At 44.7% G+C, this 66,977-nt stretch overlaps 1 long non-coding RNA gene and 8 pseudogenes across 2 annotated transcripts; 1 reads left to right on the top strand and 8 right to left on the bottom strand.

The window, feature by feature from the left end:
• The first annotated feature begins 11,090 nt into the window (after nucleotides 1-11,090).
• Nucleotides 11,091-14,988, top strand: LOC147987178 (uncharacterized). 2 transcript variants are annotated; one of them, XR_015617587.1, is made up of 4 exons: nucleotides 11,091-11,470; nucleotides 11,554-11,622; nucleotides 11,699-14,479; nucleotides 14,644-14,988. It is a non-coding gene; the product is annotated as an uncharacterized LOC147987178 (long non-coding RNA). The 2 variants fall into 2 exon arrangements; XR_015617586.1 differs by having other exon boundaries at nucleotides 11,091-11,622.
• Nucleotides 14,989-17,094: 2,106 nt separating this feature from the next.
• On the bottom strand, nucleotides 17,095-17,893 carry LOC125538170 (uncharacterized; annotated as a pseudogene).
• A 32-nt stretch (nucleotides 17,894-17,925) lies between these two features.
• LOC147987177 (uncharacterized) lies at nucleotides 17,926-18,472 on the bottom strand (annotated as a pseudogene).
• A 1,892-nt stretch (nucleotides 18,473-20,364) lies between these two features.
• Nucleotides 20,365-21,121, bottom strand: LOC125538169 (uncharacterized; annotated as a pseudogene).
• Nucleotides 21,122-22,456: 1,335 nt separating this feature from the next.
• Nucleotides 22,457-23,126, bottom strand: LOC125538168 (uncharacterized; annotated as a pseudogene).
• A 3,474-nt stretch (nucleotides 23,127-26,600) lies between these two features.
• Nucleotides 26,601-27,778, bottom strand: LOC125538166 (uncharacterized; annotated as a pseudogene).
• A 790-nt stretch (nucleotides 27,779-28,568) lies between these two features.
• On the bottom strand, nucleotides 28,569-30,854 carry LOC125538165 (uncharacterized; annotated as a pseudogene).
• A 1,654-nt stretch (nucleotides 30,855-32,508) lies between these two features.
• Nucleotides 32,509-34,574, bottom strand: LOC125538164 (uncharacterized; annotated as a pseudogene).
• Nucleotides 34,575-34,641: 67 nt separating this feature from the next.
• Nucleotides 34,642-56,502, bottom strand: LOC147987176 (uncharacterized; annotated as a pseudogene).
• Between the last annotated feature and the right edge of the window lie 10,475 nt (nucleotides 56,503-66,977).

Below are 66,977 nucleotides of genomic sequence, written 5' to 3'. Positions count from 1 at the left end.
GCACCACCGGCCCCGCCACTCCTCCCACCTCTCCTTCTGAGCGCCCTCCGGGTATGTCCCCTTGTACCTCGGGATCCAGGCAACACAACCGGAGATGGCGCCTCCCTTCTGGATCCGAGGGAAGAAGTAGTGGTGGAAGAGCGCCGTGTTAGGATGCACTCCGGCGAAGCCCTCACAGAGATGGGCGAAAAGAGCCATGCACGCCACAGCATTTGGGGGTGAAATCCAGGAGGTGGAAGCCGAACATATGCATGATGTCATTGAAGAAATCAGAGAAGGGGGGCAGAGGCCGTAGGAAAAGTAATCGACGAAGAACGGATACCGATTCGGGGCGGCTTTGCCGCAGTTGGCGGGGATGACGCGTGTGGTAGGATGCCCCGTCGTTTCTCCCCCCGTCTTGACCCCCCACAGCGGTCTGAAGTTGTCCCGGAGGTGGGCCGCGTCAACCGTCGAGGGGAAGTAGGCGAGCTGCATCCTCCACGCTGCCAACTCATTCTCCGGTGGCTCCGCCCCTCCGGTGTCCTTGGCCGCTCCCTTGACCTTGCTAGTCTTGGGTGCCATGGCGGCTACGAAAGGTGGAAGGGAAAGGGCAGCGAAAATGCGGCAACGACGAGCGAGAGCAGGGGCTTGAGGAGGAAGAAGGAAGGGACGGCGGTTCCAAGATTGGAGAAGGCACATGGGGTAAATGAGCAGCGCGCCCACAGTCGTTCCTTTTTACGGGGAAGGCGCGGGCCGCCTCTTTACCACGATGTGATGCATGCATGCGGAAACCGCCCCACGCATGACCCCCACGTCATGCACGACCCTCCACATCGCGCGTTCAACGCAGGGCGTGGGGAAGCGCAGCGGACGAGAAGTTACTGCGGTAAAATCCGCCCTACCTGCCCGCGCACCGTTCTGGGCCTAGCCCAACAACACGGTGCACTTATGTGTGGCCCAGGCCCGGGGGCTCCTGTCGGTGTACAAAAGTAGGGGCTCTTCTTTTGACCCCTTTACTTGTGCACGGGCAATCAGAGCCGCGCGCCACGGCCACACTTAGTAGGGCAGAGGAGGGAAGCCGGGGAGAATCCGAAGCACGAGGCAACCAAGGCAACGCCAAGACCAGAAGCGCAGGAGAGCAAGAGGGCGAGGTGGACTCCCGCAGCAAGATCCTTGCCGAGGCAGCCTCCGCAGCCCCGGCAAGAGCCTTGCCGGGGCAACTTGCCCGATGCCAGCGGAGTGAGCCACCCATGAGCCCACAAGCTCCAATCCAACCAACTACATTGGAACCAAGGCTCGGGAGGCGCCTCTGTGGTGGCATGCAAATCTTCGTCAAGATCATAAACATGTGAGATCAGATGAGGACCAGAAGACGGCGACCCTTGGCGGGATCCTAGCCGAGGAAATCCACAAGACCCCCGGCAAGACCCTTGCTGGGGACGACTGTGATGACCCACAAGTATAGGGGATCTATCATAGTCCTTTCGGTAAGTAAGAGTGTCGAACCCAACAAGGAGCAGAAGGAAATGATAAGCGGTTTCCAGCAAGGTATTCTCTGCAAGTACTGAAATAAGTGGTAACAGATAGTTTTGTGATAGGATAATTTGTAATGAGCAACAAGTAACAAAGGTAAATAAAGTGCAGCAAGGTGGCCCAATCCTTTTTAGAGCAAAGGACAAGCCTGGACAAACTCTTATATACAGAAAAGCGCTCCCGAGGACACATGGTAATATCATCAAGCTAGTTTTCATCACGTTCATAAGATTCGCGTTCGGTACTTTGATAATCTGATATGTGGGTGGAACGGTGCTTGGGCGCTGTCCTTACTTGGACAAGCATCCCACTTATGATTAACCTCTATTGCAAGCATCCGCAACTACAACAAAAGTATTAAGGTAAACCTAACCATAGCATGAAACATATGGATCCAAATCAGCCCCTTACGAAGCAATGCATAAACTAGGGTTTAAGCTTCTGTCACCCTAGCAACCCATCATCTACTTATTACTCCCCAATGCCTTACTCTAGGCCCAAATAATGGTGAAGTGTTATGTAGTCGACGTTCACATAACACCACTAGAGGGATGACATCATACATCTCATCAAAATATCGAACGAAGACCAAATTCACATGACTACTAATAGCAAGACTTCTCCCATGTCCTCAGGAACAAACGTAACTACTCACAAAGCATATTCATGTTCATAATCAGAGGGGTATTAATATGCATATAGGATCTGAACATATGATCTTCCACCAAATAAACCAACTAGCATCAACTACAAGGAGTAATTAACACTACTAGCAACCCACAGGTACCAATCCCGGACTTGGAGATAGGAATTGAATGCAAGAGATGAACTAGGGTTTTGAGAGGAGATGGTGCTGGTGAAGATGTTGATGGAGATTGCCCTCTCCTGAAGAGAGGAGCGTTGGTGATGACGATGGCGATGGTTTCCCCCTCCCGGAGAGAAGTTTCCCCGGCAGAACAGCTCCGCCAGAGCCCTAGTTTGGTTCCGCCAAGGTTCTGCCTCGTGGCGGCGGAGTTTCGTCCGAGAAGATGGCTTATGATTTTTTCCCATCAAAAGACCTCATATAGCAGAAGATGGCCATCGGAGGGCCACCAGGGGGCCCATGAGGTAGGGGGGCGCGCCCAGGGGGTAGGGCGCGCCCCCCACCCTCGTGGGTAGGGTGTGGCCCCCCCGGTGAACTTCTTCCGCTGAGTATTTTTTATATATATTCTGAAAACGCCTTCCGTGAAGTTTCAGGACTTTTGAAGCTGTGCAGAATAGGTCTATAATAATTGCTCCTTTTCCAGCCCAGAATCCCAGCTGCCGGCATTCTCCCTCTTTATGGAAACCTTGTAAAATAAGATAGAATAGGCATAAGTATTGTGACATAATGTGTAATAAAAGCCCATAATGCAATAAATATCGATATAAAAGCATGATGCAAAATGGACGTATCAGACATAGCATACAATAGGACTGGTAAACAACATAGCATACTTTATAGAACCTATGACTGAGGCATAGGGAATGACTTATCATTCTCTTTCTATTTTCTGCTGTGGTCGGGTTTTGAGTCTTTACTCAAGTTCACACCTTGCAACACAGGCATGAACTCCTTCTTTGACTATTCCATTTTGAACTACTTCAAAATCTTGTCAAGGTATGTACTCATTGAAATAACTTATCAGGCGTCTTGATCTATCTCTATAGATCTTGATGCTCAATGTGTAAGCACCTTCATCGAGGTCTTTCTTTGAAAAACTCCTTTCAAATACTCCTTTATGCTTTCCAGAAAATTCTACATTCTTTCCGATCAACAATATGTCATTCACATATACTTATCAGAAATGTTGTAGTGCTCCCACTCACTTTCTTGTAAATACAGGATTCACCACAAGTCTGTATAAAACCATATACTTTGATCACTTTATCAAATCATATATTCCAACTCCGAGATGCTTGCACCAGTCAATAGATGGATCGCTGGAGCTTGCTCACTTTGTTAGCACCTTTAGGGTCGATAAAACCTTCTGGTTGCATCATATACAACTCTTCTTTTTAAGAAATCCATGAAGGAATACAGTTTTGACATCCATTTGCCAGATTTCATAAAATGCGGCAACTACTAACATGATTCAGACACACTTTTAAGCATCGATACGAGTGAGAAAATCTCATCGTAGTCAACACCTTGAACTTGTCGAAAACACTTTGCGACAATTCAAGCTTTGTAGATAGTAACACTACTATCAGTGTCCGTCTTCCTCTTGAAAATCCATTTATTCTTAATGACTCACCGATCATCGGACAAGTCAATCAAAGTCCATACTTTGTTCTCATACATGGATCCAATCTCAGATTTCATGGCCTCAAGCCATTTCGCGGAATCTGGGCTCATCATCGCTTCCTCATAGTTCGTAGGTTCGTCATGTTCAATTAACATGACCTCTAGAATAGGATTACCATACCACTCTGGTGCGGATCTCACTCTGGTTGACCAGCGAGGTTCGGTAGTAACTTGATCTGAAGTTACATGATCATCATCATTAGCTTCCTCACTAATTGGTGTAGGAGTCACTGAATCAGATTTCTGTGATGATCTACTTTCCAATAAGGGAGCAGGTACAGTTACCTCATCAAGTTATACTTTCCTCCCACTCACTTATTTCGAGAGAAACTCCTTCTCTAGAAAGGATCCATTCTCAGCAATGAATGTCTTGCCTTCGGATCTATGATAGAAGGTGTACCCAACTGTCTCCTTTGGGTATCCTATGAATACACATTTCTCCGATTTGGGTTTGAGCTTATCAGGATGGAACTTTTTCTTATAAGCATCGCAACCCCAAACTTTAAGAAACGACAACTTTGGTTTCTTGCCAAACCATAGTTCATACAGTGTCATCTCAACGGATTTAGATGGTGCCCTTTTTAACGTGAATGCAGCTGTCTCTAATGCATAATCCCAAAACTATAGTGGTTAATCGGTAAGAAACATCATAGATTACACTATATGCAATAATAGTATGGTTATGACGTTCAGACACACCATTATGCTGTGGTGTTCCAGGTGGCACGATTTTGTGAAACTATTCCACATTGTTTTAATTGAAGACCAAACTCGTAACTCAAATATTTGTCTCTGCGATCAGATCGTAGAAACTTTATTTTCTTGTCACGATGATTTTCCACTTCACTCTAAAGTTCTTTGAACTTTTCAAATGTTTCAGACTTATGTTTCATCAAGTAGATATACCCATATCTGCTCAAATCATCTGTGAAGGTCAGAAAATAACGATACCCGCCGCGAGCCTCAACACTCATCGGACTGCATACATCAGTATGTATTATTTCCAATAAGCTAGTTGCTCACTCCATTGTTCCGGAGAATGGAGTTTTAGTCATCTTGCCCATAAGGCATGGTTCGCAAGCATCAAGTGATTCCAAAATCCCATCAGCATGGAGTTTCTTCATGTGCTTTATACCAATATGAACTAAACGGCAGTGCCATAAATAAGTTGCATTATCATTATTAACTTTGCATCTTTTGGCTTCAATATTATGAATATGTGTATCACTACGATCGAGATCCAACAAACTACTTTTATTGGGTGTATGACCATCGAAGGTTTTATTCATGTAAACAGAACAACAATTATTCTCTGACTTTAAATGAATAACCGTATTGCAATAAACATGATCAAATCATATTCATGCTCAACGCAAACGCCAAATAACATTTATTTAGGTTTAACTCTAATCCCGAAAGTATAGGGAGTGTGCGATGATGATCATATCAATCTTGGAACCACTTCCAACACACATCGTCACTTCACCCTCAACTAGTCTATGTTTATTCTGTAACTCCTGTTTCGAGTTACTAATTTTTAGCAACTGAACAAGTATCAAATACCCAGGGGCTACTATAAACACTAGTAAGGTACACATCAATAACCTGTATATCAAATATACCCTTGTTCACTTTGCCATCCTTCTTATCCACCAAATATTCAGGGCATTTCCGCTTCCAGTGACCATTTCCTTTGCAGTAGAAGCACTCAGTTTCAGGCTTTAGTATAGCTTTGGGCTTCTTCATGGAAGTGAGAACTTGCTTGCCATTCTACATGAAGTTCCCTTTCTTTCTCTTTGCCCTTTTCTTGAAACTACTGGTCTTATTAATCATCAACACTTGATGCTCTCTCTTGATTTCTACCTTCATCGATTTCATCATCATGAAAAGCTCGGGAATCGTTTTGTCATCCCTTGCATACTATAGTTCATCACGAAGTTCTTCTAACTTGGTGATGGTGACTAGAGAATTCTGTCAATCACTATTTTATCTGGAAGATTAACTCCCACTTGATTCAAGCGATTGTAGTACCCAGACAATCTGAGCACATGCTCACTGCTTGAGCTATTCTCCTCCATCTTTTAGCTATAGAACTTGTTGGAGACTTCATATCTCTTAACTCGGGTATTTGCTTGAAATATTAACTTCAACTCCTGGAACATCTCATATGGTCCATGACGTTCAAAACATCTTTGAAGTCCCGATTCTAAGCGTTAAGCATGGTGCACTCAACTATCAAGTAGTCATCATATTGAGCTAGCCAAACGTTCATAACATCTGCATCTTCTCCTGCAATAGGTCTGTCACCTAGCGGTGCATCAAGGACATAATTCTTCTGCGCAACAATGAGGATAATACTCAGATCATGGATCCAATCCGCATCATTGCTACTAACATCTTTCAACTTAGTTTTCTCTAGGAACATATCAAAACTAAAATAGGGGAGCTAAACGCGAGCTATTGATCTACAACATAGATATGCTAATACTACTAGGACTAAGTTCATGATAAATTAAAGTTCAATTAATCAAATTACTTAAGAACTCCCACTTAGATCAACATCCCTCTAATCATCTAAGTGATCACGTGATCCAAATCAACTAAACCATGTCCGATCATCACGTGAGATGGAGTAGTTTTCAATGGTGAACATCACTATGTTGACCATATCTACTATATGATTCACGCTCGACCTTTCGGTCTCCAGTGTTCTGAGGCCATATCTGCATATGCTAGGCTCGTCAAGTTTAACTGAGTATTCTGTGTGTGCAAAACTGGCTTGCACCCGTTGTAGATGGACGTAGAGCTTATCACACCCGATCATCACGTGGTGTCTGGGCACGACGAACTTTGGCAATGGTGCATACTCAGGGAGAACACTTTTATCTTGAAATTTAGTGAGAGATTATCTTATAATGCTACCATCAATCAAAGCAAGATAAGATGCATAAAAGATAAGAATCACATGCAATCAAAATATGTGACATGATATGGCCATCATCATCTTGTGCCTTTGATCTCCATCTCCAAAGCATTGTCATGATCTCCATTGTCACCGACATGACACCGTGATCTCCATCATCTTGATCTATATCAATGTGTCGTCACATGTTCGTCTCGCCAACTATTGCTCTTGCAACTATAGCTCGCATAGCGATAAAAAGCAATTATTTGGCACTTGCATCTTATGCAATAAAGAGACAACCATAAGGCTTCTGCCAGTTCCGATAACTTCAACAAAACATGATCATCTCATACAACAACTTATATCTCATCACATCTTGACCATATCACATCACAACATGCCCTGCAAAACAAGTTAGACGTCCTCTACTTTGTTGTTGCAAGTTTTACGTGGCTGCTACGGGCTGAGCAAGAACCGTTCTTACCTACGCATCAAAACCACAACGATAGTTCGTCAAGTTAGTGCTGTTTTAACCTTCTCAAGGACTGGGCGTAGCCACACTCGGTTCAACTAAAGTTGGAGAAACTGACACCCGCCAGCCACCTGTGTGCAAAGCACGTCGGTAGAACCAGTCTCGCGTAAGCGTACGCGTAATGTCGGTCTGGGCCGCTTCATCCAACAATACCGCCGAACCAAAGTATGACATGCTAGTAAGCAGTATGACTTGTATCGCCCACAACTCACTTGTGTTCTACTCGTGCATATAACATCTACGCATAAAACCAGGCTCGAATGCCACTGTTGGGGACCGTAGTAATTTCAAAAAAATTCCTAAGCACACACAAGATCATGGTGATGCATAGCAATGAGATGGGAGAGTGTGTCCACGTACCCTCATAGACCAAAAGCGGAAGCGTTAGCACAACGCGGTTGATGTAGTCGTACGTCTTCACGATCCAACCGATCAAGTATCGAACGCACGACACCTCCGAGTTCAGCACACGTTCAACTCGATGACGTCCCTCGAACTCCAATCCAGCCGAGCTTTGAGGGAGAGTTCCGTCAACACGACGGCGTGGTGACGATGTTGATGTTCTACTGTCCAGGGCTTCGCCTAAGCACCACTACAATATTATCGAGGTGGACTATGGTTGAGAGGGGCACCGCACACGGCTAAAAGATCCAAGAGATCAATTGTTGTGTCTATGGGGTGCCCATCTCCTCCGTATATAAAGGAGGGGAGGAGAGGGCCGGCCAAAGGGAGGAGGCGCGCCCTAGGGGTGAGTCCTACTCCCACCGGGAGTAGGACTCCTCCTTTTCCTATTTGGAGAGGGAGAGGGAAGGAAGAGGAAGGAGGGAGGAAGGAAAGGGGGGGGGCCGGCCCCCTCCCAATTCGGATTGGGCTTGGGGGGGCGCCCCCTCTCTTGCTCCTTTCCCCTCCTTTCCACTAAAGCCCATTAAGGCCCATATACCTCCCGAGGGGTTCCGATAACCTCCCGGTGCTCCGGTATTATTCGGATCTCACCCGGAACCATTCTGGTATCCAAATATAGTCGTCCAATATATCGATCTTTATGTCTCGAACATTTCGAGACTCCTCGTCATGTCCATGATCACATCCGGGACTCCTAACTATCTTCGGTACATCAAAAACTATAAACTCATAATATAACCGTCATCGAACTTTAAGCGTGCGGACCCTACGGGTTCGAGAACTATGTAGACATGACCAAGACACGTCTCCGGTCAATAACCAATAGCGGAACCTGGATGCTCATATTGGCTCCTACATATTCTACGAAGATCTTTATCGGTCAAACCGCATAACAACATACGTTTGTTCCCTTTGTCATCGGTATGTTACTTGCCCGAGATTCGATCGTCGGTATCTCAATACCTAGTTCAATATCGTTACCGGCAAGTCTCTTTACTCATTCCATAACACATCATCCCGCAACTAACTCATTAGTTGCAATGCTTGCAAGGCTTAAGTGATGTGTATTACCGAGTGGGCCCAAAGACACCTCTCCGACAATCGGAGTGACAAATCCTAATCTCGAAATACACCAACCCAACAAGTACCTTTGGAGACACCTATAGAGCACCTTTATAATCACCCAGTTATGTTGTGACGTTTGGTAGCACACAAAGTGTTCCTCCGGTAAATGGGAGTTGCATAATCTCATAGTCATAGGAACATGTATAAGTCATGAAGAAAGCAATAGCAACAAACTAAACGATCAAGTGCTAAGCTAACGGAATGGGTCAAGTCAATCACATCATTCTCCTAATGATGTGATCCCATTAATCAAATGGCAACTCTTTGTCTATGGCTAGGAAACATAACCATCTTTGATCCATGATCTAGTCAAGTAGAGGCATACTAGTGATACTCTGTTTGTCTATGTATTCATACATGTATCATGTTTCTGGTTAATACAATTCTAGCATGAATAATAAACATTTATTATGATATAAGGAAATAAATAATAACTTTATTATTGCCTTTAGGGCATATTTCCTTCAAGATCCGCTCTTCGCACAACCTCGCGCCCGCCAACCGTAGAAGGGATCCCAGTGACCCCATAGGTGTCGTTTCCACCGACAATATCACTGTGATACAATTTTGAATGTGTATGCTTATGTGAGAAAAGGCCACATCGAGTGAAGACTTTTGTGTCCAAATGAAGCTGAAAAACTGTTGATTGATGTATCTGTGTACCTGAATTTTTGAAACAACACCTCTCTATTTACATAAAAAAACACGTGTCTCGTTTCAGGAAGCTGGGACTGAAGGGGAAGAGAGCTATGTCCAAGGGAACTTCTCTGTCGATAATCATGAATATTCAGATGGTTTGTTTCATGTTGATGATGCGATGCAAAATGATTTAGATGACGGGGATGTTTCATCGCAGCCACTACCACCCTATGTTGGCATGGTGTTTGATACAATTGAGGATGCCAAGAAATTCTACAATGACTATGCCTTCAAGTTGGGGTTCGGCACACATATATCTTCTACAAAGTACAACCAGAAGAGAGGCCAGAAACAAGAGGATGTGTTAATGATCAAGAGGGTCTTTGGGTGTGTGCACGCTAGAAAGCCCGATAAACCGGAAACAAGTCGCCAGGGGAAGTTCTTGGTCCTAGTCCAAGATGTTTTGCATTCCCTGTGCTTGAGCAAAAAACATTCATAATTTCCTTTCATTGTTGCAACCTTGATGATGTATTTAGATTCTATTTCAATTTGGAAAACGTATGTTACACTAAAACAGAAAAAATAAGAGATCTCATATTTGGACTTGAGACATTCACGATAGCTCACATTTTGTCTTTTGAATTTTTTTGAGGTATGTGCCATATTTCCAGTACTACTCCAGCATAGAATGTGTTGTTTGTTATATGATTCATGTTGTACATTTTGTCCTCCTTGGCATATACATGAACCTGGCATATACATGAATGTACCGTTTGCTTCATGTTGTGACATCATGTTTTTACTGCTCAGAAAAGCTATTCTATAGATGACTGATGATACATGATGGTTTCATTGTGCATTCTTGCTACAACATGTTTCCCCAGAGCACATAATAATACAAGTAGGATTCATTGTTTCAGCAAAAAAATACCAATAAGGAAGGAAACAAACTACAAAAAAGCCAGTCATTTTCATTGCCAACTCTGCATCCACCTATAGTTCACATTGATAGCTAAGCATGGCTAATGCTCCAGCATTTTCAAGAAAAGAGGGGAAAAGGGGACATGCCCCAGCATGATACATGCTCCAGCTTGAGTTTCGCAAAAAGACAACTAGCTAGTTAACAGAAACTTGTTGTTTCAGTTACATAAAAGACTGTAGAGTACACAAGGACCTGCAAAAGCCTAAAAACTAAACTAGCAAGATCTTATTTCGGAAACAGCATCTTCTACGAGCTTCTCAATAGTTTCTAGAACTCTTCGGCTGAGTTGACTGTGTTTTGAGGATGTTTGAATAGCTTCGCCACAATGAATCACTACACCACGACACTACATTCCCTACAGACATGTGTTGGGAAAAGTCACTTTCGGCGACCGACTGTTGGTTGGAAAAACTTGTGACGAACAATCGGTCGGGAAAACTTGTAAACAGGAACGGACAGTTGGTCGGGAATGTGAGCACAATTATTGTCAAAGGATGGGTCGGGAAAGCTCTAAAGCCCATCCATACATCGGTCGGGAAATAACCCCGACCAACGGTCTGTAGGAAATGGGCCAGCGCGCGCGTATAGAAATTTTAGCGCCCCCTTTTGGCCCAAAGCCCGCGAAATGTTTCCCCACAACACATTAGTCACCACGCACGGGAGAGGCAAATCCCTATCCCCTTTCTCATTCCCCACGCGCGCCACCATGGGCACCCGCTGCTGGCCTCTCCACCCGGCGTTCGCGCTACCCTGCCCCCCGCACTACCCTGCTGGCTTGCTGCCCCCACACGCTCAAACCCTCTTCTCAACCCCAGTGCTCTCTCCTCACCTCGTCGTCGTCACGGCGGGCACCGTGTAGATCTGGGGCTTAATTTGCTGCAGATCCCAAGAGCGACGGGGCTTAACCTGCTGTAGACGGGGGAGACAGGGCGGGCACCGTGACGAAGCACTCCCTAGAGGCGCTGGTGCTTACCTCTTGTGGAAGCTTTCAAGGTTGGGATCCCGGCGAGCGACGTCATCAGCTCCGGCACTTACCTCGACTCCCAGGTTCCCGTTCCTCCTTGCAAAAAGAGAGACTTGACTAGAGTATCACCTGTTCATCTTTCACCTTTTTCGTCCCATCCTCCTAGATGAGCATGGCAGAAGAAAGTGACGAGATTGCTACTAAGACAAGGCTGTTGTCACTTGAACTGTTGCAGGTTAGTTTACATCCTGGAGGCTGCTAATTTTGATTTTGTTTGTTTAGATGATATCTGCTGATTCTTTTACCTTCAGGGATTGTTACACTTGCGCCCGTGCATACGTGCTCATGTGCATCCATGTGTGGCTCTCTAATCAGATCCAGCCACTGCCTCCCTATACAGCAGGGGCCAAACTATGCGCCGCCCTACGCATAGTCGGATCTCTAATCAGATGAGCTGCCTCCACTATTGTACGCATGTTAAGCTGGGACGATAAAATTGCATGTGGCAAGTGATTGACCATCTACTGATTGATTTTGCAGATCTAGCAATCTGGATAGCTAAATATGTTATATAGCGGCCTCTATGATTTAGGACGTCCTGTTTTTCGGGAAATGATTCAGGGCATCTGAAACATGTGGAAAAACATATATAGCATTAGATAATTAATCTCACGGTTGGTCATATTATGATGCTCAGTAAACTTAAATAAGTTATACGGTTAACTTTTATGTCTTTGTCATGCTTCCCAGAAAAGATAATGGTAATCACAATAATATGCCACTATTTATGAAGAAAAACACTTGTTGTACTATATTTGCAGCACTCAGTTGCATGGTTCTCTTGGTTCTTTAAAATATATAGGTTAACTTGAGCTAATTTCTTAGCATGTGTATGAGCATAGTTACGAGGCATCCAAAGCAAGGAGAGGTTAATTTCTTAGCATGTGTATGAGCATAGTTACGAATGTATGGGATGAACAGAACAATTTCCAATTTGACCCGTATTTGGTCACGCAAGGTTAGCTTTTCTATAGCTTTTATTGATGAATTTGAAAATACATACAATGCCTTCTGAATCTGAGCAATATCCCCACAATTTTTTTCTGTATCACAAAGAGACCACCATGATGAGTATGTGTTCCAATGAGCAAGTGGTGCTAGCGTAACTCATGAATAAGGGAACACTATATCAAGGCTGTGAAGAAGGCTACCATCGAGACAAAGAGCGATCACCCCAAGGGTTAATGCGTGGCGTAGAAGGTTATCAAAAGAACTATGTCATTTTTTAAAATTAATTTCCTAGACAAGTACACTCGCACATGCATCTTTGCGACAAAATAAAAACTGCACTACTCTCTCTCTCTCTCTCATCTAATGTTATCAGAAGTACTAATTGTGGATTTCATCGCTATTTTCTCCAAAAACTCTGTTTACTATCCCTTCCAATGTAAGTTTATTACTATGTGATTAGAGAAATTAAGAGGTATATGCGCATACTATAAGATCATGATCAGTGGTGTACAGAAATCCTATGAAGTGAAATACACAACGTATTTTATATATACTATCTGTCGTTAAATTCCAATGTATGTATATTGAGATATTTGTTGGAAGTGTCATTAATGCAAACCATTGTGCTGTAATACTTCACGCAGGATATCTAAAGGGAACTCTTTTAAATTATGGTCTTATTCTACAACTATGATTAAGGGAGTATGCACGGGTTGATGAAAATGTCGCACAATTAATTCTATGTTGTATCACCCAATGGACAGCAGCTTCCTTGACTTTATTTTGTTCTCATCTAGTGGCATGGTATTCTGCCATGTTCCCTTGTCTTTATGTACAGTTTCGATGTCCAGTGAAAAGACCAAATCATTTACTTAGTCGCTCTTGGCCTGTTCTGCTATCATGGTTTTACTGATGTTCACATTCCAAATTAACAATTAGTTGCTAGTGGGTGTTGTCCTTGCTGAAATGCTCACTTTATGGATTCCAAAGCTTCTTTTTTTACATCTGAGCGTTGGAGTGCTTCCAATTAAAGGACTTGTATTATTATGCATGGCTAATTAATACACTTCTATAACTATGGAATTTTGATATTTGTTGTACTAAAACTCCACTATGACAACCGGTGCACAACAACAACTTTGTAATCCATGTGCAGCTTCTAGGTTCTGGCTTTGTAGTGTGCATCATATCTAGCTAAAAAATGTAATGATGTGAAACTATGTTAGATCTTGCTGGTGTGCTGCTTGTCAACCTTGCTATGTTGTTGTCTGCTGAATTCTGGGTGTACATCGACGCAAATGAACATGGAAACAACTTCAGAACTATTCTTCACATTTTTTACTAAAAATTCGAACCACTGAACATGATCACTTCCATATCTCTGAAATGAGAATTTACTCAAGTTTCTATTCTGCTAGCGATAGTTTTGTTGTCATGTTCATATAAGAAAATGCCAAATACAAATGGCCTTCATTAGCATTACTATATTAGCAACACAATATGTAGTAGCAAACCCCAACATAAATGATATCTTTAGTTCCTATGACAGATATAGATGGATTATTAGTTCATAAAGCAAGCGATACAACAAAAAAACTAAGTGTTATGTATTTGTGAATCAGAAAAAGGTGAACTCTCTCTCTTTCTCTCTCTCTCTCTCTCTAGGGTCTCTTGAACATATTCACTTCTTCCTGCATGATTTCTCTCCCCTTTTTAGATTTATTTTTGTGTTTGCCAACTTCGTAGTTTTACTTATATTCCAGTGAGCTCTGTTCTATACTGGTGTAGTTATGTTTGTAATGTTTTTTCTCCTTGTGTGCTGATTTTGCAATGGTAATTGGTTTCTGTACTCTGCAAGCCTGATGATGCTAATTGAAATATCCTTTATCATGTTGCAGATGCTTAGCAAATGCTTTCGCTGTTACCTGTTCTTAATCAGTTGCTACTTTTTCTTAATCATCCGATTTCTTACTCCTTTCATTTATGTAGGAATGGCATGTAGGTAGTTATCCCCCATGGGCACATAGACCAGGATACATTGTATCTCAGGATATAGGAAACACAAAAGAGGTGTGCTAAAGGTACACGCCCTTCTAAAATTTCTAGAAGGGTACCCCTTTTCCTGTCTCAGTGGTAATGAATTATCTTCAGTTGCTTTGGTATGAAATGATGTTGAAGGCAGCTTAGAGAAAATATAATGGTCTGTAGTTGGTGCGGAATATTTATTGGGTATTTTGACTTGCAGATGTTCAAGCTGGAGAATGTTCTCCAATGGGATGAAGAACGAAGGCTTTGATGTCAAGTGCGAGAATGATGAAATGATCTTGCTGGAAAGCTGTGAGGATGGGTAGTAGTTGCCCACTACAAGGAGCCAAGGCAGATGATGTTTTGCAGAAAACAAAGTGATGAACTTTTGCTCTCAGACAATGAACTATCAAGTTTCCTCTATTTAATTAGTTACATTAGTTTATTTATAGGAAACTTGGCTGCTCATTGGTTCATAACAAATGAACTATTTATATGTGAAAATTAATGAATGTGTATGACTATTGTTTGGTTCTGGTTTAATATTGTTGAATGATGCATGTTATTGTTATGTACGAATATGTAACTTGATGGACATTCTGTTGGTAATGTGAAATCCTGCTATGGGAGGGCTAACAGATGTTGGTCGGCAAAACATACCTTGTCAGACCAGGAAAGGCTAATGCTTGGCCCCATAGGATGTTGGTCGGGAAAGAACAACCTATCAGATAGTCGGTCGGGAAATCTCTTGGCTGCGCTAATGGATTGTTGGTCGGGAAAGATTACACTGTCTGATAGTCGGTCGGGAAAGGCCCATGGCAACCCCAACAGACTGTCGGTCGGGAAAGGCCCACGGCAACCCCAACATACAGTTGGTCAGGAAAGATACACCATAGCTGACAAACAGTCGGTCGGGAAAAATATGTCGGTCGGGAAAGGGTTTTCCCATCTGGACTTTCCCCAACAGACGGTGTCGGTTGGCAATACTCTTTCCCGACCGACTGTGTGTTGGGGGAACTTGTATTCCCGACCAACCTAGTTGTTAGGGATGTAGTGTTGTGGTATAGTGAATGTTTGGACATTGAGCAACGACCTCGTGTCCCGAGCATACAAAAAGAAAAAAAATAGAAAAACATCATTAGAAACACAAAGATGGGGGATGTTGATAGGAGTCATATTCACAACACTAGTGTTTCGAAAAACAAAAAATGTTATTTAGCTACTCCCTCCTTCCATCTATATAGGGCCTAATACGTTTTTCGAGGCTAACTTTGACCAAATGTTAGAGCAATAATATATGACATGCAACTTACACAAAGCATACCGCAAAATTCGTATGTGAAAGGAGCTTTCAATGATATAATTTTCACATTATACATCTCATGTACTATTAGTCTTGTCAATAGTCAAAGGCGGTCTTGAAAAACGCATTAGGCCCTATATAAATGGAGTACTAGTGTTGCATAGAAAAAATGGTTATACCGTGTTGAATGGCTTCATCACCCTTGCTATTAGATTCCATGTATAGAATAACAAAGAATCCACAATCAAACTTGCCAAAAAAAAGGTACACCTAAAAATGCTTCCTGAAACAAATGTAGAAAGTTGTGGATGCGCACATGAAAGAAAAGAAAAATGAAAAAGATAATAATACGTTGTTGATTGCTGCGGGTACCCCTTTGGGCTGAAACAATCGAACTTGTCAAGATCAAGCTTCCATAGGTTTCGTTCTCGGACCAGAGTTTTGAAGTTTGTTATCTACACATATAATATCAGAAAAATTAAGATATAAAAATATGGCACGGTGACGTCTTCTTTGATTGGCACAACATCAATTTGATACGAGAAAAAGAATGAAAATGACCAAACAAAGATGGAAAAAAGCGGTGTAGTTTTCATACCAGATTGCAACATGGGTGCTCAAGGTTGCTGACGTAGTCAGGGTCGTCGCTCCTGGAGTCAAAAAACATTGAATTGTTTTTGCATCAAGTTCGCAACAACAACTTCCCAATGTCCATCCTTGACAATGGTGAAGAAGAGCTGCAATATTAACATTTTTTTCACAAACCCAGATGATGATGCACTAAAATATAGCTGTGAAAAGATAGCTTATAGCATTATAAAAAATTCAGTAGCATAAGAACTATAAAAATTCAGTCAGAAAGCTATGAACTACAGAAAGCTTACCGGGCAACCGGCTGAATCCTACGAAAGCTCTCTGGAGTCGGAGATGAGGGACTTGTTCAAATCCCCATATCTAACCTACGTAGTATAGTTTACTAGATACATAATAGTCTCAGTAATCACCAATTTTAAAGATACATGAAGCAATGCGGCTTGGAACATACTCTGTTCATCCCATATTAGTTGTCACTAAAATGGATATATGTAGATGTATTTTAGTGTTAGATACATCCGTTTAAGCGATTACTACTATGGGACGGAGGGAGTAGTAGTGTTGAAAAACATGCTATCGGATGCATCATTGTACACATCAGGAGTTCTGTTTTATGGATATTGGGCCAAATAGAAATAGAAACAAATATCCATGTCCTAGTATTTGCCTTGTATAATTCCGAACACACCAATCTAAGATAAATCAATCAGAATGTTTCTTGGGACAAGGCTACGATTTCTTTAATTGGTAGGCATGCTATGGGGCCATTTTTCTTTATCGAGAGTAATATGTGAAGATAGATCTAGAGAAGCCTTCCGATCTTTCAAAACCATAACGATTGTATTTTCCTGGGCGTTGGGTGCAACATAGGATGACACACATGACCAGGAGTATAATTGCTAGGTGGCCTCAAGTGTTGTGAATCTGCAATAACATAGAAGGTCTCAAGCCGTTCGCTAAACATCCAATGTTTCTAGTATGGAGAAATACCATTATTGTTCCATAATCTGTAAGTGTCTAAAATATTCGGGTGCAAAATTTGGAGGACGATGGGAAATGAAGACTTGATCTCTTATGCAAGGAGGATGCCAATGTAAGAAGCCTTGATATTCTCAGGCGTGAGAAAGATGTCGAGGAAATAACCTTTGACCTGGTAGTCGAGGCGGAGGATTCCAAGCATGTAAGTCGTGACCTAGTAGTCTAGGAGGACGATATGGACAATATGAGTCTTGCTCTGCTAATACCAGTGGGGCTGACGAAAATATAGGCCATCATCTACTGGTGCATGATGAGATGAACATGATATGTCATTGATCTGAAAGAAGTGGAGGATGATGTCCATGATAAGCAAGTACCAAAGGAGGACAACGAGGGAATAAGGCTTCCATGTATGTTTTCTCAATACTTAATTCTCCCTTGCATGTATTTACCAGCGATTTTTGGTCCGGCACAACAAACTGATTAATGACTCTTTGTTTGTATCAACTATTGATGTGCCTTTCCATAAACCATATTTTTCAAGGACACTTACTATGTGCTTCTTTTCAGGACATACATGAATATTTGAACCATATTTCTCCTATAAAGGGGATAAAAGTGTATGTCTCATTTTCCAGATAAGCCTTCCGATATTTTAAAACCATAGCGATTGTTCCCAGACCATGGGTGCGACATGAGACTCCACACACAACCAGGAGCAGAACCGCCAGGTGGCCTCAGGTGTTGTGAATGTGCAATAATATGGTCAGTCTCAACTCATTCGCTAAACATCCAATTTTGTTGGTAAGGAGAAATACCGTTTTTGTTTTCAAGATCTATTAACGGCCTGAAATATTCTGGTGCAAAATTGTTAGGACGATGGGAAATGAAGCCTTGATGTCCAGTGCAAGTAGGATGCCAATGAAAGGTACCTTGATGTTTTAAGGCATGAGGAGGATGTTGTGGATGTAACACTTGACATGGTAGTTCAGTTGAGGTTGCGGAGCATGTAAATCATCACCTAGTAATCCAGGAGGAGTTAATGGAAAATATGAGCCTTGCTCTACTAGTACAAGAGGAGTAGACAAAAATATAGTCCATCGTCTACTCGTGCATGAAGAGAATAAACATGTATACGATCTTTGGTCTGAAATAAGAGAAGGATGATGTCCATGATAAGAAATTACTAGAGAAGGACAATGATACGTCTCCAACGTATCTATAATTTTTGATTGCTCCATGCTATATTATCTACTGTTTTGGACATTATTGGGCTTTATTATCCACTTTTATATTATTTTTTGGGACTAACCTATTAACTGGAGGCCCAATATAAAAGTGGGCTGGGCTGGGCCTCCAGTTAATAGGTTAGTCCCAAAAATAATATAAAAGTGGAAAATAAAGCCCAATATTGCCCAAAACAGTAGATAATATAGCATGGAGCAATCAAAAATTATAGATACGTTGGAGATGTATCATGCTTTCACATGAGCTCCCCTGGTATCTTGTATTGTCACAATACTTATCTCTCCCTTGCATGTTTTTCCTAGTAATTTTTGGTCCCATGCAACGAAATGGATTATTGAGTCATGGTTTGTATCAAGTGTTGACGTTCCTTTCCAAAACCCATGTTTTTATAGGACTATTATTATGTCCTTCTATATGGGACATACATAAATATATGAACCACTTTTCTCCTAGAAAGGGGGAGAAGTGTATGTTTCATTTTAGGGAGAAGCCTTCCGATCTTTCAAAACCACAGCGATTCTTCCTGGACCTTGGTTGCAATATGGCACATAACTCATGCCCAAGAGTAGAACCGCTAGGTGGCATCAAGTGTTGTAAACCCACAATAATATATTCAGTCTCAAGTCATTCGCTAAACATCAAATGTTGTTGGTCAGGAGAAATACTGTGGTTATTTCCATGATTTATTAAGGCTTGAAATATTCTGGTGCAAAATTGGGAGGGCGTTGGGAAATCAAGCCTTGATCTCCTGCGCAAGAAGGATGCCAATGCGAGATGCCTTGGCATTCTGGGGCATGAGAAGGATGTCGAGGATGTAACCCTTCACCTGGTAGTTTGGTTGAATATGTCCATGAGGAGGATATGAACAATATGATCCTTGCTCCGCTAGTACCAGAGGAGGACGCCAGAAATATAGGCCATCCTCTACTATGCATGAAGAGGATGAAGAGGGTATAATCATTGGTCTAAAACAAGAGAAGGATGATGTCAATGATAAGCAAGTACCAAAGGAGCACAACGATAGAATATGACTTGGTCTAACAGATAATACAAACTTACCATATGTCCCTTCTTGTGCTTCCACATGAGTTCCCTTGTTTTCTTCTATTGTGACAATACTTATCTCTCACTTGCATGTGTTTAGTGGTGATTTTTGGTCCCGTACAACGAAATCGATTATTCGGTGTTGGTTTGCATCAACTATTGATGTGCCTTTCCAAAAGCAAGCAAGTACCAAAGGAGGACAACCATAGAATAAGACTTACAATTATGTGCTCTAACAAATAATACAAACTTACAATATATATATCACTTCTTGTGCTTCCACATGACTTCCCCCGGTTTCTTGTTTTGTCACCATACTTATCTCTCACTTGCTTGTGTTTAATGGTGGTTTTTGGTCCCCGTCAGCCATTCTCGCGGCGGTTCTATCTGCCGGGAGAACCACTATCCCGACAGTTTGTCTGGCCTTTAAAGAGCCTTCTCCCGGCAATTTTTCTGTCCTTACATCAGTATTGTGGTGTAGTGGATTATTGGGTCTTGGTTTGTGTCAACTGTTGGCATGCCTTAACAATGGGAATATTTTTCGAGGACTATTTTTATGTCCTTCTCTCCAGGACATACATAAGTATATGACCCATTTTCCTCCTAGGAAGGGGGAAAAGTCTATGTTCTATTTTCCAAAGAAGCCTTCCGATCTTTAAAAACCATATCAATTGTTGACCCTGGGTGAGACATGAAACACAACTCACGATAAGGAGTAGAACCACTAGCTGGACTCAAGTGTTGTGAAGCTGCTATAATATAGTCGGACTCAAGTCATTCGCTAAACATCCAATGTTGTTGGTCAGGACAAATATCGTTGTTGTTTCCATGATCTATTAAGGGCATAAAATATTCTAGCACAAAACTGGGAGTATGATGGGAAATGAAGCCTTTATCTCTCGCGCAAGGATGATGCCAATGAGAGATGCCTTGACATTCTGGGCATGAGGAGGATGTCGAGGATGTATCCCTTGACCTTGTAGTTCAGTTGAGGATGGCGAACATGTAAATTGTCACCTAATAGTCTAGGAGGAGTATATGTACTAAGGCTTTCTCCAGAAGTACTAGTGTGGGATGCTAAAAGTATAGGCCATCGTCTACTCGCGCATAAAGAGGATGAACATCATATTATCGTTGATCTCAAAGAAGATAAGGTTAATGTCCATGATAAGTAGGTACCAGAGGAGGAAGACAATATAATAAGACTTACTAACACATAATACAAACTTACCTTATATCACTTCATGTGCTTTCACATGAGAGTTCCCCCAGTATCTTGTATTTTCACAATACTTATCTCTCCCTTCCATGTGTTTAAGAGTGATTTTTGGTTCCATACAACGAAACCGATTATTGAGTCCTTGTTTGTATCGACTGTTGATGTTCCTTTACTAAACCCATGTTTTTATAGGACTATTATTATGTCCTTCTACCCGAGACATACATAAATATATGAACCACTTTTCTCGTAGAAAGTGGGAGGAGTGTATGTTTCATTTTCCAGAGAAGCCTTCCAATCTTTCAAAACCATAGCGATTGTTCCTCGACCTTGGGTGCAATATGGGACACAACTCATGACCAGGAGTAGAACCGCTAGGTGGCCTCAAGTGTTGTGAACCTGCAATAATATAGTCGGTCTCAAGCCTTTCGCTAAACATAAAATGTCTCTGGTTAGGAGAAATACCGTTGTTGTTTCCATGATTTATAAAGGCTTGAAATATTCTGGTGCAAAATTAGGAGGGCTATTGGAAATCAAGCCTTGCTCTCCTGTGAAAGAAGGATGTCAATGAAAGACGCCATGACATTCTGGTGCATGAGAAGGATGTCGAGGATGTAACCCTTGACCTGGTAGTTTGGTTGAGGATGTCGAGCATGTAATCGTCACCTAATACTCCATGAGGACGATATGAACAATATGATCCTTGCTCTGCTAGTACCAGAGGAGGACGCCAAAAATATAGGCCATCCTCTACTGTGCATGAAGAGGATGAAGAGGGTATAATCATTGATCTGAAATAAGAGAAGGATGATGTCAATCATAAGCAAGTACCAAAGGAGCACAACGATAGAATACGACTTGGTCTAACAGCTAATACAAACTTGCCATATGCCCCTTCTTGTGCTTCCACATGAGTTCCCTTGTTTTCTTATATTGTGACAATACTTATCTCTCACTTGCATGTGTTTAGTGGTGATTTTTGGTCCCGTACAACGAAATCGATTATTTGGCTTGGTTTGCATCAACTATTGATGTGCATTTCCAAAAGCAAGCAAGTACCAAAGGAGGACAACCATAGAATAAGACTTACAATTATGTGCTCTAACAAATAATACAAACTTACCATATATATATATATCACTTCTTGTGCTTCCACATGACTTCCCCTGGTTTCTTGTTTTGTCACCATACTTATATCTCACTTGCTTGTGTTTAATGGTGATTTTTGGTCCCCGACGGCCATTCTCGTGGCGGTTCTATCTGCCGGGAGAACCACTATCCTGACAGTTTGTCTACCCTTTAAAGAGCCTCCTCCCAGCAATTTTGCTGTCCTTACATCAGTACTGTGGTGTAGTGGATTATTGGGACTTGGTTTGTGTCAACTGTTGGCATGCCCTTCCAAAGGGAATATTTTCCGAGGACTATTATTATGTCCTTCTCTCCGGGACATACATAAGTATATGACCCATTTTTCTCCTAGAAAGGGGGAAAAGTGTATGTTCTATTTTCCAGAGAAACCTTCCGATCTTTCAAAACCATATCAATTGTTGAACCTGGGTGAGACATGAAACACAACTCACGATAAGGAGTAGAACCACTAGCTGGACTCAAGTGTTGTGAAGCTGCTATAATATAGTCGGTCTCAAGTCATTCGCTAAACATCCAATGTCGTTGGTCAGGACAAATACCATTGCTGTTTCCATGATCTATTAAGGGCATAAAATATTCTAGCACAAAACTGGGAGCATGATGGGAAATGAAGCCTTTATCTCTCGTGCAAGGAGGATGCCACTTAGAGATGCCTTGACATTCTGGGCATGAGGAGGATGTCGAGGATGTATCCCTTGACCTTGTAGTTCAGTTGAGGATGACGAACATGTAAATTGTCACCTAATAGTCTCAGAGGAGGATATGTACTGAGGCTTTCTCCACAAGTACTAGTGTGGGATGCTAAAAGTATAGGCCGTCCTCTACTCGCGCATAAAGAGGATGAACATCATATTATCGTTGATCTGAAAGAAGATAAGGTTAATGTCCATGATAAGTAGGTACCAGAGGAGGAAGACAATAGAATAAGACTTACTAACACATAATACAAACTTACCTTATATCACTTTATGTGCTTTCACATGAGAGTTCCCCCGGTATCTTGTATTTTCACAATACTTATCTCTCCCTTCCATGTGTTTAGGAGTGATTTTTGGTGCCATACAACGAAACCGATTATTGAGTCCTTGTTTGTATCGACTGTTGAAGTTCCTTTCCAAAACCCATGTTTTTATAGGACTATTATTATGTCCTTCTATCCGAGACATACATAAATATATGAACCACTTTTCTCCTAGAAAGTGGGAGGAGTGTATGTTTCATCTTCCAGAGAAGCCTTCCAATCTTTCAAAACCATAGCGATTATTCCCGGACCTTGGGTGCAATATGGGACACAACTCATGACCAGGAGTAGAACCGCCAGGTGGCCTCAAGTGTTGTGAACCTGCAATAATATAGTCGGTCTGAAGTTATTCGCTAAACCTCAAATGTCGTTGATCAGTAGAAATACCGTGGTTGTTTCCATGATTTATTAAGGCTTGAAATATTCTGGAGCAAAATTGGGAGGGCGATGGGAAATCAAGCCTTGATCTCCTGCACAAGAAGGATGCCAATGAAAGAGGCCTTGACATTCTGGGGCATGATAAGGATGTCGAGGATGTAATCCTTGACCTGGTAGTTTGGTTGAGGATGTCAAGCATGTACTCGTAACTTAGTAGTACAGGAGGATGATATGAACAATATGATCCTTGCTCTGCTAGTACCAGAGGAGGACGCCAGAAATATAGGCCATCATCTACTATGCATGAAGAGGATGAAGAGGGTATAATCATTGATCAGAAACAAGAGGAGGAGGTCGTTGAGAGGAAAGTACCAAAGGAGGACAATTATAGATTAAGACTAACAATTATGTGGTCTAATAGATAATACAGACACACCGTATTTCACTTCTTGTGCTTCAACATGAGTTGCCACGGTTTCTTGTATTTTCACAATATTTATCTCTCACCTGCATGTGTTTAGTGGTGATTTTTGGTCCAGTACAATGAAAAGGATTATTGGGTCTTGGTTTGAATCAACTCTTGATGTGCCTTTCCAAAAGCAACAAGTACGAAAGGAGGACAACGATAGAATAAGAGTTACAATTATGTGGTCTAACAGATAGTACAAACTTACCATATATCACTTCTTGTGCTTCCAAATGACTTCCCCTGGTTTCTTGTGTTGTCACGATACTTATCTATCACTTGCTTGTTTTTAGTGTTGATGTTCAGTTTCGTAAAAGGAAACCGATTATTGGGTCTTGGTTTGTATCAAACTGTTAGCATGCCTTTCCCAAGGCCATATTTTTCGTGGACTGTTATTATGTCCTTCTCTCCGGGACATACATAAGTATATGATCCATTTTCTCCTAGAAAGGGAGAAAAGTGTATGTTTCATTTTCCAGAGAAACCCTCCAATATTTCCAAACCATACAAACGGTTGATCTTGGGTGCTATTGGATTATATGGTAGGGTGCGTCAACTGCAAATTAAAATTTACCTACGCGCAAAAAAACCAAGTACATGCTATGGGAGATGGATCACAGATCTTTACCACTAGACACGCAGTGCCGTGCAGCGGAAGTAGAGTTCAGGAAGTGCGTCCAAAGTCGTATCCTCCTCATCCGATCTCGCTCGAGCAGCCAGAGTGGATCCCGTGTACAAGTTCGCCGGAGCGGCACAAGTGCACCGCCTCTAACGATATCCGCGTGTGCAAGAGGAACACTGTGCGGCGGACTACTAGGTGCAATCACACAGTCGGCGGCAAGTGGAGATGGCTATTCGCAACACATGCAAACACTAGTGATAGTGCCGAAGTGATCAACCGCATGAGTGTGCCCAACCCCCACTATATATAGGCACTCGTCGTGGGCTCAACATTTGGGCCTCGCACAAATCCTAAAGCCCACAAGTCTACTTGGCGATGATCCAAGTCCAGCTCGGATCACTTCCGATCGGTGTCCTCGGATCCAACCTCGTAGGTTCTTTCTCTTAAGCGCGACACCCCTTAGGTTCAAGTCGGCTTGGTCATAGTTCGGATCACCTCCGACCTACACGGTTGGTAGCGGCCTCTAGCAAGGCATGCCGACCACCAAGTAGACTATGAAGCTAGTTAGGTAAACCTATACAACATGTCACACTCATGTTCCCTTTGTGACATGATATATGTTGTCGGGCTCAAGGCGAGTCTGTTATCCTTGTGCTAGCCCGGCCACTTTCTCATTCCAGTGATGCCAACCACTAACCAGATTATCTCATAATCCCTGTCACATGGCCATGCTTATCTTGGTCGGATCACACGAGGGCCCCAGAGTTTATCTCGCCTGATCGAAGGGGCAAATCCCATCTTTCTCGACCATGTCTCGCAGCATGGGTCTGGAGAAGCCCGAAACCTACCTTTGTAACTACTCAGTCACCGAGTAGTGTTTGGTCGGCCCAAAGCAGGTCTGTCACCATCCCGAGTACATGCTCCATCTTAGGTCTTAGGACATAGAACGTATGTTGTACTAGAGACTCACAGATGACATGTCGCTGTGTCTCATAGTTGGGTCTATCCGACTCGGACCTTATGTCAACTCGGATTCAACATAGGATCCGACTATGTCAAATTCGACCAGACCCTTCCGAGTCCATATTATCTGGTTAGCATCCAATGCTTCATGGCTAGTGAGACCAAGCCATCAACCATGTCATATGCTAGTCTAGTCGGCTGTGCGTCCACATAACCCTTTCGACTAGGAACCTTTTAGGACATTCATCATACAGTGCATAGTCCCACAAACAAGTCACATACTTGCTGATACACATCATTGACAATCTCCAAGCACTATCTTTATTCATAAGCACATAGGAAATATCATCATACATGATTGCCTCTAGGGCATATCTCCAACATGTGCGACATGGGACACAACTCACGACGAGGAGTAGAACTGCTAGGTGGACTCAAGTGTTGTGAAGCTGCTATAATATAGTCAGTCTCAAATCATTCGCTAAACATCAAATGTCATTGGTCAGGAGAAATACCGTGGTAGTTTCCATGAATTCTTAAGGCTTGAAATATTCTGGTGCAAAATTGGGAGGCCGATGGGAAATCAAGCATTTGTCTCCTGCGCAAGAAGGATGCCAATGAAAGACGCCTTTACATTATGGGGCATGAGAAGGATGTCGAGGATGTAATCCTTGACCTGGGTGTTCAGTTGAGGATAACGAACATGTAAGTTGTGACCTAATTGTCTAGGAAGACAATATGTACTAAGGCTTTCTCCACAAATACCGGTGGAGGACGCTAAAAGTATAGGCCATCGTCTACTCGTGCATAAAGAGGATGAACAACATATTATCGCTGATCTGGAAAAAGACAAGGTTGATGTCCATGATAAGCAAGTACCAGAGGAGGAAGACAATAGAATAAGACTTACTAACACATAATACAAACTTACCTTATATCACTTCTTGTGCTTTCACATGAGTTCCCCCAGTATCTTGTATTGTCACAATACTTATCTCCCCTTTGCATGTGTTTAGCATTGATTTTTTGTTCCCATATAACGAAACTGATTATTGAGTCTTGGTTTGTATCGGCTGTTGATGTTCCTTTACAAAACCCATATTTTTATAGGATTATTATTATGTCCTTCTATCTGAGACATACATAAATATATGAACCACTTTTCTCCTAGAAAGTGGGAGAAGTGTATGTTTCATTTTCCAGAGAAGCCTTCGGATCTTTCAAAACCATAGCGATTGTTCCTGGACCTTGGGTTCAATATGGGACACAACTCATGACCAGGAGTAGAACCGCTAGGTGGTCTCAAGTGTGAACCTGCAATAATATAGTCGGTCTCATGTCGTTTGCTAAATCTCAAATGTCGTTGGTCATGAGAAATACCGTGGTTGTTTCCATGATTTATTAAGTCTTGAAATATTCTGGTGCAAAATTGGTAGGACGATGGGAAATCAAGCCTTGATATCATGCGCAAGAAGGATGCCAATGAAAGAGGCCTTGACATTCTTGGGCATGAGAAGGATGTCGAGGATGTAACCCTTCACTTGGTAGTTTGGTTGAGGATGTTGAGCATATTGTCGTCACCTAGTACTCCACGAGGAGGATATGAACAATATGATCCTTGCTCTGCTAGTACCAGAGGAGGATGTCAGAAATATAGGCCATCACCTACTGTGCATTTAGAAGATAAGAGGGTATAATCATAGATCTGAAATGAGAGGAGGAGGTAATTGATAAGCAAGTACCAAAGGAGGAGAACGATAGAATAAGACTTACAATTATGTGGTCTAATAGATAATACAAACACACCATATTTCACTTCTTGTGCTTGAACATGAGTTGCCCCGGTTTCTTGTATTGTCACAATAATTATCTCTCACTTGCATGTGTTTGGTGGTGATTTTTGGTCTAGTACAATGAAAAGGATTATTGGGTCTTGCTTTGTATCAACTGCTGATGTGCCTTTCCATAAGAAAGCAAGTACAAAAGGAGGACAAAAATAGAATAAGACTTACTATTATGTGGTCTAACCGATAATACAAACTAACCATATATCACTTCTCGTGCTTCCACATGACTTCCCCCGGTTTCTCGTATTGTCACAATACTTACCTCTCACTTGCTTGTTTTTAGTGTTTATGTTCGGTTCCGTATAAGGAAATCAATTATTGGGTCTTGGTTTGTATCAACTATTACCGTGCGTTTCCAAAGGCCATATTTTTCGAGGACTGTTATTATGTCCTTCTCTCCGGGACATACATAAGTATATGATCCATTTTTCTCCTAGAAAGGGAGAAATGTGTATGTTTCATTTTCTATAGAATCCCTCCGATCTTTCCAAACCATACCAATTGTTAACCCAAGGTGCGACATGGGGCACAACTTACGATGAGGAATAGAACCACTAGGTGGACTCAAGTGTAGTGACGCTGCTATAATATAGGCGGTCTCAAATCATTCGCTAAACATCCAATGTTGTTGGCGAGGACAAATACCGTTGCTCTTTCCATGATCTATTAAGGGCATAAAATATTCTAGCGCAAAACTGGGAGGACGATGGGACAGGAAGCCTCTATCTCGTGCGCAAGGAGGACACATTTGAGAGATGCCTTGACATTCTGGGCATCAGGAGGATGTATCCCTTGACCTGGTAGTTCAGTTGAGGATGATGAACATGTAAGTTGTCACCTAATAGTCTAGGAGTAGGATATGTACTAAGGCTTTCTCCACAAGTACTAGTGGAGGAAGCTAAAAGTATAGGCCATCATGTATTCGTGAATAAAGAGGATGAACATCATATGATCATTGATTTGAAAGATGACAAGTTTGATGTTCATGATAAGCAAGTACCAGAGGAGGAAGACAACATAATAAGACTTACTAACACATAATACAAACTTACCTTATATCACTTCTTGTGCTTTCACATGAGTTCCCCCAGTATCTTGTATTGTCACAATACTTATCTCCCCTTTGCATGTGTTTAGCATCGATTTTTTGGTCCCATATAACGAAACTGATTATTGAGTCATGGTTTGTATCGACTGTTGATGTTCCTTTCCAAAACCCATATTTTTATAGGATTATTATTATGTCCATCTATCTGAGACATACATAAATATATGAACCACTTTTCTTCTAGAAAGTGGGAGAAGTGTATGTTTCATTTTCCAAAGAAGCCTTCGGATCTTTCAAAACCATAGCGATTGTTCCTGGACCTTGGGTTCAATATGGGACACAACTCATGAACAGGAGTAGAACCGCTAGGTGGTCTCAAGTGTGAACCTGCAATAATATAGTCGGTCTCATGTCGTTTGCTAAATCTCAAATGTCGTTGGTCATGAGAAATACCGTGGTTGTTTCCATGATTTATTAAGGCTTGAAATATTCTGGTGCAAAATTGGTAGGACGATGGGAAATCAAGCCTTGATATCATGCGCAAGAAGGATGCCAATGAAAGAGGCCTTGACATTCTTGGGCATGAGAAGGATGTCGAGGATGTAACCCTTCACTTGGTAGTTTGGTTGAGGATGTTGAGCATATTGTCGTCACCTAGTACTCCACGAGGAGGATATGAACAATATGATCCTTGCTCTGCTAGTACCAGAGGAGGATGTCAATAATATAGGCCATCATCTACTGTGCATTTAGAAGATAAGAGGGTATAATCATAGATCTGAAATGAGAGGAGGTAATTGATAAGCAAGTACCAAAGGAGGAGAACGATAGAATAAGACTTACAATTATGTGGTCTAATAGATAATACAAACACACCATATTTCACTTCTTGTGCTGGAACATGAGTTGCCCCGGTTTCTTGTATTGTCACAATAATTATCTCTCACTTGCATGTGTTTGGTGATGATTTTTGGTCTAGTACAATGAAAAAGATTATTGGGTCTTGCTTTGTATCAACTGCTGATGTGCCTTTCCATAAGAAAGCAAGTACAAAAGGAGGACAAAAATAGAATAAGACTTACTATTATGTGGTCTAACCGATAATACAAACTAACCATATATCACTTCTCGTGCTTCCACATGACTTCCCCCGGTTTCTCGTATTGTCACAATACTTACCTCTCACTTGCTTGTTTTTAGTGTTTATGTTCGGTTCCGTATAAGGAAATCAATTATTGGGTCTTGGTTTGTATCAACTATTACCGTGCGTTTCCAAAGGCCATATTTTTCGAGGACTGTTATTATGTCCTTCTCTCCGGGACATACATAAGTATATGATCCATTTTTCTCCTAGAAAGGGAGAAATGTGTATGTTTCATTTTCTATAGAATCCCTCCGATCTTTCCAAACCATACCAATTGTTAACCCTAGGTGCGACATGGGGCACAACTTACGACGAGGAGTAGAACCTCTAGGTGGACTCATGTGTAGTGACGCTGCTATAATATAGGCGGTCTCAAATCATTCGCTAAACATCCAATGTTGTTGGCGAGGACAAATACCGTTGCTCTTTCCATGATCTATTAAGGGCATAAAATATTCTAGCGCAAAACTGGGAGGACGATGGGACAGGAAGCCTCTATCTCGTGCGCAAGGAGGACACATTTGAGAGATGCCTTGACATTCTGGGCATCAGGAGGATGTATCCCTTGACCTGGTAGTTTAGTTGAGGATGATGAACATGTAAGTTGTCACCTAATAGTCTAGGAGTAGGATATGTACTAAGGCTTTCTCCACAAGTACTAGTGGAGGACGCTAAAAGTATAGGCCATCATGTATTCATGAATAAAGAGGATGAACATCATATGATCATTGATTTGAAAGATGACAAGTTTGATGTTCATGATAAGCAAGTACCAGAGGAGGAAGACAACATAATAAGACTTACTAACACATAATACAAACTTACCTTATATCACTTCTTGTGCTTTCACATGAGTTCCCCCGATATCTTCTATTGTGACAATACTTATCTCTCCCTTGCATGTGTTTGTCAGTGATTTTTGGTCCCATACAACGAAACCGATTATTGAGTCATGGTTTGTATCAACTGTTGACGTTCCTCTCCAAAATGCATGTTTTTATATGACTATTATTATGTCCTTCTATTCGGGACATACATAAATATATGAACCACTTTTCTCCTAGAAAGAGGGAGAAGTGTATGTTTCATTTTTCAGAGAAGTCTTCCGATCTTTCAAAACCATAGCGATTGTTCCTAGACCTTGGTTGCAATATGGCACACAACTCATGACCAGGAGTAGAACCGCTAGGTGGCCTCAAGTGTTGTGAACCTGCAACAATATTGTCGGTCTCAAGTCGTTCCCTAAATATCAAATGTTGTTGGTCAGGAGAAATACCGAGGTTGTTTCCATGATATATTAGGGCTTGAAATATTCTGGGGCAAAATTGGGAAGGCGTTGGGAAATCAAGCCCTGATCTCCTGTGCAAGAAGGATGCCAATGAAAGATACCTTGAGATTCTGGGGCATGAGAAGGATGTCGAGGATGTAACCCTACACCTGGTAGTTTGATGGAGGATGTCGAGCATGTAATCGTCACCTAGTAGTCCATGAGGAGGATATGAACAATATGATCTTTGCTCTACTAGTACCACAGGAGGATTCCGAAAATATAGGCCATCATCTACTGTGCATGAAGAGGATGAAGAGGGTATAATCATTCATCTGAGATAAGAGGAGGAAGATGTCATTGGTAAGAAAGTACCAAAGGAGGATAATCATAGAATAAGACTTACAATTATGTGGTCTAATAGATAGTACAAACATACCATATATCACTTCTTGTGCTTCAACACAAGTTCCCTCGGTTTCTTGTATTGTCACAATAATTATCTCTCATTTCCATTTGTTTAGTGGCGATTTTAGGTCCAATACAATGAAAAGGATTATTGGTTGTTGGTTTGTATCAACTAGTGACGTGCCTTTCAAAAGCAAGCAAGTACCAAAGAGGACAACAATAGAATAAGACTTACAATTATGTGGTCTAACAGATAATACAAACTTACCATATGTCACTTCTTGTGCTTCCACATGGCTTCCCCCGATTTCTTGCATTGTCACAATACTTATCTCTTAGTTGCTTGTTTTCGGTGTTGATTTTCAGTTCCGTATAAGGAAACCGATTATTGGGTCTTGGTTTGTATCAAATGTTAGCATGCCTTTCCAAAGGCCATATTTTTCGAGGACTGTTATTATGAGCTTCTATCCGGGACATACATAATTATATGATCCATTTTCTCCTAGAAAGGGAGAAAACTATATGTTTGATTTTCTACAGAAGCTTTACGATCTTTCCAAACCATACCAATTGTTGACCATGGGTGCGACATGGGACACAACTTACGACGAGGAGTAGAAGCGCTAGCTCTCAAGTTGTGAAGCTGCTATAATATAGTCGGTCTCAAATCATTCGCTAAACATCCAATGTTGTTGGTCATGAGATATATCGTTGTTGTTTCCATGATCTATTAAGGGCATAATATATTCTAGTGCAAGACTAGGAGGATTATGGGAAATGAAGCCTTTGTCTCCCACAAAAGGAGGATGCCAATGAGAGATATGCCTTGGCATTCTGGGCATGAGGAGGATGTCGAGGTGGTATCCCTTGACCTGGTAGTTTAGTTGAGGATGACGAACATGTAAGTTGTCACCTAATAGTCTAGGAGGAGGATATGTAATAAGGCTTTCTCCACAAGTACTAGTGGAGGACGCTAATATTATAGGCCATCGTGCACTCGTGCATAAAGAGTATGAACAACATATCATCGTTGATCTAAAGAAGATAAGTCTGATGTCCATGATAAGCAAGTAGTAGAGGAGGAAGACAATAGAATAAGACTTACTAACACGTAATACAAACTTACCTTATATGACTTCTCGTGCTTCCATATGAGTTCCCCCGGTATCTTGTATTGTGACAATACTTATTTCTCCCTTGCATCTGTTCAACAGTGATTTTTTGTCCCATACAACAAAACCAATTATTGAGTCTTGGTTTCTATCAACTGTTGACGTTCGTTTCCAAAACCCATGTTTTTATAGAACAATTATTATGTCCTTCTATCCGGTACATACATAAATATATGAACCACTTTTCTCCTAGAAAGGGGGAGAAGTGTATGTTTCATTTTCTAGAGAAGCCTTCCGATCTTTCAAAACATAGCGATTGTTCCTGGACCTTGGGTGAAATATGGGACATGATTCACGAACAGGAGTAGAACCCCTAGGTGGCCTCAAGTGTTGTGAACCTGCAATAATGTAGTCCTTATCAAGTCATTCACTAAACATCAAATTTTTTTGCTAAGGAGAAATACCGCAGTTGTTTCCATCATTTACTATGGCTTGAAATATTTTGGTGCAAAATAGGGAGGGTGATTGGAAATCAAGCCTAGATCTCCTGCGCAAGAAGGATGCCAATGAAAGAGGCCTTGACATTCTAGGGCATGAGAAGGATGTCGAGGATGTAACCCTTGACCTGGTAGTAGTTTGGTTTAGGATGCCGAGCATGTAATCGTCACGTAGTCCTCCATAAGGAGGATATGAACAATATGATCCCTGCTTTGCTAGCATCAAAGGAGGATGCCAGAAATATAGGCCATCATCTACTATGCATGAAGAGGATGAAGAGGGTATAATCATTGATTTGAAATAAGACGAGGAGGATGTCATTGATAAGAAAGTACCAAATGAGGACAATGATTGAATAAGACTTACAGTTATGTGGTCTAATAGATAATACAAACATACCATATATCACTTCTTGTGCTTCAACATGAGGTCCCCCAGTTTCTTGTATTTTCACAATAATTATTTGTCACTTGCATGTGTTTAGTGCTGAATTTTGGTCCAGTACAACGAAAAGGATTATTGGGCTTTGGTTTGTATCAACTAGTGATGTGCCTTTCCATAATCAAGCAGGTACCAAAGGAATACGACAATATAATAATACATACAATTATGTGGTCTAACAGATAATACAAACTTACCATATATCACTTCTTGTGCTTCCACATGACTTCTCTCGGTTTCTTGTATTATTAATACTTATCTCTCACTTGCTTGTTTTTAGTGTTGATTTTTGGTTCTGTATAAGGAAACTGATTATTGGGTCTTGTTTTGTATCAACTGTTAGCGTGCCTTTGCAAAGGCGATATTTTTTAAGCACTGTTAATATGTCCTTCTCACCGGGACATACATAAGTATATGATCCATTTTTCTCCTAGAAAGGGAGAAAAGTGTATGTTTCATTTTCCAGAGAAGCCTTATGATCTTTCCAAACCATACCAATTGTTGACCCTGGGTGCGACATGGGACACAACTCACGACGAGGAGTAGAACCGCTAGGTGGACACAAGTGCTATGAAACTGCCATAATATAGTCGGTCTCATGTCATTCGTTAAACATCCAATGTTGTTGGTGAGGAGAAATACCGTTGTTGTTTCCATGATCTATTAAGGGAAAAAAATATTCTAGCACAAAACTGGGAGCACGATGGGAAATGAAGCCTTTATGTCCCGTGCAAGGAGGATGCCAATGAGAGATGCCTTGACATTCTGGGCATGAGGAGGATGTCGAGGATGTATCCCTTCACCAGGAAGTTCAGTTGAGGATGACGAACATGTAACTTGTCACCTTATAGTCTAGGAGGAGGATATGTACTAAGGCCTTCAACACAAGTACTAGTGGAGGACGCTAAAAGTATAGGCCATTGTCTACTCGTGCATAAAGAGGATGAACAACATATGATCTTTGATCTGAAAGAAGACAAGGTTGATGTGCATGATAAGCAAGTACCAGTGGAGGAAGACAATAGAATAAGACTTACTAATATATAATACAAACTTACCTTATATCACTTCTTGTGCTTTCGCATGAGTTACCCTAGTATCTTATATTGTCATAATACTTATCTCTCCCTTGCATGTTTTTAGCAGTGATTTTTGGTCCCATACAACGAAACCGATTATTGAGTCTTGGTTTGTATCAACTGTTGACGTTCCTCTCCAAAACCCATGTTTTTATAGGACTATTATTATGTCCTTCTATCTGGGACATACATAAATATATGCACCACTTTGCTCCTAGAAAGGGGGAGAAGTGTATGTTTCCTTTTCTAGAGAAGCCTTCCAATGTTTCAAAACCATAGTGATTGTTCCTGGACCTTGGGTGCAATATGGGACACAACTCATGACCAGGAGTGGAACCGCTAGGTGGCCTCAAGTGTTGTAAACCCATAATAATACGGTCGGTCTCAAGTCATTCGCTAAACATCAAATGTTGTTGGTCAGGAGAAATACCGTGGTTGTTTCCATGATTTATTAAGGCTTGAAATATTCTGGTGCAAAATGGGGAGAGCGTTGGGAAATCAAGCCTTTATTTCCTTCGCAAGAAGGATGCCAATGAAAGATTCCTTGACATTCTGGGGCATGAGAAGGATGTCGAGGATTTAACCCTTCACCTAGTAGTTTGGTTGAGGATGTCGAGCATGTAATCGTCACCTAGAAGTCCATGAGGAGGATATGAACGATATGATCCTTGCTCTGCTAGTACTAGAGGAGGACGCCAGAAATATAGGCCATCATCTACTTTGAATGAAGAGGATGAAGAGGGTATAATCATGATCTGAAATAAGAGGAGGATGATGTCATTGATAGTAAAGTACCAAAGGTGGACAATGATAAAATAAGACTTGCAATTATGTGGTCTAATAGATAATACAAACATACCATATATCACTTCTTGTGTTGCAACACGAGTTCCCCCAGTTTCTTGTATTGTCAGAATAATTATCTCTCACTTGCATATGTTTAGTGGTGATTTTTGGTCTAGTACAATGTCGGTGCAACAAACTCTGGGGCCCTTGCCCAGGCTGTGCACAGGCCTAAGGACAACATTGCAGCACCCAAGATCAGACCAAGCACAAGAGATCAACTCTTTGAAGGATTAAAGTACAGATCAAGAAGACCAAGACGAGCTAATGAAGCAAGATATCACTAAGGGAGAAACCTCCCTTGCCGGGAAGGCAAGCCTGGCAAGGTTGGGGTTACCGCGGAAGCAAGCTTCCAGATCGTCCCGGCAGGCTTGCCGGGGCTTGCGAAGGCAAACCACTCCACCGCACCACCTCACAGCGACGCAAGTCATTGATCAGTTCAGTGTCAAGCTCCTAAGTGACAAAGCGGCTGCCTCCTACCGCATGACAGCCACTTCCTACGAAAAATGCCTCCAAATGACACCCGTCCTAAGATGTGTCAAGCAAGCAGATGCGAAGCTGGCAAAATAGCCTGGCAAGGCTTGCCGGGCGCACCACAGCGCATTTAATGCGCTCTGTCCACCTGCAGAGTTAGGTATGATAGCATTGTTTGCTATCTAACAATGTGTAAAAGACGGATTTGCGACTATGAGGACCCCTTTATCTGTAAAAGGAGGCCCATGGCAACCGTAGAGAGGATTCGGACCCTCACACATTCATACGCGCGTAGCTACTCTCGCCCCAAGGCAACCTTGCTGGGCAAGAGCGCTGCGTTCTCCACCATTATCCACGAACAATCCACCAAAGCAGGAGTAGGGTTTTACCCCTCGTGGCAGCCCGAACCTAGGTAAAAATTGCCTGTGTGATCTCTGTCGTGCTGTGTTGCGCTTCTCCTCTCTTTGTGCAACGTGCGCATTCCCTTCGCGGAACCAAAAGGGGCTCATGGTCCCATAGGTGGCCGTGGTTTCCCATGACATCTTTGGCGCGCCAGCTAGGGGGAGTCACTTGCGCGAACCCGAGAGTGTAAGTAGCACATCATCTTCATCGACATTTTCATCATCAGCGGCTCCTTCGACTTTGGCACCCAAGAAGAAGCCCGTGCCGCAGATCACCCGTCCACCTTGAAGGCCCCGCTGCCTGCGACCGCCGACGCCGCGGGGAATGCGGGGACTCATGAGGATGTGGACGTTGTGGGGGACATGCTCGCAGGCGGTGTTGTCACCAGCTCCCCCGCGGCCGAAGCAGGAACGAGAGGCACCTGAGAAGGACACCACTAGTAACATCCCGGTGACCATGCTCCATGAGGTATGGGTAGAGAGATAATTCCTTCTATCCCTCCCTGCCTAGCCGAGGGGCATAGCCATGGTGGTGACGTTCGCCCTGAGGCGAATAGCAATCCTTCGGCCGCCCCCGCCGTGGATGCGGTCGCAGGACATGTAGCACCCCCCAGAGCAAATTGGCCATCCAATGCTCCGAACGGGGTCATTGGTGCACACGCGCCACCACCTCATCACCACACCATTCAAGCGACTGGCTCCCAACGGTGGGAGCCTGATGCCGCCACTGCTGGCACCGTCAGGAGCCGGGCGGCGTTGCGTTCTACATCATCCTCACTTATGCCAAGTACCGAGTTGGAGGCCATGGCGCGAGCCCAGCTACTGCTGAGATTTCCGCCGGCAGCTGATCAGATGGATGAGTCGAGAGCCACCATTCAGAGTCTGATTGGTTGTATGGAGGCTGGAGGCTCACAGCGAGCTGGCCCGCCACAGCCTCCCTAGATGATGATGGTAGCCCACGCTGCTGGCCATGCGGAAGGGGCCACCCCCACGGTGCAATCCCCACCGCAGCAACCAATATGAGTGCTGCACGACCAAGAGCTTGATGGTGTCTCGATGGCTTCATATGATCCTTGATCACGTCAAGGACGACGGTGAGTCCCGGAGGACAGGCAGAGGGAAGGCGCGCGCTTCACCATCGAGTGACGCCGCGACAACCACCGCAGGTCCGATGGGTGCGATGGCCCCGACGTCGACGAGCCCGCGCACGACGAAGGCGGATACCTGCCCTTCGAGGCTGGGTGCTCTTCCTTCACCCGTGAGCTGCGGCAAGTTCGTTGGCCGTCAGCTCACACGTTCAAGCCAGAGATACCAAAGAAGTATGATGGGAGACTGAACCCGATAGAGTTCTTGAGTGTCGGTGTCAAAACCGGCGGATCTCGGGTAGGGGGTCCCGAACTGTGCGTCTAGGCCGGATGGTAACAGGAGGTAAGTGACACAAAGTTTTACCCAGGTTCGGGCCCTCTTGATGGAGGTAAAACCCTACGTCCTGCTTGATTAATATTGAAGATATGGGTGTTACGAGAGTAGATCTACCATGAGATCAGAGAGGCTAAACCCTAGAAGCTAGCCTATGGTATGATTGTATGTTGTGATTGTTGTCCTACGTACTAAAACCCTTCGGTTTATATAGACACTGGAGAGGGTTAGGGTTACACAAGGTCGGTTACAAAGGAGGAGATATCCATATACGTATTTCCTAGCTTGCCTTCCACGCTATGTAGAGTCCCATCCGGACACGAGACGAAGTCTTCAATCTTGTATCTTCATAGTCTAACAGTCCGGCCAATGGAGATAGTCCGGCTATCCATGGACCCCCTAATCCAGGACTCCCTCAGTAGCCCCTGAACTAGGCTTCAATGACGATGAGTCCGACGCACAGTTGTCTTCGGCATTGCAAGGCGGGTTCCTTGTCCGAACACATCACAGAAGAATTTGAATACAAGGATAGTGTCCGACCCTACAAAATAAGTTCCACATTCCACCGCAGAGAGAATAATTTTTTCGCAAATCTAATTTGCTGGCTTGTTTTGACAGCATGACATCATGTCATGGCCCGGTGATTATTCGAACCGTTTCTCTTAACCAGCTCCACACATAACGTGAGGCGGTTTCTTGACACACCTTGCCGAAGCGGAGATCGTGTTCCCCTAGTTCCCCTAATTATGGGATTCTCATTAATGCGGTCGTGGGTAACCCAACTGTGTCTAGGACCCCTAGATTATAGGCAAGTCCCAAACGGCTACGGAGAGGACGCTTGATATTCACCCTCTTTATAAGGGGACAAGGTTTTCGCTTTTTCCCTCTCGTGCTCAAGCAAGCCCTTCCCCGCCTCGAGTTCTAACACCCAAAGCCCAGGTTAGGTGCTTAGGATCTTCAATCATGTCCGGATCCAGCCTTCAAGGCCGATGGATGCCCTCCTCCATGATGGAAGAGGACATTAAGAAGTTGAGGGAGGCCAGATACCTGACCGCCGAGGTTTCGCATCGGCTGCCTGCTCGAGGGCAGGTCGTCCCTACTCCCGAACCCAACGAGAACGTTGTGTTCGTCTCCCACTTCCTCCGAGGTCTAGGCCTCACTCTGGATCCCTTCGTCAGGGGCTTGATGTTCTATTACGGGTTAGATTTCCACGATCTAGCTCCGGACTCCTTTCTCCACATCACGACATTTATTGTCGTGTGTGAGGCCTTCCTCCGTGTGACCCCTCACTTTGGCCTGTGGCTCAAGACCTTTGAAGTACAACCGAAGATGATCGAGGGGCAACATGCAGCGTGCGGAGGTGCATCAATAGGCAAGATGGCAGGAGCTCCATGGCCGAAAGGCTCCTTTCCAGAGGTGTTCGAATTATGGCAACGGGAGTGGTTTTATGTCACGACTCCCAGAAGTGCCAAGTGGGCGGCTGCCCCCGCTTTCCGCCCAGGCCCCCCACCAAAGCTGATGTCATGGATTAGCAGGGGTCTGAGCTGGGGTCCAGTCAAGGACGTGCCTATACTACAAAGCCGCATCCGAGATCTCTTCGAGGGAGATTTTAATTTGGTTGCGTAATACAAGTTATGCTGGTTCGTCAAGTCCAGCCTTGCAAACGCCGGCCCCTGCGCTTGTGGGAGTTCAACCCAGAGGGACCACATGCCATTCAAAGTTTCCTCGGCCTGACGCACGAGGTGATGTACAAGTCATTCTTCGGACCTCAAGTGGGATGTCCGGATATCACCGAGGACGTGGGCCTGAGCAGTAACCGCGCCGCCGAACAAGTAAGAAATCCCCTAGCCGAACACGCTGTCTTTTATTCGAAGTTATTTCTGAGAGTTCGCCTTTTGACCAGGACTGGCTAACAAAGGCAAAGATGATTCGGTGTTTGGCCCCCCTCCTTGAGGGTTTGGAAAATCCGGTATTGGAGAAGATGCTCGAGGTCGCACCTTGCCCGGAGCCCTTGAAGGAAGATACTGAGGGAGATAATACGGGCGGACACGGGCCCCCATCGCTATCCGCTCCAACCGAGGGAACGAGCGTCTCCACGAAGGAGGACGATCGGGGGAGGAAAAGGACTGCTTCCGAGGATCCGGAAGCCGAAGCCTCCAAACGGGAGAAGAGGTCTCCCACTGAGGGTCCTGCCTTGGGGGGTGTTTTTGCCGCACAGAGTCCGCGGGGGGATCAGCCCTCCAACGAGTCGTAAGTGATCCAAAATATTTTAATAGCAAGGGTATGCTATCATTTTCCTCTGAGAAAATAACCACCGCATCTATCTTGTAGTTCGGGCCTCAGCCCCTCTCAAATGAGCTCGTCTTCGAGGGATCTTCTTCCAGAGATGATGGAGAGCAAAACGCCTCCCCCGGACTCCTCCGCTCCAGAAGCGGGCGACCCCGAAGTGTCGTCGCAGATGGCCTCTCCGGATCTGGTGAGGCCAGAAGATAATCCCGTAGACCCCCGAAGTCCCCAGTGTCCGGCTCCCGAAGAGAGCATACGAAAGAGTCCGGCACCGTCTGGTGTGCGGTCGGACATTCTGAGGGAGTTGGTGGGGCGAGCGGCCATCTTAGAAGAGCACCGTACGGTGATGGGTACGGTGATGGAGAGAATCTTGTCTGCTGAAAGCGGATTACATGAAGCCTTTATGAGTCTATTGACAGGCTTGGAGGTATATGAGATAATATGTGATAGTACTGCACATGTTAGGTGTGCCCTGTGTAGATAGTAGCCCCTGAGACTCTGGTTGTCTCCAAGAACGGCAGCGAACAGAGGATCATATTCCCAGGCAATAACCAAACTGCCTCTATGTGCAGGTGGTGGGAGCTCCGGTGGCTAGTCGGACTAGGGAGTGTGCCCAATTAAAACGACAACTGGATGCGGCAGACGCCGACCTCGAGCTTGTTAACAAGAGGCTTGACGAGGCACAAGGTAAGTGTTATTATCCGGTGAACGCCACATAGTAAGAGCGGCATAATGCCAGTATCTCTAATATGTTGTGACTGCAGATGGAGCTGCCACTGTGGAAGCCTTGCGGGCGGAACTTGCCCGAGCCAAGGAACAAGCGAGGATTAGTAATGCGGCTGCTTTGAAGGCGGCCGAAGAGTTGAAAGCCGAGAAGGCCGCACATTGCGAGAGTCAGGAGAAGATGGCCAAGATGGTCGTAGAATTAAAAGACACTGCCGACCGTTGCCGGGTCCTTGAGAAAGAAAACCGAGCGAAGGCAACGGACCTTGAGAAGGCCGCGGCGGCAGACGAAGACACCCATTCTGCTATGAGAGCGAAGAAGGAGGAGCTGCGGGAAGCCGGGGATATTGCGGCTGGGAAACCCTTCATGTTACGGAGGAAGTTCGGAGATCCCCGATATGCCCCTCTGGATCGGCTATGGAGTTCGGCAGATGCGTATATGGATTTGGTGGCGAGCGCTGCTGATGCAGCCAAGTACTTCCAAGGTCAGACAGATCATGAAGTGGACAAGCTGTTATGGACACAATTCCATGTTCCAGAGCGTCCGCTTTCATTGACTGACCAGCTAGCCGAATGGGCCGAACTGAATAGGTTGTCCGGACTCACCATGAGGTCCGTTGCGGATCAGCTATGGCCGGAAAGGCCAAAGCCGAACAGCTATTTCAGCTTAGTGCAGCAGTTCCTTGATGCGGTGTCGCGCATTAATGCGATGAAGAGGTCGGCGTGCATAGAAGGCTCACGGATGGCCCTTGCCCGTGTTAAAGCATACTGGGCGGAGATGGACGCTACCACTGTTGCGGCGCAGGGTTTGGCCATAGGCCAGGTGGCTGCCGAACACTATTTCAAGGAGGTTCTCGAGGGTTCTCGTTTGATAGAGGCCCAGTGCTCGAAAAATATTTTGTTTGAGTGATATGTATTCTCATTGTAAGCACAATGCTTTTATGAATTTTTTATAAGGTTATTTTTATACTTTTGCCTGAAAGTAGTATGATGCCTCCTGTGCGGCCATTTATGTATACTTGTGTATAACCTGAAAGATTGCAGCCGTCGGCTTCAACCCCCACGCATAAAATGCGGGGGTGCTCGCAAAAAATGCGTGTTCACACTTAACCCAACGTCTTGGTCCTATTAAGGAGGTGATAGCGTAGCGAGCGAGGCAACCATACTATAATGCTTTAACACTTTCACTTAGCCATAGGAGTTTGACAGTGGGGCTACTAGATAGCCCCTGGTGGCTCCGCACTCTCCCGATCGCGGGGTGCATACATGCCTAGCCGGGAAACGGCCCTTCGTTAAGGCAGAGGAATTCTAACATTCTGATAGTTCACCGAGTGGTTGACCAGTCTCACGCTATATCATGATAGTCAGTTTTCGGCTTTCTCTACTGAGGTGCTCGTCCGGATGAACCAGGGCACAATCGCAGTAGTTCTCATGGTGCTACCTTAGCCGGTAAAGCGGAACATAAGGCACCAAAACACAGGAGCCGGGCAAACCCAACATTTGACCAAAGACAATGATTCGGAGCTGATGCATATAAGGCCAAACTCGCGACGCCGAACACTCCCTAAGGTATTCGGTCTTTATGGTATAAACCGGGCCCAAATAGTGCCCTTCGTAAGAAACCCCTTGTGTCCAGGTACGTGCATTATTCTGACGTGGCCACATGCCAAGACGCCAGCATACTTCTCAACTGTGCTGAGAATGCAGTGGATATGTATCAACAAGAGACAGTAAAAAAGGTTTATGCAGGGTCTTAATCTGAAAAGAATCCTTGGAGCGGGTCCCTGCTGCACGTCTGCGCCTGTGTCTCCGTTGTGCCGTATCCTGGACGGGTGTAGCATGATGATCATCTGTAAAAGAGAGGAGCTTAGGTGAAAAAAGTTGTTGTGCAAAAAGATAGTTTTTTAAAGAAATCATGTATAATTCTAGGTAAGTAAGAATTGCCGCTTGTCTGCGCACGTTGAGCCCCTTGTATTTGTAATAGTGGTGTGATCATTGATCCGGTATAAATTGCATATGGCTGCGCCGAACTCGTCTAGCCGTGTCCGAGGTCGTGACGACCTGCTAAATGCTTTAGTTGATGAGGCAATTTTTAGTGTGCGGCTGCCAGGGCAGCCGCATGCTCTTCGGCGCGCAGAGATCGCTTAATACTTCCATTCACTGTAATGATGCCATGTGGACCGGGCATCTTGAGCGTGAGGGAAGCGTAGTGTGGTATTGCGTTAAAGCGAGTGAAAGCTTTGTGTCCGAGTAGTGCTTGATAGCCACTTTGAAACAGAGCGATGTGGAATGAGCCCCTGGGCCTGGCGTTACTCCTTTAAAGGTAATATTGCTATGGCAAATTTTTTTTGGGTCTATCCCCATTTCGCGGATTGTATCCTGGTATATTAGGTTTAGACTGCTGCCACCGTCCATCAGGACTCGTGTGAAGTGGTATCTGTCAATTATTGGTTCTAATACCAGGGCAGCCCATCCTGCACATTGGACACTTGCTGAGTAATCACGATGGTCGAAAGTGATCGGTTGAGATGACCAGTGGCAGGACTCCGCGGTGATAGGCCTTCGGGTGTATTTTGTTGGGAGTGCCGTTTTGTTTCTGCCATTGATCACGTGTAACACGTTTACTGTTTTGACTTCTGGTGGAAATTTCTGTTGTTCCCCAGTGTCTTCCTTGAGAGGCTCATCCTCATCTTCGCTTGGTGTATCATCCCCCTTGTGTACAGCGTTTAGCTTGCCGGACTGCTTGAAGACCCAACATTCTCTGTGGGTGTGATTGGCTGGTTTGCCAGGGGTGCTATGGACCTGACATATTTGGTCCAGAATTTTGTTTAGGATGGACAGTTCGTCTCTGGCGCCTTTAGGAGGCGGCTTTTGCTGACATGGCCGAGAGCTTTTGAATCCGGCGTTTACTGTCGTGCTCTTCGTGTTGTCTCTTTTATTCCGGCGTTTGTTATTATTGTTGCATCGTGATTTCCTGTTTCCATCTCTAACTTCAGATGTACTGGGGTCGCTGGAGCTGCATCGGGCTAGCCAGCTGTCTTCACCCGCGCAAAAGCGGGTCATGAGGCTTGTTAATGCTGCCATTGTTCTCGGTTTTTCTTGGCCGAGGTGTCGGGCAAGCCATTCGTCATGGACGCTGTGCTTAAAAGCTGCCAAGGTTTCAGCGTCTGAGCAGTCGACAATTTGGTTCTTTTTAGTAAGAAACCCGTGCCAAAGCTTTTGGGCTGACTCTCCGGGCTGTTGAGTTATATGACTCAAAGCATCCGCGTCTGGAGGTCGGACATAAGTCCCTTGAAAGTTTGCCCGAAAAGCGTCTTAGAGCTCTGCCCAGCTTCCAATGGAGTTTTCGGGGAGGCCTTTAAGCCAATGACGAGCTGGCCCTTTGAGTTTGAGTGGTAAGTACTTGATGGCGTGGAGATCATCTCCTCGAGCCATATGGATGTGGAGGATATAGTCCTCGATCCAGACCCCAGGGTCTGTTGTTCCGTCGTATGCCTCTATGTTTACAGGTTTGAATCCCTCTGGAAATTCATGATCCAGCACCTCATCGGTGAAACATAGGGGGTGTGCGGCACCCCTGTATCTAGGTGTACCGTGTTGTTCGGATGTTTTTGTGTTATATCGTATGCTGGGGCGCGCTTGCGTGGTCCATAGATGGATCTGGTTACGCTGTCCTTTTGGTGCAAGCCCTCGCGTGAATCGCGTATTGTCTTGTGGGTGGCATTGTTTGCTGCTCTATGTTGGCCGTGAGGTCGTCTATCCGTCCAGGTGGCTGTTTTGATTTTTGGTTGTGAGGGGTCTGAGGCCTCCTCATTGAATTCAGGTAGCAACTTCCGCTTTGAGTAGCTCTTGGTGGAGCGATTGTCGCCGTACTTCGCTACTGTGTTGAGTACTTTACTCCATCTGATTTGGAGTGTGTCCTGCGCAGCCTTGAGCCTTTGCTGCTGCTTTTTTAGACTCCTCGCGGTGGCAACAAGCCTTTAACGGGCATTCTGCTGCTCCGGGTGCCTGTCCGGCGTTGTGTCTTCCGGACTATTATCTTTGACAGAATTGGTTTGTTCGGTTTGATTCTCCGTATTGCCGTGATCCGGCAGTGGTTCGCCCTGCTCCAATGTTGGGTCTATGTTATCGTTATTTCTGGCGAGGCGTGATTTGGGGCGGCGCTTGCGCCGCCGCTTTGACTGCTTCTCGAGGGAATAAGCCTTCGGTGAGTCATTCCGTTCCTCGTCGTCTTCCTTTGGTGTGTCCACCATGTATACGTCATATGATGAATTGGACGTCCAGCGCCCTGTGGCGGTGGTTCCTCTTCGCCTCCCGCATCGTCGTCCATACCGTCGATGTCTGCAGAGTCGAAGTCGAGCATGTCGGTTGAGTCATCGAGAGTGGCTATTAAGTGGGTGGTGGGTGGGCGTCGAATTTCGTCATCTGCATCCCAATCCTGTTGGCCATAATCCGGCCAGGGCTCTCCGGACAAAGAGAGAGACCTTAGTGAATTCAGAATGTTGCCAAAGGGCGAGTGCTGAAAGGTATCTGCGGTGGTGAATTCCATGATCGGTGCCCAATCGGATTCGGTTGGCGGGGGCGCGGGCGGTTCAGAGTCAGAAAAGGAGTCTGGCACCTTGGAGTCACGGGCTGTGCATAGGATTATGCTGGTGTTTAGCTCGATCACCGTTGAGACTACAGCCCCTGAGGCGGTGTCTAGCCACCCGTCCTTGATTAGCGCAGCTGGCTCTGAGCTAAGGGTCGGAGCTGATGTGGGCGCGGCCTTTGGGGTACCGTCAGGTGGCAGAGCTAAGTCATACCCATCGCGACAGTGCGGCGCGCCCAGCTGTGGCTCGAATCCGTCGAAGATCAAGTCCCCACGGATGTTGGCCGTGTAATTCACTTCCAAATTTGACCTGATGGCCAGGGGCGTAGCTTTCAATCTGCTCCAGATGGCCAAGCGAATTAGCCCGCAGTGCAAAGCCGCCGAATATGAAGATCTGTCCGCGGAGAAAAGTCTCACCCTGGACCGCATCGCTATCGATGATAGTAGGAGCCATCAAGCCTAACGGCGACGACACAGAGGAACTCTCAATGAAAGCACCAATGTCAGTGTCAAAACCAGCGGATCTCGGGTAGGGGGTCCCGAACTGTGCGTCTAGGCCGGATGGTAACAGGAGGCAAGGGACACAAAGTTTTACCCAGGTTCGGGCCCTCTTGATGGAGGTAAAACCCTATGCCCTGCTTGATTAATATTGAAGATATTGGTGTTACAAGAGTAGATCTACCACGAGATCAGAGAGGCTAAACCCTAGAAGCTAGCCTATGGTATGATTGTATGTTGTGATTGTTGTCCTACGGACTAAAACCCTTCGGTTTATATAGACACCGGAGAGGGTTAGGGTTACACAAGGTCGGTTACAAAGGAGGAGATATCCATATACGTATTGCCTAGCTTGCCTTCCATGCCAAGTAGAGTCCCATCCGGACACGAGACGAAGTCTTCAATCTTGTATCTTCATAGTCTAACAGTCCAGCCAATGGAAATAGTCTGGCTGTCCGAAGACCCCCTAATCCAGGACTCCCTCATTGAGCATCTACACCATCGCTATTCAAGCTGCCGGGGGAAGAGACGAGAAGGTTTTTGCCAACTACTTCCCTTTGGTGCTCAAGCCAAACATGAGGTCTTGGCTGATGCACCTGCCGGAGAACTCCATCTCGACCTGGGCTGACCTGTGCCATGAGTTCATTGGTGCCTTCACGGGCGGCCACCAAGAACCAGGCGGCCCGGTGATTTGCAGCTTCTCCCGCAGAAGGAAGGAGAGACTCTGTGGAAGTACATGCAGAGGTTTAGCCAAGTCCACATAAATATTCCAGATATCCACCTGGCAGCTGTGATAGCTGCGTTCCAGTCCAACATGCGCAACCTTTGGATACATTCCAAGATGAACGTTCGGTTGCCCAAGACTGTGAAGGAGCTTTACACCTTGGTGGACAAGTGTGCTCGGGTGGAGGAAGGGAGAAAACTCCCTGGAGAGGAAGATGGCGTCGACATCGACTCAGAGGATGACGACAAGGCCACCAGCCAGAAGAAGAACAAGAAGCATAACAAGAGGCGCAAGGATAAGGAAGTAACAACCGTTGAGGGATCGCGCACGCCTAGTACCGGCAAGAAGGTTAAGGCTAAAGCCCCCGGCAAGGAAGTTGCTGCATGTACTGATTGTCGGGAGGTTGCGGCTGCCAAGAAGGCTGGGAAAGGTGATGGTCCGTACTGCAAGATTCATCGGACCAAGGGCCACGATCTCCAGGATTTCCATCAAGTTGAATAGCTCATCAAGAAGTAGAGGGCTGGGTATGAGAAGCATGACAAGGAAAAAGGTCAGAATGGCACTGGCGGGAAGGGTCGAGGCGGCGAAGCAAGTCGCTCCGGCAAGGATCCTCAGAATCAAGGAAAACCCGCCAGAGGCCGTGAGAAGGAGTATCACAAGGATGAAAGTGATGGAGGGGATGAAGAGGAAACCACTGAGTAGGAATTCCAGAGGGCCACTAACGCCATGTGCATTGACGGGGGTGCATCTCTGCACTCCTCTCACCGCCAGCTTAAACAGTGGGCACGTGAGGTCAATGTTGTGGAGCCAACAACAGACTCTCGGAAGCCACTCAAGTGGTCATGCACACCTATCATCTTTGACGAAGTGGACCACCCTGACCGCACCACCGCGGTAGGGTGTTTGCCGTTGTTGGTCTCACCAACAATCCGCAACCTCAAAGTCACGAAGATGTTGGTTGACGGCGGGGCCGGGTGAATCTGATTTCCACAAAAGTCATCAGTAGACTTCAGATAGAAGAGGAAGAGCTCAAGGTCACGGGCACGTTTCAAGGAATCAATCCCAGAAGGATTCATCCTAATGGAAAGATCATGTTGCCAGTGACATTCGGAGGAGAGTTGAACTACCAGATTGAGAAGGTTGTGTTTGATGTGGTCGACCCCCCTTTCCGTACAATGGAATCCTTGGGCGCCCAGCTCTGGCCAAATTCATGGCGGCATCCCACTATGCCTACAACACCTTGAAGATGCCAAGGCCGGTGGGCGTCATTTCCGTTCTGTCAGATGAGAAGGACACAATTATTTGCGTGGATAAGATGTACTGGGACGCAGTTGCGGCAGAGGCCGCTGAAGCCGCAGCTCCCGCCAAGGAAAGCAAAAGAAAGAAAAAGGCTAGCAGGGATGCTAGCAAGGAATCCAGGAAGCATACCTCTTCGGAGTATGTTGCGCCTGTTGATGACTTGCCGGAGAGTTCCAACAGCAAGAGATCCAAGGCTGCTGCACCCCATGTGAAAAAGGTCCCAGCAGGGCTGGCTGGCGCTGATGGTACTTTTACTATCAGGTGCACCCTCGATCACAAATAGGAAAGCATGCTCGTTGCCTTCCTGCGGGTGAATATCAATGTGTTTGCTTGGCAACCATATAATATCCCCGATGTTCCTATGGAGGTAATTGAGCACCACCTTGGTGTCTGCCCACATGCCTGACCCGTCAAGCAGAAGGTCCGAAAGCAAGCCTTGGAGCGGCAGTAGTTCATTGCCGAGGAGATCAAGAAACTTGAGGCAGCTGGTTTGGTCAGAGGAGTACTACATCCAACGTGGTTAGCAAACCCAGTGGTCACACGCAAGGCTAATAGAAAATGGAGACTTTGCATAGATTTCACGGATCTTAACAAGGCCTGCCCAAAGGACCCAATTCCCTTGCCGCGCATCGACCAGATTGTGGATTCTACTTTCGGGTGTGATTTGCTCTCCTTTCTAGATGCGTACTCTAGATATCATCAAATCTTTATGTCCTAGGAAGACTAAGAGAAGACCTCATTCATCACCCCATGCGGCACATACGGCTTCGTGCGAATGCCTTTCGGGTTGAAGAGTGCCAGGTCCACTTTTGCAAGAGCAGTCCAGATTGGTTTTGAATCATAGCTGCACAAGAACATTGAAGCTTATATGGATGATATTGTGGTCAAGACCAAGGATAGATCGACCCTCATCTAGGACTCAGAAGAGACATTTTCTAATCTGCACAAGATCAACTTGAAGCTGAACCCGGAGAAGTGTGTGTTTGGCATTCCCTCTGGCAAGCTACTTGGTTTCTTTGTGTCCCATCGCGAGATAGAGGCCAACCCCGATAAGATCAAGGCTATCAAGCGGATTCAGGCACCCAAGAAAGTTAAGGATGTGAGGCGTTTGACAGGGTGTGTTGCCATGCTTAGCAGTTTCATCTCCAAGTCTGCCGAGCGCGCCTTGCCGTTCTTCAAAATTCTGAAGAAGGCGGGACCCATGAAGTGGACTCCAGAAGCAGACACAGCACTGCAGGATTTGAATACCTACTTGTCTTCTGTGCCCACTTTGGTTGCTCCCAACCCACAAGAGTCGTTGCTGCTATAACTGGCGGCAACTAATCAAGTGGTTAATGCAGCACTAGTGGGGAAGCGGGAAATAGAGGAAGCAGTAGCCGCAGCCAGTGTTCCTTCCAAGGGAGAGAATGAGCACAGCCCGGCAAGGCCAGATGTAGGTCAAGATAGAGAAGAGCATGGCAACGGAGTCAACCCCAATGATGCGGCAAGGAAGAAAGTGGTGCAACGCCCAGTATACTTCGTCATCTCTCTATTATAGGGGGCTAGATCCAGGTATTCTGGCGTTCAAAAATTGATTTTTTTCCTAGTCATGGCCTCAAGGAAACTGCACCACTACTTCCAAGCCCATGAGATCATGGTTGTCACCTGCTTCCCTTTGCAAAGGATACTCCGAAACCCTGAGGCTACCGGCAAAATAGTGGAGTGGGCATTGGAGTTATCCAGCTTTGGCTTAAAGTTTGAAAGCACATCAACAATTTAGAGCAGAGCACTGGCAGAGTTTATTTGCAGAATGGACACCAACCCCTGATGAAGAGGTACTGGAGATAGTTATTCTCGACAAGGAAGCACCCCAAAAATGGATTATGTATTTCGATGGTGCCTTCTCCCTACAAGGTGCAGGGGTTGGTGTGCTTCTTGTTGCTCCCATTGGGGAGCACCTGAAGTACATCGTCCAGATGCATTTTCCCCAGGAGGAAGCGACCAACAATACTGCAGAGTATGAAGGGCTCCTTGCCGGGCTCAGGATTGCAACAGAGTTGGGAATCAAGAAACTGATCATTCGAGGAGATTCACAATTTGTGGTACGACAAGTCAACAAGGATTACCAAAGTCTATTGATGGAGGCATATGTCGAGGAAGCGAGAAGACTAGAGGAGCGCTTCGATGGATTGCAAACAGAGCACGTGCCCCATGCGAAAAACAACATTGCTGATCATCTATCAAAGTGCGTTGCACAGAAGCTTCCTGTGGGACCAAGAACTTCTGTTCTCCAACTTACTCAGCCCTCCGTGTCCCCAGCAACAATGTCTCAGAAGAGGAGGAATCTGGACTCCGGCAAGCCTCTCTCGGTAGAGCCTCCCGGGGCTCCCAGTAGAGAGCTTGACGGGAACAACTCCCCTTTGGCTGTTGAGCTACCCCCTCCCACCATACCACCGGTCCTCATGGTCGAGGGGTGCGCTCCCATGAAGGAGGAGGTGCCGCTAGTCCTCATTGCCGAGCCCCAGGCTCCAACTTGGGCACGGCACATAGTTCATTTCCTCCAAACCGGAGAACTTCCCGAAGAGCAAGAAGAAGCTGAAAGAGTATCCCGAAGGGCTAGTATGTATCAGTTTGTCGATGACACACTATACAAAAGAAGGCCCAGTAGTGTAAAATTGAAGTGCATTTGTCGGGAAGAAGGAAAGGAACTGCTGGCGGAAATACACAAAGGCATGTGCGGCTCCCACATTGGATCAAGGGCTTTGGTTGGGAAAGCATTCCAGCAAGGATTCTATTGACCCATAGCCCTCCAAGATGCGGTCGAACTAGTCACCAAATGTGAAGCCTGCTAGTTCCATTCCAAGAATATCCCTTTGCCTGCCCAAGCTCTTCAGACAATCCCTTTGTCATGGCCGTTTTTGGTCTGGGGGCTCGATATCCTCGGCCCTTTCCCCCGAGCTGTCGGGGGCTTTGAATTCTTGTTCGTTGCAATCAACAAGTTTACAAAGTGGCTAGAAGTAGAAGCCATGAGGAAGGTGACTGCTCAGTCAGCTGTCAAGTTCTTGAAAGGATTGGTGTGCCGCTTCGGGGTCCCTGCCCGGATCATCACTGACAACATCATCCAGTTCACGGGCCGCGCCTTCATGCAATATGTTCATGCCCTCGGAAGCAAGATCTCATTTGACTTTGTTGCACATTGCAGAAGCAATGGACAAGCTGAGAGGGTGAATGCTGAAGTGTTGCAAGGACTCAAGAAAAGAACATTTGAAGGCTGCAGAAGTGCGGCATGCGATGGATCGACGAGCTTCCGGTGGTTCTTTGGTCCCTCAGAACGACACCAAATCGAGCTACCGGGCAGACTCCCTTCTCCCTAGTCTGTGGGGCAGAAGCAGTTATCCCCATGAAACTCATTTACGGGTCGCCTCGAGTGCTTGCCTATGATGAACTAGCCCAGGAGCAGCACTAGCGTGACGATGTTGTGCTTCTCGAGGAGAACCGTCTTCAGGCTGCTACACGTGCTGCATGCTACTAACAAGCCTTGCGTCGCTATCATAGCCACAGGGTTCATGCCTAGTGTTTTGAGGAAGGCGACCTTGTCCTTAGGCGCATTCAGTCTGCCAAGGTACAAACAAGTTGACACCGGAGTGGGAAGGCCTTTACCGGGTGGTACGAGTCACCAGACCTGGCGCAGTCCGTCTGGAGATCGGAGATGTCATTCAATTGCAAAACTCATGGAATATTGAGCATCTCCGCAAGTTCTACCCGTAAGGCGTGGCTGTCAGGCCCTACCCGGCAACCACCCTTTTGTATAGGCCTTGCCTTAGTTGCATGTGACCCCTTGTACAAAGCCAGGCGCATACCTTGAGCTATAGAGAAATAAATGAAGCGCTAGGGGGCCCCGACATATAGCATGCATGCATAAGCATATCATGAGCATCACATGTTCGTGTAGATAAGATCGCATCTGGCATCATTTTCATCTGCATAAACTGCAGGCTCTTGCCGTGGACTTGGTCCCCAAGAAGAGATGAGAAGACAAGCCTACACTACGATCCCCGGCAAGCCAAATAGATAAGTTCTTTCTCCTAATCCATACGTGTTCTATAGGTAAAGACTTATGCATAAGAAAACATCGCTGCCCTTTGAAATGTAGGTGCTCTCATCCTTTGACTCAAACGTTGCTTCGGTCGGGATGGTCGCAATGGCCTTTGATGGAAAAGGACTGGCGGGGGGCTAGTCCCTCTTTATGGTTTTTGCCCGATAGGCCTAACTCTGCGGCAACAAAACTGAGGGTACTGACAGGATAGCTTATCGGGGGAAACTTGTTTACTTAAAAGTATAGATGCATCCCACCTCTGCATGGACATGTTACATGCACGAGTCCCCGGCAAGGTTTATCTTTTTCATTAATATGTTGATCGACAAGTACAGACCTTATAGAACACAAACATGGATTAAAGAGATTACATAATTTGAACTAAAGTTTGCCAAGTGCCTATAGATTTAAGATAAAAAAAATATAAGTGCCTCGTGACGCCCTTTCTTGTCCCTCTCCTCCTAGGCATTGCGGCAGGAGGTGAAGAGGGCGAAAGGAGTGCCTAGGAAGAGGCCCAGCCTGACCCTGTCGGGCTCCAGGAGAGGTAGCCTGGCGGGGATAGGAGGGCACAGACGAAGGTGATCGTGAAGAGATCGGCGGAGGCGACCCGTCAACCGCCACCACCAGGGCCAGCAGGACACGGTAGGGTGAACGAAGTTGCAACCCGCGAGGAAGCCTACCGGGAACCAGCTAGAAGGCTGCTGGAGGAGCCAGGAGCACCATCCCCACCCCTGCATCCAACTCCCTGGCAAATCACCTTGCCGGAGAGGAGATGCAGGTGCAGCTATTGGTGCCGCCGCCTGACGGTGATGGTGCGGCTGGTGTTCAGCCGGAGTCAGAGTCGTCTCCCTCCCAGCCGACGCCGTCGTCATTGCCGTCACTGTCCTCCTCGTCACTATCGCTCGAGGAGGAGCTTTCGTCGTTGGTCAAGCTCTCCGCGCAGCACCCTAAGTGAGCACCCAAGCTCCCAAAAACCTTGATGGAAAGGAAATCGTCCTCCATTAACTTAAAATGGAGGACATGCCCTTCCAACAAGCTATGGGCACGAGCAAAAGTCTTCCAGCCTCGATGGAAGTACATGACATGAGGGGCGGGGAAATCTACACCCACACGTATGTTGCCATTCCCGCAGCCCCTCATGTGCTGTCTCAAAGCTCGCGGCTGCTCAAGCTCCATCACCCTTGCAAATGGAGTAGGGAGGCAGAGGCGGCCGTGCAGAGGCTTATACAGCCTAAGGACGAACTCCAGGGGCTGGTCTCCAATGTGGCCTTCCATCGGGGGAGGGGCGGCCTGCGAGGGCGCAATCAGAGCGCCACCCTGTCCCCCTCGGCCTCGTATGCCACGGCGACCTTGACCTCGTCCTCTCCCACCTCCTCTCGTAGCCGGCTCCATCCCCACATCCTCGGAGGGAGGAGGGAGACGATGTCGATTAGAAGCTCTCATCGCCACTTAGGGAGGGCCGGACCCTCGACCTCTCACCATGACAGACATGGGCTACTACAGAAACAAAGAAGGAGGGAGGTGTGGAGGAACATCTCGCACCACGCCCCCTTTTTATAGGCGGTCGTGGCAGGGGGCTGGATTTTCTTCATAGAGGTGGCCGCCCCGCTCGTCCAGTCCGGTTCCTCCTCGCCATCAATGGTTTGAAGAATCAAGGCCGACCCCCTGTGCCAACCTACGGTGCCTGGCTTTCTGCCATGGCGCTCATTCCCGCGCCCTCCACATCCGCAGCCAACCTCACGCAATGCATGCGATACACATGGCGGAGGCGTTTGGAGTAGGGAGAGTAGTGGGGTGGTAGTTACCGCCCCATGAACGAAGGACATGGGTAACTCCACGGATCGTGGCCCATTTTATCCATCATTGCAATTGGCGTTACACGACGCGCGGGAGAACCGGAAACTGGCCTAGGCTCAGGTTAATGAAGAAGCAAAGAAAATCTCAAAGGGCGGAGCCACCCCTATGCTCCTACCTGTGCACTGGTTGGGGCCTACCTCGACGACGCCCGACAGCGCGTACGGGCCAAGCCCGGGGGCTCCTCTCGGTGCAGCAAACCCTGGGTCCGTTGCCCAGACTGTGCACGGGCCTAAGGACAAGATTGCAGCACCCAAGATCAGACCAAGCACAAGAGATCATCTCTTTGAAGGATTAAAGTGCAGATCAAGAAGACCAAAACGAGCCAGAGAAGCAAGATATCGCTAAGGGAAAAACCTCCCTTGCCGGGCAGGCGAGCCTGGCAAGGTTGGGGTTACCCTGAAAGCAAGCTTCCAAATCGTCCTGGTAGGCTTGCCGGGGCTTGCGAAGGCAAACCACTCCACCGCACCACCTCACAACGACGCAAGTCATCGTTTAGTGCAGTGTCAAGCTCCTAAGTGACTAAGTGGCTGCTTCCTGCCACATGGCAGCCACTTCCTACAGAAAATGCCTCCAAATGACACCCATCCTGAGGCGTGTCAAGCAAGCAGGCGTGAAGCTGGATAAACAGCCCGGCAAGGCTTGCCAGGCGCACCTGATGTGACATTGAGTGGCACATTTAATGTGCTGTGTCCGCCTGCAGATTTAGGTATGATAGCACTGTTTGCTGTGCTATCTAATTAGTGTGTAAAATACTGATTTGCCACTGTGGTGACCCCTTTATCTATAAAAGGAGGCCCATGGTAACCATAGAGAGGATTCGGACCCTCACACATTCATACACACGTAGCCACTCTCGCCCCAATGAAACCTTGCCGAGCAAATACACTGCATTTCTCCACCATTATCCACCATCAATCCACCAAAGCAGGAGTAGGGTTTTATGCCTCACGGCGTCCCAAACCTGGGTCAAAACTGCCCATGTGATCTCTGTCGTGCTGTGTTGCGCGTCTCCGCTCTTTATGCAACATGCCAATTCCCCCCGCCGAACCAAAAGGGGCTCATGGTCCCATAGGTGGCCGTGGTTTCCCATGACATGCAACGAAAAGGATTATTGGGTCTTGGTTTGTATCAACTGGTGATGTGCCTTTCCAAGAGAAAGCAAGTACCAAAGGAGGACACTGATAGAATAAGACTTACAATTATGTGGTTTAACAGATAATACAAACTTACCATATATAAATTCTTGTGCTTCCACATGATTTCCCTCGGTTTCTTGTATTATCACAATACATATGTCTCACTTGGTTGTTTTTGGTGTTGATTTTCAGTTCCATATAAGGAAACCAATTATTGGGTCTTGGTTTGTATCATCTGTTAGCGTGCCTTTCCAAAGGACATATTTTTCGAGGACTGTTGTTATGTCCTTCTCTTCGGGACATACATAAGTATATGATCCATTTTTCTCCTAGGAAGGTAGAAAAGTGTGTGTTTGATTTTCTAGAGAATCCTTCTAATCTTTCCAAACCATACCAATTGTTGACCCTGGGTGTGACATGGCACACAACTCATGACGAGGAGTAGAACAGCTAGGTGGACTTAAGTTTTGTGAAGCTACTACAATATAGTCAGCCTCAAATCATTCGCTAAACATCCAATATTGTTGGTCAGGAGAAATACCATTGTTGTTTCCATGATCTATTAAGGGCATAAAATATTCTAGCGCAAAATTGGGAGCACGATGGGAAATGAAGCCTTTATCTCCCGCGCAAGGAGGATGATAATGAGAGATGCCTTGACATTCTGGGCATGATGAGGATGTCGATGATGTATCCCTCGACGTGGTAGTTCAGTTGAGGATAACGAACATGTAAGTTGCCATCGAATAATCTAGGAGGAGGATGTGTACTAAGGCTTTTTCCACAAGTACTAGTGGAGGACGCTGAAAGTATAGGCCATCGTCTACTCGCGCATCAAGAGGATGAACACCATATGATCGTTGATCTTGAAGAAGACAAGAATGATGTCCATGATAAGCAAGCACCAGAGGAGGAAGACAATAGAATAAGACTTACTAACATATAATACAAACTTACCTTATATCACTTCTTGTGCTTTCACATGAGTTCCCATGGTATGTTGTATTGTCGCAATACTTATCTCTTCGTGCATGTGTTTAGTAGTGATTTTTGGTCCCATACAATGAAACCGATTATTGAGTCTTGGTTTGTATCAACTGTTGATGTCCCTTTCCAAAACCCATGTTTTTATAGGACTATTATTATGTCCTTCTATCCGTGACATACAAAAATATATGAACCACTTTTCTCCTACAAAGGGGGGAGTGTATGTTTCATTTTCCAAAGAAGCCTTCCGATCTTTCAAAACTACAGCGATTGTTCTTGGACCTTGGGTGCAATATGGGACACAACTCATGACCAGGAGTATAACCGCTAGGTGGCCTCAAGTGTTGTCAACCTGCAATAATATAGTTGGTCTCAAGTCATTCACTAAACATCCAATTTTTTTGTCCAGGAGAAATACCGCGGTTGTTTCCCTGCTTTATTAAGGCTTGAAATATTCTGGTGCAAAATTGGTAGGGCGATGGAAAATCAAGCCTTGATCTCCTGCACAAGAAGGATGTGAATGAAAGATGCCTTGATATTCTGGGGCATGAGAAGGATGTCGAGGATGTAACCCTTGAACGGGTAGTTTGGTTGAGGATGTCGAGCATGTAATCATCACCTAGTACTCCATAAGGAGGATATGAACAATATGATCCTTGCTCTGCTAGTACCAGAGGAGGACGCCAGAAATATAGGCCATTGTTAAGGATGAAGAAGATGACAAGTGTATAATCATTGATCTGAAACACGAGGAGGAGGAGGATGTCATTGATAAGCAAGTACCAAATGAGGACAACGATAGAATATGACTTACAATTATGTGATCGAATAGATAATACAAACATAATATATATCACTTCTTGTGCTATCAACACCAGTTCCCCCGGCTTCTTGTATTGCCACAATAATTATCTCTCACTTGCATGTGTTTAGTGGTCATTTTTGGTCCAATACAATGAAAAGGATTATTGGGTATTGGTTTGTATCAATTGGTGATGTGCTTTTCCAAAAGCAAGCAAACACCAAAGGAGTACAACAATATAATAAGACTTACAACTATGTTGTCTAACAGATAATACAAACATACCATATATCAATTCTTGTGCTTCCACATGACTTCCCCCGGCTTCTTGTATTGTCATAATACTTATCTCTCACTTGCTTGTTTTTAGTGTTGATTTTTGGTTCCATATAAGGAAACTGATTATTGGTCTTGGTTTGTATCAACTGTTAGCGTGCCTTTCCAAAGGCGATATTTTTCAAGGACTGTTAATATGCCCTTCTCTCCGAGACATACATAAGTATATGGTCCATATTTCTCCTAGAAAGAGAGAAAAGTGTATGTTTCATTTTCCACAGAAACGTTCTGATCTTTCCAAACCATACCAATTGTTGACCCTGAGTGCGACATGGGACACAACTCACGACGAGTAGTAGAACCGCTAGGTGGACACAAGTGTTGTAAAGCTGCTATAATATAGTCGGTCTCAAGTCATTCCCTAAACATCCAATGTTGTTGGTGAGGAGAAATACCGTTGTTGTTTCCTAATCTATTAGGGGCATAAAATATCCTTGCGCAAAACTGGGAGCATGATGGGAAATGAAGCCTTTATCTCCCGCGCAAGGAGGATGCCAATGAGCGATGCCTTGAAATTCTGGGCATGAGGAGGATGTCGAGGATGTATCCGTTCACTTGGTAGTTCAGTTGAGGATGACGAACATGTAAGTTGTCACCTTATAGTCTGGGAGTAGGATATGTACTAAGGCCTTCACCACAAGTACTAGTGGAGGACGCTAAAAGTATAGGCCATCGTCTACTCATGCATAAAGAGGATGAACATCATATGATCTTTGATCTGAAAGAAGACAAGGTTGATGTCCATGATAAGCAAGTGCCAGTGGACTAAGACAATAGAATAAGACTTACTAATATATAATACGAACTTACCTTATATCACTTCTTGTGCTTTGATGTCTACTACACAACCTTCTTCTTGTAGACATTGTTGGGCCTCCAAGTGCAGAGGTTTGTAGGACAGTAGCAAATTTCCCTCAAGTGGATGACCTAAGGTTTATCAACCCGTAGGAGGCGTAGGATGAAGATGGTCTCTCTCAAGCAACCCTGCAACCAAATAACAAAGAGTCTCTTGTGTCCCCAACACACCCAATACAATGGTAAATTGTATAGGTGCACTAGTTCGGCGAAGAGATGGTGATACAAGTGGTATATGGATAGTAGATAAAGGTATTTGTAATCTGAAATTATAAAAACAGCAAGGTAACAAATGATAAAAGTGAGCGTAAACGGTATTGCAATGCTAGGAAACAAGGCCTAGGGTTCATACTTTCGCTAGTGTAAGTTCCCGCAACAATACTAACATAATTGGATCACATAATTATCCCTCAACATGCAACAAAGAGTCACTCCAAAGTCACTAATAGAGGAGAACGAATGAAGAGATTATGGTAGGGTACGAAACCACCTCAAAGTTATTCTTTCCAATCAATCCAGTGGGCTATTCCTATAAGTGTCACAAACAGCCCTAGAGTTCGTACTAGAATAACACCTTAAGACACAAATCAATCAAAACCCTAATGTCACCTAGATACTCCAATGTCACCTCAAGTATCCGTGGGTATGATTATATGATATGCGTCACACAATCTCAGATTCATCTATTCAACCAACACAAAGGACCTCAAAGAGTGCCCCAAAGTTTCTACCAGAGAATCATGACGAAAATGTGTGCCAACCCTTTTGCATAGGTTCATGGGCGGAACCCGCAAGTTGATCACCAAAACATACATCAAGTGAATCACGTGATATCCCATTATCACCACAGATATCCACGGCAAGACATATATCAAGTGTTCTCAAATCTTTAAAGACTCAAACCGATAAGATTACTTCAAAAGGGAAACTCAATTCATTACAAGAGAGAAGAGGGGAGGAGAAACATAAGATCCAACTATAATAGCAAAGCTCGCGATACATTAAGATCGTGCCAAATCAAGAACACGAGAGAGAGAGAGAGATCAAACACATAGCTACTAGTACATACCCTCAGCCCCAAGGGAGAACTACTCCCTCCTCGTCATGGAGAGCACCGGGATGATGAAGATGGCCACCGGAGAAGGATTGCCCCCTCCGGCAGGGTGCCGAAACGGGTCTAGATTGGTTTTTGGTGGCTACGGAGGCTTCTGGCGGCGGAACTCCCGATCTAATCTCTGTTCTGGAAGTTTTAGGATACGTGGGTATATATGGGTGAAAGGAGTACGCCGGTGGACCGAAGGGGGGGCCACGAGGCAGGGGGCGCGCCCCCTACCCTCGTGAGCTCCTCCTTCATCTTCTGACGTAGGGTCCAAGTCTATCCGGTAGGCTTCCTTCCAAAAATAACTTCTCCAGTTGATTTCGTTCCGTTTCGACTCCGTTTGATATTCCTTTTCTTCGAAACACTGAAATAGGCATAAAAGAGCAAATCTGGGCTGGGCCTCCGGTTAATAGGTTAGTCCCAAAAATAATATAAAAGTGGAAAATAAAGCCCAATATTGCCCAAAACAGTAGATAATATAGCATGGAGCAATCAAAAATTATAGATACGTTGGAGACGTATCAAGCATCCCCAAGCTTAATTCCTGCTCGTCCTCGAGTAGGTAAATGATAAAAACAGATTTTTTTTTGATGCGGAGTGCTACTTGGCATAATTTTAATGTAATTCTTCTTAATTGTGGCATGAATATCCAGATCCGAAAGATTCAAGACAAAAGTTCATATTGACATAAAAATGATAATACTTCAAGCATACTAACTAAGCAATTGTGTCTCTTCGAAATAACATGGCCAAAGAAAGTTATCCCTACAAAATCATATAGTCTGGCTATGCTCCATCTTCAGCACATAATATATTTAAATCATGCACAACCCCGATGACAAGCCAAGCAATTGTTTCATACTTTTAATGTTCTCAAACCTTTTCAATCTTCACGCAATACATGAGCGTGAGCCATGGACATAGCACTATAGGTGGAATAGAATGGTGGTTGTGGAGAAGACAAAAAGGGAGAAGATAGTCTCACATCAACTGGGCATATCAATGGGCTATGGAGATGCCCATCAATATATATGAATGTGAGTGAGTAGGGATTGCCATGCAACGGATGCACTAGAGCTATAAGTATATGAAAGCTCAACAAAAGAAACTAGTGGGTGTGCATCCAACTCGCTTGCTGACGAAGACCTAGGGCATTTTGAGGAAGCCCATCATTGGAATATAAAAGCCAAGTTCTATAATGAAAGATTCCCACTAGTATATGAAAGTGGCAACATAGGAGACTCTCTATCATGAAGATCATGGTGCTACTTTGAAGCACAAGTGTGGTAAAAGGATAGTAGCATTGTCCCTTCTCTCTTTTTCTCTCATTTTTTTAATTTTTTATTTGGGCCTTTCTCTTTTTTTATGGCCTCTTTTTTTCTTTTTTTATTTGGGCTTCTTTGGCCTCTTTTATTTATTTTTCGTCCGGAGTCTCATCCCGACTTGTGGGGGAATCATAGTCTCCATCATCCTTTCCTCACTGGGACAATGCTCTAATAATGATGATCATCACACTTCTATTTATTTACAACTCGATGATACAACTCGATACTAGAACAAAGATGACTCTATATGAATGCCTCCGGCGGTGTACCGGGATATGCAATGAATCAAGAGTGACAAGTATGAAAGAATTATGTACGGTGGATTTTCCACAAATACAATGTCAACTACATGATCATGCTAAGCAATATGACAATGATGGAGTGTGTCATAATAACCGGGACGGTGGAAAGTTGCATGGCAATATATCTCGGAATGGCTATGGAAATGCCATAATAGGTAGGTATGGTGGCTGTTTTGAGGAAGGTATATGGTGGGTTTATGGTACCGGCGAAAGTTGCGCGGTACTAGAGAGGCTAGCAATGGTGGAAGGGTGAGAGTGCGTATAATCCATGGACTCAACATTAGTCATAAAGAACTCACATACTTATTGCAAAAATCTAGAAGTTATCAAAGCAAAGTATTACGCGCATGCTCCTAGGGGGATAGATTGGTAGGAAAAGACCATCGCTCATCCCCGACCGCCACTCATAAGGAAGACAATCAATTAATAAATCATGCTCCGACTTCATCACATAACGGTTCACCATACGTGCATGCTACGGGAATCACAAACTTCAACACAAGTATTTCTCAAATTCACAACTACTCAACTAGCATGACTCTAATATTACCATCCTCATATCTCAAAACAATCATCAAGTATCAAACTTCTCTTAGTATTCAACACACTCATAAGAGAATTTTATTATTCTTGAATACCTAGCATATTAGGATTTTAAGAAAATTACCATGCTATTTAAGACTCTCAAAATAATATAAGTGAAGCATGAGAGTTCATCTATTTCTTCAAAATAAAACTACCACCATGCTCTAAAAGATATAAGTGAAGCACTAGAGCAAATGACAAACTACTCCGAAAGATATAAGTGAAGATCAATGAGTAGTCGTATAATTATGCAACTATGTGAAGACTCTCTAACATTTAATAATTTCAGATCTTGGTATTCTATTCAAACAGCAAGCAAAGCAAAATAAAATGACATCTAAAAATAGCAAACATCATGTGAAGAAGCAAAGACTTAGGATCAACCGATACTAACCGATAGTTGTTGAAGAAGAAAGGTGGGATGCCAACCGGGGCATCCCCAAGCTTAGACGCCTGAGACTTCTTGAGATATTATCTTGGGGTGCCTTGGGCATCCCCAAGCTTGAGCTTTTGTGTCTCCTTAATTCCTCTCATATCACGGTCTCCCTAAATCTCAAAATCTTCATCCACACAAAACTCAACAAGGACTCGTGAGATAAGTTAGTATAAACCATTGCCAAAACCTTATCATACTCTACTGTAGCAAATCACTAAAATTATTATTCAACATTGCATACTAAATGCCTCTGCATATTTAATAGTCCTATCCTCAAATAGAATCATTAAAGAAGCAAACATATGCAAACAATGCAAACATAACAGCAATCTGCCTAAACAGGATAGTCTGTAAAGAATGCTGCAACATCCATACTTCCGTAGCTCCAAAAATTATGAAATAAAATTCCCACTGTATTAAATTTATCAGAGCTTAATATGCAAAATGTTTCAACATTTTATCACATTTTTACTTTTCTAGGGAATTATTGCAACAGCGGTAAACTTTCTGTTTTCAAACAGCAACATGTATACTTGTAACATAGGCATAGTAAAGGCTATCAATGCCACTTTTATTGAAATAAAATATGCAAAACATTGTTCTAAATAACAGCAAGCAAATCCTAACAAAATAAATTGACGCTACAAGCAAAACACATATCATGTGGTGAATAAAAATATAGCTCCAAGTAAAGTTACCGATGAACGAAGACGAAAGAGGGGATGCCTTCCAGGACATCCCCAAGCTTAGGCTCTTGTCTATCCTTGAATATTACCTTGGGGTGCCTTGGGCATCCCCAATCTTAGGCTCTTGCCACTCCTTACTCCATAGTCCATCGAATCTTTACCCAAAACTTGAAAACTTCACAACACAAAACTTAACAGAAAACTCGTAAGCTCCGTTAGTATAAGAAAATAAATCACCACTTCAAGGTACAGTAATTAACTCATTATTTATTTATATTGGTGTTAAACCTACTGCATTCCAACTTCTCTATGGTTTATAAAAAAATTTACTAGCCATAGATTCATCAAAATAAGTAAACAACACATGAAAAACAGAATCTGTCAAAAACAGAACAGTCTGTAGTAATATGAATCAAATGTATACTTCTGGAGCTCATAAAATTCTCAAATAAATTTCTGGACCTGAGGAATTTATCTATTAATCATATTCAAAAAGAATTAACTAAATAGCACTCTCCAATAAAAAATGGCAGCAATTCTCATGAGCGCTAAAGTTTCGTTTTTTGACAGCATGATCAACAAGACTTCCCCCAAGTCTTCCCAAAGGTTCTACTTGGCACAAACACTAATTAAAAGCATAAAACCACATCTAAACAGAGGCTAGATGAATTATTTATTACTAAACAGGAACAAAAAGCAAGGAACTAAAATAAAATTGGGTTGCCTCCCAACAAGCGCTATCGTTTAATGCCCCTAGCTAGGCACGATGATTTCAACGATGCTCACATAAAAGATAAGAATTGAAACATAAAGAGAGCATCATGAAGAATATGACTAGCACATTTAAGTCTAACATACTTCCTATGCATAGGGATTTTGTGAGAAAACAACTTGTGGGAACAAGAATCAACTTGCATAGGAAGGTAATGCAAGCAAAACTTCAAAATTTTAAGCACATAGAGAGGAAACTTGATATTATTGCAATTCCTAAAAGCATATGTTCCTCCCTCATAATAATTTTAAGTAGCATCATGAATTAATTCAACAATATAACCATCACCTAAAGCATTCTTTTCATGATCTACAAGCATAGAAAATTTACTACTCTCCACACAAGCAAAATTCTTCTCATGAATAATAGTGGGAGCAAACTCAACAAAATAACTATCATGTGATTGAAAATTAAGATCAAGATGACAAGTTTCATGGTTATCATTATTCTTTATAGCATGCGTGTCATCACAATAATCATCATAGATAGGAGGCATGCTTTCATCATAATAAATTTGCTCATCAAAACTTGGGGGACAAAAAATATCATCTTCATCAAACATAGCTTCCCCAAGCTTGTGGCTTTGCATATCATTAGCATCATGGATATTCAAGGAATTCATACTAACAACATTGCAATCATGCTCACCATTCAAATATTTAGTGCCAAACATTTTATAGATTTCTTCTTCTAGCACTTGAGCACAATTATCCTTTCCATCATACTCACGAAAGATATTAAAAAGGTGAAGCATATGAGACAAACTCAATTCCATTTTTTATAGTTTTCTTTTATAGAATAAACTAGTGATAAAACAAGAAACTAAAAGACTCAATTGCAAGATCTAAAGATATACCTTCAAGCACTCACCTCCCAGGCAACGGCGCCAGAAAAAAGAGCTTGATGTCTACTACACAACCTTCTTCTTGTAGACGTTGTTGGGCCTCCAAGTGCAGAGGTTTGTAGGACAGTAGCAAATTTCCCTCAAGTGGATGACCTAAGGTTTATCAATCCGTAGGAGGCGTAGGATGAAGATGGTCTCTCTCAAGCAACCCTGCAACCAAATAACAAAGAGTCTCTTGTGTCCCCAACACACCCAATACAATGGTAAATTGTATAGGTGCACTAGTTCGGCGAAGAGATGGTGATACAAGTGGTATATGGATAGTAGATAAAGGTACTTGTAATCTGAAATTATAAAAACAGCAAGGTAACAAATGATAAAAGTGAGCATAAATGGTATTGCAATGCTAGGAAACAAGGCCTAGGGTTCATACTTTCGCTAGTGTAAGTTCCCTCAACAATACTAACATAATTGGATCACATAACTATCCCTCAACATGCAACAAAGAGTCACTCCAAAGTCACTAATAGAGGAGAACGAACGAAGAGATTATGGTAGGGTACGAAACCACCTCAAAGTTATTCTTTCCAATCAATCCGGTGGGCTATTCCTATAAGTGTCACAAACAGCCCTAGAGTTCGTACTAGAATAACGCCTTAAGACACAAATCAATCAAAACCCTAATGTCACCTAGATACTCCAATGTCACCTGAAGTATCTGTGGGTAAGATTATACGATATGCATCACACAATCTCATATTCATCTATTCAACCAACACAAAGGACCTCAAAGAGTGCCCCAAAGTTTCTATCGGAGAATCACGACGAAAACGTGTGCCAACCCCTATGCATAGGTTCATGGGTGGAACCCGCAAGTTGATCACCGTCGGTGTCAAAACCGGCGGATCTCGGGTAGGGGGTCCCAAACTGTGCGTCTAGGCCGGATGGTAACAGGAGGCAGGGAACACGATGTTTTACCCAGGTTCGGGCCCTCTTAATGGAGGTAAAACCCTACGTCCTGCTTGATTAATATTGATGATATGGGTAGTACAAGAGTAGATCTACCATGAGATCAAGGAGGCTAAACCCTAGAAGCTAGCCTATGGTATGATTGCTGTATATGGAGTTGATTGTCTATGGACTACAACCGTCCGATTTATATAGACACCGGATAGGTTAGGGTTACATAGAGTCGGTTACAATGGTAGGAGATCTTTGAATATCCACATCGCCAAGCTTGCCTTCCACGCCAAGGAAAGTCCCATCCGGACACGGGACGAAGTCTTCAATCTTGTATCTTCATAGTCCAGGAGTCCGGCTGGAGGTATAGTCCGGCTACCCGAACACCCCCTAATCCAAGACTCCCTCAGTAGCCCCTGAATCAGGCTTCAATGACGACGAGTCCGGCGCGCAAATTGTCTTCAGCATTGCAAGGAGGGTTCCTCCTCCAAGTCCTTCATAGAAGATTGTAAACACCAAGAGTAGTGTCCGGCTCTGCAAAATAAGCTTCCACATATTGCCATAGAGAGAATAATATTAACACAAATCAAATCTGCTGACATATTCCGCAGTGCGTCAACACACTACAGCCAAGTCCCTCACTCGAATCGTTTTCACTTTTCCACCTTAGCGTGTTTTGCGAGGCGGTTTCCTTGGCACGTCTTGTCAAAGCTGAGATCGTGTACCCCCTTTTACGGGATTCTCATCAATACGAACGTGGGTAACCCAACCATGCCCGTTAGCATGTTTTCTCGATTAAAGGCGAGTCCCAAATGGTTACGGGGAGGGCTCCTGGTATTCAACCTCTTATAAATAGACCAGGGCCTTACTCCTTTTCTCCAATCCCAAAACAAGTTCGCCCGTCGCCTCGAGTTCCAACACCCTAGGCTCCAGATTCTGGGCGTCTCAGACCTTCAACAATGTCCGGTTTCGACCTTCAAGGCCGATGGATGCCCTCCTCCGTCATGGAGGAGGACGTGCTAAAGTTGAGAGAGGCTAAGTTCTTGACCGCGAAATTTCGCATAGGTTGCCTGCTCAAAGGCAGGCTATCCCCGGTCCCCAGCCCGGCGAGAGCGTAGTGTTCGTGTCTCACTTCCTTCGGGGGTTAGGCTTCCCGATGGATCCCTTTGTGAGGGGACTGCTGTTTTATTACGGGCTGGAATTTCACGACTTAGCTCTGGAGTCCATCCTCCATATCTCCTCATTTATCATTGTATGCGAAGCGTTCCTCCGTGTTACCCCTCACTTCGGATTATGGCTCAAGACTTTCAAAGTGGAGCCGAAGATGATCAAGGGACGGCACGCAGAGTGCGGAGGCGCTGTTATAAGCAAAAATGCTGATGCTCCATGGCCCGAGGGCTCTTTTCAAGAGGAGCTAGGCTTGTGGCAACGAGAGTGGTTTTATATCACCACTCCCCGGAGCACCAAGTGGGTGGCGCTTCCTGCCTTTCGCTCGGGTCCCCCACCACGGCTAGCGTCATGGGTTAACAGAGGGTTAGATTGGGGTTTGCCCAAAGATGTGCCCTTGTTACAGGCCGCATTAAGGATCTCTTGGAAGGAGACCTCAGCCTGGTCAAGGTGACGCAGGTCATGCTAATTCGCTGAATATTGCCCGGAAAACGTCGCTCCCTTCGCCTGTGGGAGTTTAATCCAGAGGGACCGCGAGCTCTCCAGAATTTCATGGGCGCAACGCCCGCGGAGATGTATAAATTGTTCTTCGGATCACGAGAGATGTGTCCGGATTTAACCGAGGACGCAGGCCTAAGCTGCAATCGCCCGGATACTCAAGTAAGAAACCTTGTGCCCGGACCTTCTATCCGTATAATTGTCATAAACTTGCCCCTAAAAGAGCCATCCTTTTAAACAGGAGTGGATAGCGAAGGCAAAGCTGATCAGGTGTCCGGCTCCCCTTCCCGAAACCAGGCCGGATCCCGTGCTGGTCAGGATGCTGGAGATAATGCCTTTGGAGGGAAGCAAGGGGGAGGACAAGGAAACTATGGCCTCCTCGAAGGAGGCTGCTCCGAAGGGAGGAACCGACAATTCCTCTCCTAAGGGGAAGAAGAGAGCCGCCTCTGATGACCCGGAAACCATGGCCTCGAAGCGGGGGGAAAATCCTCGTCATAGGGTCCAACGCCAGGGAGTTCCTCGGCCGGACTACGCCCTTAAGGGGATCAGCCCTCCAGCGAGCCGTAAGTAGAGAAAGATTTTCCTTTTGAGGGATGAGGGAAATCCTTGATTTAGATCTGAGAAGATTAACCGAATTTTTACCTTGTAGCTCGGACCTCAGCCCTTCTCAGCAGAGCTCATCTTCGGGGGATCTCCTTCCGGAGATGATGGAGAGAGGGACGCCTCCCCCAGTCGTGCCGCCTAGCGA

This window comes from Triticum urartu, chromosome 2A (genome assembly GCF_056163025.1).
Source record: "Triticum urartu cultivar PI428250 chromosome 2A, HENAU_Tu73, whole genome shotgun sequence".
NCBI classification, from domain to species: domain Eukaryota; kingdom Viridiplantae; phylum Streptophyta; class Magnoliopsida; order Poales; family Poaceae; genus Triticum; species Triticum urartu.
The sequence above is the reverse complement of the archived record's forward strand: the minus strand, read 5'-3'. Positions and strand labels throughout refer to the sequence as shown.